This window comes from Saccostrea cucullata, unplaced genomic scaffold, assembly GCF_032062105.1.
Source record: "Saccostrea cucullata isolate Sc308-1 unplaced genomic scaffold, CSIRO_AGI_Scuc_v1 ctg2390, whole genome shotgun sequence".
NCBI lineage: Eukaryota > Metazoa > Mollusca > Bivalvia > Ostreida > Ostreidae > Saccostrea > Saccostrea cuccullata.
In genome coordinates, this window is record NW_026936092.1 from 1 (window position 1) to 69,294 (window position 69,294).

At 33.8% G+C, this 69,294-nt stretch overlaps 2 protein-coding genes and 2 long non-coding RNA genes across 5 annotated transcripts; 2 read left to right on the forward strand and 2 right to left on the reverse strand.

Annotated features, from left to right (window-relative positions):
* Positions 1–325: 325 nt before the first annotated feature.
* Positions 326–45,805, reverse strand: LOC134244735 (copine-8-like; the record flags this gene model as incomplete). The annotated part of the gene is made up of 9 exons (XM_062726984.1): positions 45,627–45,805; positions 6,872–6,959; positions 5,954–6,057; positions 2,739–2,778; positions 1,731–1,807; positions 1,526–1,554; positions 1,152–1,180; positions 729–832; positions 326–430 (listed from the first exon to the last, which is right to left on the reverse strand). Coding segments are annotated over exons 1-9 (650 nt in total), but the record flags the coding sequence as incomplete, so codon positions are not given.
* On the reverse strand, positions 22,794–24,438 carry LOC134244732 (uncharacterized). The gene is made up of 3 exons (XR_009987277.1): positions 24,338–24,438; positions 24,124–24,168; positions 22,794–23,518 (listed from the first exon to the last, which is right to left on the reverse strand). It is a non-coding gene; the product is annotated as an uncharacterized LOC134244732 (long non-coding RNA).
* On the forward strand, positions 30,370–32,697 carry LOC134244733 (uncharacterized). 2 transcript variants are annotated; one of them, XR_009987279.1, is made up of 4 exons: positions 30,370–30,385; positions 30,979–31,114; positions 31,756–31,847; positions 32,457–32,697. It is a non-coding gene; the product is annotated as an uncharacterized LOC134244733 (long non-coding RNA). The 2 variants fall into 2 exon arrangements; XR_009987278.1 differs by lacking the exon at positions 30,370–30,385 and having other exon boundaries at positions 30,839–31,114; positions 32,457–32,696.
* Positions 45,806–56,562: 10,757 nt separating the features above from the next.
* On the forward strand, positions 56,563–58,098 carry LOC134244734 (uncharacterized). Its single transcript, XM_062726983.1, has 2 exons — positions 56,563–57,202; positions 57,385–58,098. Exons 1-2 carry the CDS (start codon positions 56,569–56,571, stop codon positions 57,996–57,998), a joined length of 1,248 nt encoding a protein of 415 aa, XP_062582967.1. The 5' UTR covers positions 56,563–56,568; the 3' UTR covers positions 57,999–58,098.
* The last annotated feature ends 11,196 nt before the right edge of the window (positions 58,099–69,294 follow it).

The window sequence follows — 69,294 nt, forward strand, 5'->3', positions numbered from 1 at the left end:
CAAATTGTGCTATATCAAATCATGTGCTTAGAAATTTATACTTGAAGATCTTCAATTTCATTGACTAGAAATTACAAAAAACAATTATTAAAACTTGTACATATTGCCAAATGTCTATAAACAAGTTGATTACAAAAAGAATGATTATAGGTGCAACAATGTTGCCCTCTCCATTTGGGAAGTGCTGCATTATTGCAACTACTTAGGTTGGTGTATTCAGACTTGTGAAAAATTTTAAATGACTGAAATCCACATTTATATTTATAATGAATATCTCTCTGGTAAATGAAAACAAGATAGTAAGATCTGAAGTACATGTAATTACCTATCATAATCCCCATTACAAAGTTTTGCTACTGGAATTTGGAAAGGTCGCCATGTTGGATTGAGTGTATTTTTTATAACCCCTGTCTTATGAACAGCTGTGAAACTGAAAAAAAACAACAAATATTTAAAACATATATACATTATTACAAACTGTTAAACGTTATATAGGAAAAGGATAATTTTGAAAAATACTTATATTTTTATATTTTCAACATTAGACAGTACTTATAATTCTTATGACCTGTTGTAATAATGTACAGTAGTTAACATATAAAGGAGTTATTCTTAATCCTGTACTTGCATATTGTACATTAATAGATATTCCTGTGCATACCAGGAAATAGTTTTTCATAATACTTCCTGCAGATTAAATACTGCAATATATAGCCAGTACACTATACCTGCGATCCTCATTGGCTTTATACAGAATCAGGAAGGGATCGGATTTTCCCAGAAAGTCTTTCTTGTCTAGTTTAGTTCCACTGAAGTGTAGTGTTAACAGCTCCTAATAAAAAAAGAAAATTTTTTGAATGCACATGTATGAATATTAAAGCAAGTACTGTGCTACAGCTCTATTACATGTACAATAGGCTATAGACACTTTAAAATAGTGGATACTTCCTATACAAGTACCCTCCAAGAGATGATAAAATCTACATCCGAACATTTTAGTAAGAAATACTACTACACTGTATCAATCTCCTTTTTTGATCTGTACAGGGTTTTTTTTATTACATGATTGAACTACATGTTTATATACATAAAGATTTGATAAGAGGTTTATTTTTTTGTTTCAACACAGTGATTCCTTTCATTTTCCGTACCTTTGAAGAACTCATTTCTTCAGCTCTTACTGAAAAGAATAAAATTAATATTATTTTAACATTTAGTAAAGAATAATTCTACCTTCTCTACATAGAAAAACAGTGGACATAATTGATATTAACTACTCCGAAAAATATTGAGTCATTTACATGTATGTATTCATAAAAATTTTTATCAATGTGCATAATTTATAATTATATATTACATTTTGTACTACATCAAAGTTCAGTTAAATTTTCTGTCACATAATACATTCAGAAAAAATTTCAATAAAGAAATAATTTGAAGATATTATTCAATTGTGTATAGTACATGTACCTTAAATGTTTACAATTATTCAATAATTGTGTGTAGTATGTTTACATGTACCTACCAATAATCTGTCCACGACCCTTTGATCCCCTGAAATATTGAAACCAAATTGAATATTCAACATTTCTATACATAAATAGAACATGTTATCACTTTTAAGTTTATCTGTCCTTTTTGTTATGAAATTGATATGTGAGGCATATGTAAATAATCAATATATTTTTTATCAAAAATTAATTTTAAAGGGCAATAACTCAGACTCGTACTGCAGCTTTGCATCCATCCTTCCACTGGAGGCCCCAACAATTTCTCCCAGCGAACATTCCAACCTCCCCAGAAAATCCTGTAAATGTACATGTAATAGCCTGTAAAATTGTAAATACTGTAAAAACTTCTTGATTGTAAACGAGAGTCGGAGAGAATGTGTACTGAATGAACATGTGATTTAGAAAAAATTAATGCATTTAAGGGGGCCGACTATAGTTTCCATTGCGCAATATTTCGCGCATCATAGTAAAATGAAGCGTATTTACTGTTTTAATGCAACTTTTTTCGCTTAATTATTAAAATTAAACAAAATTAAGAAATTATAGGTATAAAAATGTAATTACAATTTGATATAACGGATTTTTTAACCGATTTTGCAATTGATAGGTAGGTTGACGTCGTTGCAGTGTGTTTTTGACGTTATGATAATCTGTAGCTCTTAAAGAAAGGGGTAATAAAAATATTATTAAAGAAAAAGTAATAAACATACACTCTTGAAATTTAAAACATAGATATTTGAGAATATCTTCAATATTTTTATTATATTTTCATGTGAATCTATAATTGTGTACGTCATATTTTGTAATACTCTATAAAAATAGTAAAATTTGCTAATTCTTTGCATTTTGTCTAGTAACAAGACGGTAGAATTTAGTGTCTCTTACATATATTGAATAATATAGTATTACTCATCAAATATTATAGTTTGATCAAAATGTCTATTGTAGTATTTGTATAATTTGCTTTAAAGTGCTAAAAATTGCCATTTTCCTATATAATATGTAAATGTACCTGTATTTTGAGACGGTCCCTTGAAAATACCTGGACGGTAGATTTCCCTTAAACTTTGCATGTACACTGAAGTTAATGTAAGTTATATATGGTATGAAAATGAAGAGTTTCGCTATTGTAGTTTTCACACAATAAAACTATAGTCGGCCCCCTTAAGATGCATTCATTTTTTCTAAATTATTAGAATGGTTAATTATTTCAATAAAAGTACTTACATGTGCTGATAGGGCTTGTTTAGGTGAGTCTACATCATATCTAAAATAAAATTTATACTTATTGATACAAATAAAGTGTTTACAAGAGAATGACAATTAATTTAAAAAGCCACATACAACTAGAAATATGTCCATAGGACATGAATGCCCCGCCGAGGATATATCAGTAAAGCAACATGAAAATTAGTATGTGTTTAAAATTTGATCAGAATATCCAGAATAGTGATGCAGCTGAATTGCTTGTTTGGAAAATATAGGTCAGATCCAGCATCCGAAGCAAGTCTGGTAGTGTCCATCCCTAGATGCATCATCCATGCAAGTTTGGTTCAGGTAGGGCTTATAGATACTTGGGAATGAAAATATAGGTCAGATCCAGCATCCGAAGCAAGTCAGGTATTGTCCATCCCTAGATGCATCATCCATGCAAGTTTGGTTCAGGTAGGACTTATAGTTAGTTAGGAATGAAAATATAGGTCAGATCCAGCATCTGAAGCAAGTTTGGTGGTGTCCATCCCTAGATCCATCATCCATGCAAGTTTGGTTCAGGTAGGACTTATAGTTACTTGGGAATAAAAATATAGGTCAGATCCAGCATCCGAAGCAAGTCTGGTAGTGTCCATCCCTAGATGCATCATCCATGCAAGTTTGGCTCAGGTAGGACTTATAGTTACTTAGGAATGAAAATAAAGGTCAGATTCAGCATCCGAAGCAAGTTTGGTGGTGTCCATCCCTAGATGCATCATCCATGCAAGTTTGGTTCAGGTAGGACTTATAGTTACTTGGGAATGAAAATATAGGTCAGATCCAGCATCCGAAGCAAGTTTGGTGGTGTCCATCCCTAGATGCATCATCCATGCAAGTTTGGTTCAGGTAGGACTTATAGTTACTTGGGAATAAAAATATAGGTCAGATCCAGCATCCGAAGCAAGTCTGGTAGTGTCCATCCAAAAATGCATCATCCATATAAGTTTGGTTCAGGTAGGGCTTATAGTTACTGAGGAATGAAAATATAGGTCAGATTCAGCATCCGAAGCAAGTCTGGTATTGTCCATCCCTAGATGCATCATCCATGCAAGTTTGGTTTAGGTAGGGCTTATAGTTACTTGGGAATGAAAATATATGTCAGATCCAGCATCCGAAGCAAGTCTGGTAGTGTCCATCCCTAGATGCATCATTCATGTAAGTTTGGTTCAGGTAGGGCTTATAGTTACTTGGGAATAAAAATATAAGTCAGATCCAGCATCTGAAGCAAGTCTGGTAGTGTCCATCCCTAGATGCATCATCCATGCAAGTTTGGTTCAGGTAGGGCTTACAGTTATGCCTAGGTCACATTTAAGCCGATGGACGGGCGACTAAATTTTTCTGGTCTTGTCGGCTGAAAGAACAGGATCGGCCGACACAGTATCGGGCGACACGGAGCAGTCACATTATTTCCTAGGGACACCGATGACTTTGATAAATAACACAAAAACCTTTTTCTCTTTAGAAATCAGCAATATTTTTTCATATATCTATATTCAGATAGATGACGTGAGTAATGTTTGCAAGGCAAAGTGGCAGAATCTTATAAAATTGTGACTCGATGTTGAAAATGTGTGTAAAATTTGTATAGAATTGCATAAAAACGACAAATGGTGCATATCTAAGCAGCAAAGAATACTTAAGATTTCTTTATATCTTACGGATTAATTATTTATGTTATCTCCATTAAAAAAATTAATATCAATCTATGCATCAAAATTTTGTTTGTTTTATGTATCCTTAATAGGTTAAATATTCACAAGTCGGCCAATCGTCGCCCGATCATCGAGCTCTGAGCTACAGTTTGATTTCAACTGTCGGCCGAAATTTTCAACATGCTTATTGTCCAACGACGGACGACCGACTTAATAAACTGACAGCCGATGGTCGGACGATGATCGAAGGTTGGTCGACTGATAACTGCACTTGAAGAAATCGGCCACCGACGCATGAAAAATTATAACTTGGACCGATGGACACAAAATTGGTCGGCCGACAAAAAAATAGGTCAAAATCGGCCAAGACAACGGCCGATGAACTGACGATTGTCACCCGAAGAATCCCATTTTTCCTTCAAAACCCGTCGGCCGTTGGTCGTTTTTGGAAATGTGACTGGGGTTTTACTTGGAAATGAAAATATAGGTCAGATCCAGCATCTGAAGCAAGTCTGGTAGTGTCCATCCAAAGATGCATCATCCATGTAAGTTTGGTTCAGGTAGGGCTTATAGTTACTTGGGAATGAAAATATAGGTCAGATCCAGCATCCGAAGCAAGTCTGGTAGTGTCCATCCCTAGATGCATCATCCATGCAAGTTTGGTCCAAGTATGGCTTATAGTTTCTTAGGAATGGACATGCTCTAAAAACTTTAACCTGGTCACTCATCTGGAAAATGTAGGTCAGATCCAGCATCCGAAGCAAGTCTGGTAGTGTCCATCCCTAGATGCATCATCCATGCAAGTTTGGTCCAAGTATGGCTTATAGTTTCTTAGGAATGGACATGCTCTAAAAACTTTAACCTGGTCACTCATCTGGAAAATGTAGGTCAGATCCAGCATCCGAAGCAAGTCTGGTAGTGTCCATCCCTAGATGCATCATCCATGCAAGTTTGGTCCAAGTATGGCTTATAGTTTCTTAGGAATGGACATGCTCTAAAAACTTTAACCTGGTCACTCATCTGGAAAATGTAGGCCAGATCCAGCATCCGAAGCAAGTCTGGTAGTGTCCATCCCTAGATGCATCATCCATGCAAGTTTGGTCCAAGTGGGGCTTATAGTTCCTTAGGAATGGACCTGTTCCAAAAACTTTTACCTGGTCACTCGTCTTGAAAATGTCAGTCAAATCCAGCATCCGAAGCAAGTCTGGTAGTGTTCATCCCTAGATGAACCATAGCTCTCATCAATATCTATCAGCATATGAAGTTTGATGAAAATATCTTGGATAGTTTCTTTGAAACTTAGCTTTGAACAGAGCTAAACGCAAAGTGTGACGGAAGGACGGAAGGACGGAAGGACAGAAGGACAGAAGGACGGAAGGACGGAAGACGGACATGACAAACACTATATGCCCCGGCCATATTCATGGCGGGGCATAAAAATTAAATATAATATGTAGAGGGTTATAAACTGGTATGTCTATAAAATAGCTGTACCAAAGGCAATGATGCTTCATTTACTGTAAATAAATATATTTTTACATTTTAAATTTGAGCTTCTGACTCTCTTCAAAGTAGTAGTTCATCACAAACTTGTGTACAAAGTCTGGATTGAGTGTATCCTTTATCATCTCTGTTCTGCCAAACTACAAGAAAGTTAGAACATATGTCATGCATTTTCAGGCTCATTATTATTTTAAGTAACAATACAAAAACTGTATTTTTTCCTGTCTTTTCCAAGACATGTTCATAGATGCAGTGGAAATTTGAAAGATAGAAACACTACTTGGTAACCAGCATGTAATCTAATAATGTCATGAATTTAAAGACACAGAGACATTTAACACAAAACAGTATTTAAAACTTTTTATAATGACCCCAACTCCCCCTTCCCCTGCATAACTGGAGAAAAGGAACTCAACAAAGCAAAGCTTTATTCGGTCAATAGTCAATACCGAGTCCCTAATAAAACCTTGTGCATGTATTCCAATGTTCTAAACATCATCATGATTCCTTTTGGATCCTGGTGGAACAAATACAGCCTCAAACTTTCTAAACATGCTAAAAGCAAATTAGCATATTTCAAAACAGTAAGCCTGTATTTACAGTATTTACTATTACTTGTGTATAAAATTAGGCTGGACTGAGGACATCGGCCTGGATAGCTCAGTGGTTAGATCACCTGACAAGTGATGCAGGGGCCCCAGATTCACTTCCCAGTTCAGCCATACGTTTTCATTGTTTATGTATTTTTAAATATTCAATGTATGTTTACTCTTATCTCCTTTCCATATTACGCCTGTCAACTAATTTTAAATTAACAATGACACACACGTGCTGTCAAAAATTTTATCAAACATACGACCCAAGACATTTCTCATCTGATTATCAAATTCAGAGGTAGACCTATCTATTAACCTGTATAAAACTATTAAAGTAACGATCATCTTAATGTCTCACCTCCTGATAAGAGCCTGTTCTTGCATCCTTGATGTACAGTACACACATTGGATCCGATTTAGAAAAGGTATCTTTGTCCTGAAGATTTCTACAAATACAAAAATTAGCTGTAAATGCATGTAATTAAGAAAAAAGCAAAGTATTTTAAATGAGTGTATTTAGACATTAAAGCACCACCAACTTTTTATGTCCTGTTCAAATGGAGGGTTTAAGTAAAGGAGAAAGTCCGAAAACTGTCCATTCTGTGAGAGAAAGAACTGTTCGAGGCCCGAAGGGCCGAGAATAGTTTTTTCTCTCACAGAATGGACAGTTTGAGGACTTTATCCTACTTAAAACATTTTCTCTATTGTTAACTTAATAAACTGTCCCAGGTGATGGTGATGTATTTGCTTTGATTACGTCATACACTTGATTGTCCAGAGAGTGAGAGGTGAAAACAATATAGCTGTATTGTTTAACTTAATGGACAGTGCCAGGTAAATATTGATTTAAATGATAGCTCACTTGATTTCTGACCACTTCCCATGTAAAGCTTCATGAATGAGGATGTCCTCATCGGATGGAGAAAGTAATGCATATTTCTCCAAAATACAGGAAAAAGGTCGGTAAATACTCGAAAGTAGGTAAACACAAGCAGAAGCCTGTAGGTATGCAGAATCTGAAGTTAGTGTTCAAGTTTTGACAAAAAATATCGCAATCTTTGTGAACAATCAGGATTTAAGGGACACATATACGAAACATTCTTTGAGAACAACACCCGCGACCCGCTTGTATGAAGCTGAGATTGAGGAACAGCTAATAACAGAGAAAACGGGACACAAATCTGTTACAGTTTTATCCTGCAATTGAACCAACAATCAAAAGTAGCAGAGAGTAAATGAAATAATTCATGGAAATATGGGGATTCAGATAATGGCAAGTGTATGAAAAAGATGAAAATTTGTGATCCCTGTCCCAAAAATGATTCTACCTACAGTACATCTAGTGAGGTTATGATTTCATCAGGAAATATGCCTTAATTCTCTTTTAAAATTGTAAATTGTTGTTGGATATTTTTTTTTTTAAACATTCGATCATGGAATGGATCTACTACTTCATTTACAACTGTTGTGAAGAGGATGAGACGTTTGTTTATTAATAAAAAAAAATCTGGATGTGGATGTTCTAAAATCATTATCCATCATGATATCACATTTTTGCATTGGATTTGTCATTTCCAAAGAGGATATACTGTTGAAGTTTTCATTTAAGAAATAAACAACGTTATTCAGTGAACATGGCGTTATGAATAGCAATTGCTCTGCTGGCATATTCCATGATGCGCGCTAGCGCATCATGGAAAATATGTCAGCAGAGCTATTGCTATTCATAATACCATGTTCACTGAATAATCGTTGTTTATTACTTATATTTGCATTCTTTGATATTTTTTCAAGAATATCAGAGGAAATCCTGACTTACATAAGGACGCAGCTTCTTGTCTTCAGTAAAGAAAAACACACGGCTTTAAAATCAGTAAACCTGATCAATGCTCCTTTTCTCTAATAAATTACAAACATATTTATAAAGTATTTCCCTCTCAAACACAGTTATCTGGATACAAGCAGCGCCGTCATCACATTTTTGTTTTGATGCAGTTGTGACGTCATTGATCAACGTTATTATAACCCTCTGACAAAAATCAATAATTTAACACTATGATGAAAAATGAGAATGCTTTTATAATGATTATTACTCCAGAATGCTTTTCTATAATTTATTTTTATTTTTTTTTTTATTTTTTTTTAATAGCTGAAATCATTCTTGAAATAGATATATTTCTCTTTCGGAATGTTATTACCCAAGTGTGAAGAGTTATCGTTCTTTGTTCAAATATGCATGATACAAAAAATAAAAATATGGCAGTTCTCTATAATTTTTAAAAAGTTTTATTATACAATTAAATACATTGACCAAAATTAAATTTTTAAAGATATAAATCAGCAATTTAAAGTATTCTGAATTTCCTTTTTTTCAAAGAATATTATTAAAAACTTATTTTATTCCTCTTATGAAACATTTCATATATATATACTTTTCAACACAAGATACAATTGTAGTGGTTATTGTTCTACACGAGTGTGATAGAGCATATTGCACCCATAGTAGAAGCAGTTGCGTCTATAGTTCTATAAACGCAGTTGATTACTACATGTTCATAATGGGAAAAAGCAGTAGATATATGCAAATATATACAAATGTTTGATATTTATGCATAATTATTGTGTATTGAATTAAAAAAGTTATTTGCTTGTTTTCATTACTAATGAACATGATGAAGTTCAGAAAATGTTTCGCATTTTATGTATTGTTTTTAAAATTTAAAACCTGTACATTAAGTACTGTAATTGTACATTAAGTTGACAAAAAGCTCTAGATTAAGTTAAGAATTGAGTGTTTTAAATATCCAAATATATTATGCTATATAATGTACTAAAAACACAAAGGGTTACATAACAAAAATGTTTTAATTTGAATTAAACACAAGTTACTGCAATTAAATTTGAACATTCACTCAGAGTACTTAATGCAAATTAGTTTAATAGGAATTAATTAATTGTGCATTAAATTACTACGCATTAGCTCCGAATAAATGCTAAGAGAAGCTAATTCCAATTAAACTTTGACACCTGCATAAGGCCAGAAGTTAGCCACGGCCACAGGAGATTTGGGTATTTGTGCTATTTTTGGTTGAACTACATTAAAGGAAAAAAATTATGATAAACACAAAATTTATTACAGTCTTTATTATTAGTATGTCAAATGGATCTACTCTTCAAACACGACAAGATTTACAAATGACGTCACAATAGTCTTGCTGAATATCCTTTTTGCAGAAATAAAATTTCAATTCGCATTTGCTTTAGCTGTCGTGTGAACGCAATTTAATTTGCATTATTTTAATTTGCATTAGTTTACATCTCACTACTGTAATTTAATGCAAATTAAACTCTCTGCATATACAGGGCATACGTTTTACTAGTTTACTACTCAAAAGATTTACAAATGACGTCACAATAGTCTTGCTGAATATCCTTTTTGCAGAAATAAAATTTCAATTCGCATTTGCTTTAGCTGTCGTGTGAACGCAATTTAATTTGCATTATTTTAATTTGCATTAGTTTACATCTCACTACTGTAATTTAATGCAAATTAAACTCTCTGCATATACAGGGCATACGTTTTACTAGTTTACTACTCAAAAGATTTACAAATGACGTCACAATAGTCTTGCTGAATATCCTTTTTGCAGAAATAAAATTTCAATTCGCATTTGCTTTAGCTGTCGTGTGAACGCAATTTAATTTGCATTATTTTAATTTGCATTAGTTTACATCTCACTACTGTAATTTAATGCAAATTAAACTCTCTGCATATACAGGGCATACGTTTTACTAGTTTACTACTCAAAAGATAATCCAGTTCATTGTTTATCAACTTTATGCATAACAACTATCTTATTATGATTTATTAATTAACAGACATTGTCACTCTAAAACTTTCTTCTAAAGTGGCAAGTCAATCCAGAGCACAGGTGCTTGACGTTTTTAACATTTCTTTTCACAAATATTTTCTCCATACTACCATAATAGTATGGGATTTTATTTATGAAAAAAAGGATAAAAGCAACAAGCGCCTGTAATCCAACATTGTCCAGAGAGGGCGGATAATTTACGCAGAAGGATAAAACGTACGCTGAACTAGGACCTGGGGTCCCCCGCAAATAGTTCGTCATTTTGCGTAGTAATAAAACATTCTAGGAACTCTCCAGGCATTAAAGGCACAAAATTAAATTCATCGATATCATCAATACGGAGACCTCAGGTCACCTTATATATTAATTGAATTTTATATGATAGACAATTTTCTTTGTCTTACTCCAAAATAATCATATTTATAACTTTATAAAGATCAACTTTCTAATAAATATATTAACAGAAACGTGAAAATAATAAAGGGTGACCAGAGGTAACCTAATATTTTACATCAATAGGGGGACCAAAGATCACCTTACATTGTACATCAGTAGGGGGACCAGAGGCCACCTTATATTTAACATCATTAGGGAGACAAGTTGTCACCTTATATTGTACATCATCAGAGGGATCATAGGTCACCTTACATTTTAAATCAATAGAGGTCCAAAGGAAATTTTTTGTTGCACAAAATAGGGGGACCTGGGGATACCTTATATCGTACATCATTTGGGGATCCAGAGGTCACCCTATAATGTACATCAGTAGGGGGACTACAAGTAACCTAATATTGTACTGTACATAAGTAGAGGGACCAGAGGACACCTTATATTGTACATCAGTAGGGAGACGAGTGAACACCTTATATTGTACATCAATACGGGGACCAGAGGTCACTCTATATTTTACATTAGTACGGGGACTATTGGTCACCTAATATTGTACTGTACATCAGTAGAGAGACCAGAGGTCACCTTATAGTGTACATCAGTAGTAAAACCAGAAGTCATCGTATATTGTACATCAGCAGAAGGACCAGAGGTCACTTTATATTGTACGGGGACTAGTGGTCACCTAATATTGTACTGTACATCTGAAGCGGGACCAGAGGACACCTTATATTTTACATTAGTAGCAGGACCAGCGGTCATCTTATATTGTACATTAGCAGAAGGACCTGCAGGTCCTCTCTTGTATATCAGTAGGGGGACCAGAGGACACCTTATACTATACATCTGTAGGGGAAAAGGGGTCACCTTTAATTGTACATCAGTATGGGGACCAGAGGACACCTTAATTTGTACATTATTACGGGGATGTCACCCGATATTTTACATTAATACGGGGGCTAGTGGTCACCTTATATTGTACTGTACATCAGTAGAGGGGCCAGAGGTCACCTTATATTGTACACCAATAAATGAACCCTAGGATACCTTATATTTTACATCAGTAGGGGGACCAGAGGACATCTTATATTGTACATAGTAGGAGAAACAGAGTTCACCTTATATTGAACATCAGTAGAGGGAACCAGAGGTCACTTTATATTGTACATAAGTAGGGGGTCACCTTAGATTAAACATCAGAATGATGACCAGAAGTTACGAAGTTACATATGTTCATCAGCAGGGGTACCTTAGGTCACCATTTTTGTACATCAGTAGGGGGACCAGAGGTCACCTTACATTTAACATCAGAAGGATGACCAGACGTCATTTGATATTGTACGGGGAATAGTGGTCACCTAATATTGTACTGTACATCTGTAGCGGGACCAGAGGACATCTTATATTTAACACCAAAAAGGGGACTAGAGGTCACCTTATATTGTACATCAGTAAGGGGATAAGAGGTCACTTTATGTTGATCATCAGCAGTTGTACACCACGGTTCACCTTATATTGTACATCAGTAGGGTGACCAGAGGAGACCTTATATTGTACATCAGTACGGGGACCAGAGGTCACCCGATATTTTTCATGAGTACAGAGACTAGTGGTCACCTAATATTTTACTGTACATCAGTAGAGGGATCAGAGGTCATCTTATATTGAACATCAATAAAGGGATCAGAGGACACCTAATTTTGTACATCAGTAGTAGGACCAGAGGTCGTCTTATAGTGTTCATCAGCAGAAGGACCAGAGGTCAGCTTATATTGTACATAAGTAGGGGGACCAGAGGTCACCTTATATTAAACATCAGTAGGATGACCAGAGGTCACCTTATATTGTACATCAGCAGGGGGACCAAGGGTCACCTTATATTGTACATCAGATGGGAGACCAGAGGTCACCTTATATTGTGCATCGGTAGGGGGATCAGAGGCTACCTTATATTGTTTATCAGTAAGGGGGACCAGAGGTCACCTTATATCTAACAACAAAAGGGGGACCAGAGGTCACCTTATATCTAACATCAGAAGGGGGACCAGAGGTCACCTTATATTGTACATCAGTAGAGGGACCATAGGCCACTTTATATTGTATATCAGCAGGGGGACCAGGGGTCACCTTATATTTAAAATCAGAAGGGGGACCAGAGGTCATCTTATATTGTACATCAGCAGGGGAACCAGAGACCACTTTATATTATACATCAAAAGGGGGACCAGAGGTCACCTTATATTTAAAATCAGAATGGGGACCAGAGGTCATATTATATTGTACATCAGTAGGGGGACCAGAGACCACTTTATATTGTACATCAAAAGGGGGACCAGAGGTCACCATATATTGTACATCAGTAAGGGGATGAGAGGTCACTTCATATTGATCATCAGCAGGGATACCAGGGGTCACCTTATATTGTACATTGGCAGGGGGACCAGAGGTCACCTTACATTGTACATTAAAAGGGGACCAGAGGACATCTTATATTGAACATCAGTAGGGGGACCTGAGCCCATTTTTTATTGTATACATGTATCAGAAGGGGGACCAGAGGTGACCTTTAATTGAACATCAGAAGGGGGACCAGAGGTCACCTTATATTGCACATCAGTAAGGAAATCAAAGGACACTTTATATTGTACATTAGCAGGGGGACCAGGGGTCACCTTATATTGTGAATCAGTAGGACCAGAGGCCACCTTATATTGTACACCAGTAGGGGGACCAGAGGTCACCTCATATTGTACATCAGTAGGGGACCAGTAAGGGGACCAGAGGTCACCTTATATTATACATCAGTAGGAGGACTAATGGAGTTTTATGAAAAGACTTACTTTTACATTAGACAGCTGACTTTTACATTTTAAGTAATGGAGTTAGTCATTGTTTAAATTGTAAAAGTCAGTAGTCGATTGTAAAAGTAAGTCTCTTCATAAAACTCCAGTGGTCACCTCATATTGTACATCAGAAGGGGGACCAGATGTCACCTTGTATTGTACACCAGTAAGGGGATCAGAGGCCTCTTTATATTGCACATCAGTAGGGGGGGCCAAAGGTCATCGTATATTGTACATCAGGAGGGGGACTAGAGGTCACCTCATATTGTACATCAGTAGGGGTACCAGAGGACACCTGATATTGTACATCGGTAGGTCACCTTATACAAGGATCGTTTAATAATGTCTTCGGTGCTCGGAAAGAAACAAAAGTTGCTTTTCAATAATTTAGTTATAATGATTTAACCTAAAATTATCTTTTTATTAAAACACATGTAAGTAATATTTTCATCCAATTTCTGATTCATTTTCAATTGTTTTTCGAACTCATTTTCTGGTATGAAATTTTGTATACTGGATTATTGCAGATCCTATGATTTCCTGGACTTGTTTCTTTCTTCTGAAAGGCGTTTTCTCAATTTTGGCAAATGGAACACGTCAAAAGGCGAAAGATCTGGCGAATATTGCTAACGTGAATGAACATTAACTTTTGTTACTCTTTTACTCTTCAGGGCTTTCGGGTTTGGACGCTGTCATGGAAAAAATCTTATGTTGAGGATTCCTTATTCTCATTAACCTTTTGATTTTTTGCCAAAAAATTGCTTTCTAGATTCCTCAAGAAATTAAACTGCATCCCCGAATACGAATTTGAACAATAAGACCACTAATATTTAAGAAAATTGCCTATAAATCTATCCTTGTGCTCTTGCAATTCTCTGCTCTTCTTAGACCTTTGCTTTTTTTGTCGAGTACATCTTATTGTAAATTTGTTTTGAGGGTTTTAAGCAATAGATTCAAGTTTCATTATCTGTTTGAAATTCAAATAAACGTTCATAACTACAATTACTGATATTTTTAATAATTGTTCATATACTAGTATTCTTATATGCAGTCGTTTTCACTCATTTTTTAAGGGTTACTTTTGAGTAATAAGCTTTTTTTTCTGTCAACCGTTTTTAAAACAGTGTGAACTACTCCCGAAATGATGTGTATTTTGAAAGAGGGCGTATAAGGCGTGTACAATCCCCCGCTCTGAGACAAAATGTTTTTCAATTTTCAAAATCCACAGAAAAAGCTATATTTTTTTAAAATCATGTTCTCAGTAATGTCATCTTCAAAATATTTATCATATTATTTTTCTGAACGACTTATCATTTGATAATATTTATTTCAAAGTTGACAGTTAAGCATATTTAGTGGAAAATGGGTTTAATAGAGCTATAAAAAACGAATTTTGAACATGAATGGGTCAAGTCTCCATTCTTCGTGAACGCTTAAATGATGGAAATGTTACAAACCCGTCCATTTAAATCACACTGAAAGACGTCAATAGTGCATATACATTATTTGTTTAATTTTTGTTTGCAAGTACGGTATTCATTTTTGATGCCCATTATATACATTTTATCAGTGAAATCCACCTGCTCAATTGTCTATAAAACAAACATTGATTGCAGTAAATTTTTACATATTTCAGTGAGTATTTCTTTGGGATTCTTAACAAATTTTACAGCAGCTTTAATGGACGGTTTAATTTTTCTTTAGTTTACTGATTCTTTACAATTCATTTTTAATGCAGTTCTCGAATACCCTTGTTTTCCAGCTTCTCACAATTAAACTATGTGATGAAAAGTAGTCACATCAATTGTTATAAATTCAAGCTTAGTATTGTATGTCATACAGTTCAGGACATTATTTATTGAACAGCCCTCGTAATTTGTACATCAGTAGGGAGACAAGAGGTCACATTATATTGTACATCATTAAAAACTAATGATAACACTATTTTGAACGACAATGAAGAAACCGGAAGACACTTTATATTTTACATCAATAAGAAGACCAGAGGTCATCTTATAATATTATATTGTAAGTCAACAGGGAGACCAGAAGACACCTAATATTTTACATAAATATTGAGACCAAAGGACTCCTTATTTGGTCACCTGAATCAACGCATGTGACTTATTGCTATCAGTTTTTTTTTCTGGCGTCGTGCGCTGTGCATAGTGCATAAACATTTGAACATTTTCAACTTTTCTCTGTAATCCCTCACCATTTACAACCAATTCTGGCATAAAGCATCTATGGGTGAAAGGGAATTTTTTTTTAATTCATGGTCCCTGCCCTCCACCCCCTAAGGCAATTGATGAAATCTTTAAAAATCTTCTTAATTTACTCATTAACATCAAGCCGTCGAACTGTTGGCATAATTATTATAAGCATTGACTCCATACCAAAATTGTGAAATTCATCGTTCCAGGGTCAGGGCCCTGGGGTTAGGACAGGGCTATAAAATTTATATTAATTTATAATCTCTCTCACTTCGTCTGTCCGAATAAGAATTAATTATATTTTTTATTCTGTATTGAAAGAATAATCAACTCATTTGCATGTAATGCTGCTCGTCAGAACGTTTATTTTAACACAAATTTAACACATTTGTTTTCATTTCAACACGCGTTATTTTTAATCATTAAATAATACTTATATACATACATATATATGTGTGTGTGCCTAATTTACTGGTATCCACTTTTTTGTTTCATGGTGTAATTAAGCGATTTAAGCTTGCGTTATGAAGGCATTTATGCATAAAATTTCTACGCTTGATCATCATCATCACACTCATTCAATTTCGCCCCATATAAATCATAATTCAAAGTAAAATACATGTTTAGAAAATTTGTCGGTACACTGAACACATTTTAAACGAAAGAACCCAATTTATGTTTTAGTACTGAATAAATTTTGCTTTAACTTCAACATGTTCAACATTTTCAACATGTTTGATCATGTGCTTGACTTTAAGTGTATATAATTAAAATGAGTGGAAGACTTCGGAACTTTATTCTACTGATTTTAATCTAAATGAGGGGCAATTATTTAATGTTTTAACTGTATCAAAAACATTTGTTATTTTATACTTTCATTTATTTTTCTTGTATAGAAACAATAAATTTAATCACTGATAATTTATTTTGTTTTTGATAAATTTTAAGAATTTTTACAAGCCTTGTAAATTTATTTTAGCTAACTTGTATTTTCAAGAAAGATTGGTGGTAGATTTATTTCTGATTTTAGAGACTATCAGATATGTTAATATACAGATTTGTAACAATCAAATGTTTATACACATTGGCCCAGTGTTGGTCCAATGTATCGGACCAACATTGGGCCATTGAGCAAAATGACACTGGACCAACGTCATTTGCCAACATCGGCCCAATGTTCTTGTTGACCAAGGTTGGCCAATGTCGCATTCAATTGGACAATGTTGTCGCAACGTTGGGCCAATATCTGTTGCAATAATACTCTACATTGGGCAAACGTTGACACAACATATCGGGCCAACATTGGGCCGATAAGCAAACTTACATTGGACCAATGTCATTTGCCAACATTGGCCCAATGTAACCGATAACACTGGCCCACTGTTGGTCCAATGTTAGCATGCTATCTGGGACAGTGTTGACCTAACAGCACCTGGCCTCTGTACTGATGTACACAGATTTGTACACGATATCGTTTAGACTATAAACGTTAATTAATCTGTGTCGAAGCAAACATATTATAAATACTTACAAAGTGGTTGAAGACATGCAAGGCATCAGTCTCATTACGCTCGCGTCAGATTAAAAATGGCGCAGATATTACAAGTAGCCCGGATGTTGTCTACCCATGATGCTCAGCCAGATTCATGGTATATTGGGCCAACTTGGGGTCGATGCCAATCTCCAAACAATATTTTCTCTCACGATAATAGTTTTATGATATAACGCCAACCGTTAGCCCAACATTGGCACCATTATACATATTGAATGAATGCAAGACAATACAAATGATTACTTATACTTGTCGCTAGGCTTGAATTTCAAGAAATGCGTGTAGCATTTTATCGCATGAAAAATACCACCACCACCCCATCCCCCTCCCCCCAAAAAATAAATAATGATAATACAAATAAATCGGGTAATCAGACACGCGTTTTGAATATTTTACTGTGCCTTTAACAAGAAAAAACCTGGAAGGATAGAGGATCAAAGAATGAAATTTTTTTCTTTACTGAATTGTGTATACACAGTTTCTTCTTTTTCTAGTATATGTTTTCAATCCTGATTTCTGTTCCTATTTTTTCTAAATACTACAATACATATTTAAAAAATCATGAATATGGAGATGATTTTGAACTATCACATGGTTTTTATCAGAATAATCGACTTTCTGTTTTCAACAATTTATGCAATGTCCTTGCAGTATGTTTTCTATTAGGTAGTATACGTGTAATTAAGGAAAGCACTGATGCTGTTGTTTAATTAAACATAAAGTTTGTCAAATTGTTGCTATAACTTTTTAAAAAATTCATTAGAACTCATTTTGAATGACTGTAGTTTATTACAAGAACAAAAGATGATAATAATCCCCATAGGGGCATGATTTTTTTAATGATTATTTAAAATGCTGTATAGGAAACACCGAAAAGAGACTTCATTTATTTTATCACTCCAAACTCTCTAATATATACATCAGTAAACTATTTCCTATTAATATGCACGATATTTTCTATGAACATCTCAATACTGTTTCCTTGTTACCCTCCCTCAGTTATGAAATACCTTAAAATTAAATAACGTTATTATTCTTCAAAGAATTCCTGGAACAGACTTTCATGAAAAATAAATCAATCAAAAGTGTTACTTATCCGAAGTCATTAAAGTCCTAAATTAAAAAAAAATTATTGCTTAATTTTTCACAAATGATTTCAAAAATAAAAGCGTTTATAGCACCATGACATTGTGTGGGCAAATCCTTAAACTCCAGGGATCCGATGTAATAGAATTTCCAATGTAAGAATACATACACGAAAGGATATGAAAATCACTAAATATTTCCCTAAATAATAGTGTACGAGTCTAGCAAGTTCCTTCCTAGGAAATATATGCAAAATAAAATACTTCTAATTCCAAAGAACGCCATCATAAGATTCATACAATTGTACCCAACAAAGCATAAGTGAAAAAGGGGAGATAAAAACAGTGAACATGAAATGTAAAGAAAACGAACAGGATTCATGCTAAAAAGAGACTTTTTGTGATTTAAGAGTGTAATTTTGCTACCATAAAAATGATCTTTAATCCCAATAGAAATATTACTTTTATTTATTTTGCTCTGTACAAAACATGTAGTAGTAGCATTAAGGTAGACTTTCTCTCATATTTCTTGCATTTAAAAATGAATGAAATTTTAATAGAATCAAGAAGACAATATCACTACGTGATGGTATCAGTGAAATTAAATCAGATCCTTTTATATCTGAGACAAGGTCTGATCAATGCCATTACCTTTTTCCTGGACACTAATTATAAAAAAAAATACTGTTGCAAATCATCCGATCCCTACTTGCACTTCAAAATATTAAATGTTTTTCTTTTTGCATAAAAAAGGTTAAGAGAAAAGGCTACCATAAAGGGCCTATTGGATGATATTACCAAATTGACATAAATAATTTCACTGAAATGGATAATGGAAATGATAAAAAAAAAAACCCAGAATGTTTTGATCGTTTATTATGAGAGAAAAATACATTTTTACAAATTGTTGGCTCAAATCAGTACTCAGATTGGAAGCTTATAAAACCTAACAAAGTTCTAGTTCGTTTGAAAAATCATATTTATTTGATATACTGTATTTAGGAATTTTAGTCCCTTATTATTTTAAAATTAAACTTACATTTGAAAAAGTTCTTGAAATCTTTATTGAGTAAAAATTAAAACTTGAGATGCAGAAAAGAAGATATTTTCATACGCCATCATTCTGCCAAAAATACAGTCCCTGCTAGTTTTCAAAACTATTTCAAGTTTACAATTGTGATGAGGAAAGAAAAATATGGTCTTTTAAATCTCGTACACCTAAATATATAAGACAGTATGTTTTCTATTAGGTAGTATACGTGTAATTAAGAAAAGCACTGATGCTGTTGTTTAATTAAACATAAAGTTTGTCAAATTGTTGCTATAACTTTTTAAAAAAATTCGTTAGAACTGATTTTGAATGACTGTAGTTTATTACAAGAACAAAAGATGATAATAATCCCCATAGGGGCATGATTTTTTTAATGATTATTTAAAATGCTGTATAGGAAACACCGAAAAGAGACTTCATTTATTTTATCACTCCAAACTCTCTAATATATACATCAGTAAACTATTTCCTATTAATATGCACGATATTTTCTATGAACATCTCAATATTGTTTCCTTGTTACCCTCCCTCAGTTATGAAATACCTTAAAATTAAATAACGTTATTATTCTTCAAAGAATTCCTGAAACAGACTTTCATGAAAAATAAATCAATCAAAAGTGTTACTTATCCGAAGTCATTAACGTCCTAAATAAAAAAGAATTATTGCTTAATTTTTCACAAGTGATTTCAAAAATAAAAGCGTTTATAGCACCATGAAATTGTGTTGGCAAATCATTAAACTACAGGGTTCCTATTTAAAAGAATTTCCAATGTAAGAATACATACACGAAAGGATATGAAAATCACTAAATATTTCCCTAAATAATAGTGTACGAGTCTAGCAAGTTCCTTCCTAGGAAATATATGCAAAAGAAAATACTTCTAATTCCAAAGAACGCCATCATAAGATTCATACAATTGTACCCAACAAAGCATAAGTGAAAAAGGGGAGATAAAAAACAGTGAACATGAAATGTGAAGAAAACGAACAGGATTTATGCTAAAAGGAGACTTTTTGTGATTTAAGAGTGTAATTTTGCTACCATAAAAATGATCTTTAATCCTAATAGAAATATTACTTTTATTTATTTTGCTCTGTACAAAACATGTAGTACAGTGAAAACTGTCTAATCTGACACCTGAATAATCCGACACACTGTGAATTCCAACGTTAAATTTCTTTCCCATTTTAGTTTTTTCCTTATTTTTAACACTGTGCAATCCGACACCCTGTCTATTCTGACACAAAATTTGTCTCCCAGTGCATGTTGGATTAGACAGGTTTCACTGTAGTAGCATTAAGGTAGGATTTCTCTCATATTTCTTGTATTTAAAAATGAATGGAATTTTCATAAAATCAAGAAGACAATAACACTACATGATGGTATCAGTGAAATTAAAATAGACCGTTTTCTACTTGAGACAAGGTCAGGTCAAGGTCATTACCTTTTCCCTGGACATTAATTATTAAAAAAAATTACTGTTGCAAATCATCTAATCCCTACTTGCACTTCAAAATATTGAATGTTTTTCTTTTTGCATAAAAAAAGATTAAGAGAAAAAAGCAACCATAGAGGGCCTTTAGGATGATATTACCAAATTGACATAAATAATTTCACTGAAATGGATAATGGAAATGATAAAAAAAAAAACCCAGAAAGTTTTGATCGTTTATTATGAGAGAAAAAATACATTTTTACGAATTTTTGGCTCAAATCAATACCTCTAAACCAACTATCAATATTCCATGTTGGACCATTATTGGCCTAATAAAGGTAACCCAACAGCGATAATACAAACATAATGTAAGACTGGAACAACGATGTTCTGCTATCTGGGATTCACATCCTGTTCCTGAGAACTTTTAACTAACATTTATTCAGTCTTCTCTAAATTCTCATGAATACAACGCTCATGAAAAAAAATCATAATTTTAAGGGTTTTATTACAAAAAAAAAAAATGCATGCACACAATAAAAAAAATAGGATAAAACACTCTTTGGTGCTGTGATCACTTATGATCAAAGTTAAAATGTTGAAAATATCATATCTAAACAAAAGCAATCATCCAATGAATAGCATGGACATAGAATATCCTCTTAATTATTTCAGAATGGGCATCTAAATTTATATTTGGAACCAACTTTGTCCCAACGTAAAGCTCAGCAGATAATAATAAAATTGACACTATCATTTAGTTGGCAGTATAATAATTGGACCAACGTTGGCCCAATATAAATATCCCATCTTTAAAACACCTAAACAAAATAACACTCTTGCTAATATCGGGCCGACGTTGGGCCAACATTCTATTACCAACTTGATAAGACATTTTCTTTAAGGGTGTATTACAAACATTGGGCCAACGTTGGGCCAACATACTACTCCCAACTTGATAAGACACTTTCTTTAAGGGTGTATTACAATCATTGGGCCAACGTTGGGCCATTATACTACTACCAACTTGATAAGACACTTTCTGTAAGGGTGTATTACAAACATTGGGCCAACCTTGGGCCATCATACCACTACCAACTTGATTTGACACATTCTTTACGAGTGTACTACAAACATCGGGCCAACGTTGGGCCAACATACAACTACCAATTTGAAAAGACACTTTCTTTAAGGTTGTATTATATACATTGGGCCAACGCTGGGCCAACGTCAGCATCCTTCCTACCTTGGAAAGTAAAGTGAATGGAAATTGCTTACGTTGGACCAACGTTGGGCCAACATAGGAATTCTGTCATGGTCGAGAGGGTTGACATGGTAGCATTGGTCCAACGTTGGCCCAACGTACCCGGCTGTAGAACTTCCATGGAACTCCATGGATATACCATGAAAATCCATGGAAAAAAGTGTCCATGGAAAAAACCTGGAGTATTTGGACTCCTTGTCCAGGGAATAATTTGATAAAATAAGGGTGGAAAATAACTAGAAAATGTCCATGGCAATAAAGCAAAATATTCCATGGACACTTTCCATGGACACTTGTCCATGGAATTCATGGACACTTTCCATGGAATTCATGGACACTTGTCCATGAATTTGACTAGATATTCCATGGCATTTCCCTGGCAGTTTTTCCATGGACAGTCCATGGAACTAGTCTGGAAATCAGTACATGACAAATTCTGTTTGACATTCTGCTACGGGAGGTGACGGGCAAATATCCTTACTTGACAAAAGTTCCAATGTACATAAATACCAGTATTGTCTAAAAATCATACAAATCTTCTGCATCAATAAAAAAAACTAAAAACATGTAAGTGATGTATTCATGTATTCTTAAATTTTAAAGAAATTCAATTATCTGTACAATAATTTTCCCCAAAACATCAATATGCCAAATCTGAGTTTTATCGAAATAAAAAGTGAGCTTATATCCCAGCCTTCCACCTCCATTTCTTGACAATCCTACACATAATGAATGAATAGGTTTAAATGCATTAATTTGACTTTAAGATAAGCATTACTCCTAAAAATCATTACATTAAATTTTACAAACTGTTCTTTACATGTACTACATAACTTCTTGTGGTCATTTACATTTGCACCAAGGTTGTGCACTGACCTAAAAAGTCACTTTCAGGAAGGCTTCAGTATGTCCCTAATTTTATCACGAACTTGCTATGCTGTAACAGCATATTTCTCAGCATAAAATACACAGAAAATGATTTGATTTCAACATGAGCATAACTCAAAAAAAATAATTACATCCAAATTTCCTACAAGGATGCTTTTATACACTTCTGTCTTAAACAACAACAACAAAATGTGTCCTAAATACCTACCAAATTCTGTACAATGGTTTAAGAGCTTACAAACTGTTCTTTACATGTGTATAATACAACTTGTTGAGATCACCACAGGCGAGTACACAAGGAAGTACACAACTTGTCAAAGAAGTCTCTATTTCGGGAAGGCTTCTGTATGTCCATAATTTTGTCACGAACTTGCACTGCTGCAACGGAATACTTCTCAGCCATGATTTCTGCAGAAAGAAAATAAATAGCATTCATGGTAAAAGAAAGAATCCAAGTGTTTATTTTTTTAAACTTCTCATAAAAAAAAATAAAAAAAAAAAAAACAAATTAAGAGATGTTTGTAAACACTTGTGCCCCCCTCCCCCAAATAATTGGAAGTCCAAGGGTTATATAACTCTGTCAAAAATCGTCTGAACTTATCAAAAAAAGAACTTGACCTAGATATTCTTATGATAAATCTCTATATGAAATTTCATTTTGATATGTGTTACCTCTGCAAAGAAAATAAACAAAAACAGCAAATTATTCAAAATTTTCCAAGTCCAAGGGGCATAACTCTGTCCAGAATGGTCTGATCGTAACCCCCCAAAAAACAACATAGATATTTTTATGATTAATATGTATACCAAATTTCATTTCGATATGTGCAACCTCTGCGAAGAAAATGAACGGAAACTGATGGCAGACCGACAGAAAGCAGCAAAGCAATATGCCCTCCCTTCTTAAAAATGGGTGGGGGAGGCATAAAAAACAATAGAGTACTGTTCTTTTTAGTAATTCAATTTAATTATTTCAAAGTGAAATGAAAACATAGGTATGAAATTCAACTTACCTTTGTGTAGCCTTTATATGTTTTCTCTTTAAGAACTTGTGGCTTCTAAAAAAAATATAAGTGTATTCAAAAATCTTGTTGAACAAGTATTTAGATTGTCTGAAGGATAACGAGAGAGATTTCATCTACCTGCAATTAACCAGAAACGATTACTCTATATGAAAGTATGTTTTCATCATCATGACTTTAATATTAGAATTATTTGCCTACATACCCTTTCCTTTCGAGCAACAACAGTCTTGTTTGCTTTCCTCTTTCGCTGTGGTGTTGCCTGTCTGCAAGAAGAAAATGCCTCATCAAAATATGTACTAAGATTTCAAGCATCTGTAACGAGTAATTGCTGAGAAAACTGTGATGAAAATTATTGTTTTGTTGCTACAGACAGATCAACAAGAATTTGACATCGGATTTGAACAAAAAAGAATTCCACCATATGGCCAGAAAAGATCGTTTTTAAAATTTCAAGCATCTTCATTCAATTAGTAGTTGCTGGGAAAACAGTGACGAAAATTTTTTACAAATGGACACACACAAGAATTTCTCCACTTTCTAGCATTGGTTAATCAACCATCTTTCACTCCCTAATTCTAGACACATTCTGTAGCCAATCTATATTTTAGCCACCTCCCAACCATTCAAAGTTGTCTCTGTATGCAAGAAATTCGCTTCAAGTGAATTTTCAGTACAAATAATTTCAATCAAGCGAGTTTATCACTTGTAGAGATGACTATAAAGGATATATAAGGTAGTCTAGATGGATAAAATATATAGATTAGTTAAAAAATGTGCCTAGAATTCATAGGGAGTGAAGGGTGGTTAATTGACCGATGCTGGAAAGTGGAGAAATTCTCCCGCAAAGTGTGCGAAAAATGATACACCATAAATTGCACCTTTTACTGCATTTCGGAATCTGTAGCGTTATGGTCAAAGACAAATATATAAAACCATAACGCTACAGATCTGCAGCTATATTATGACACAATAGAGGTACGTTTAACAGTTAAAGTTCAATGACGTGTAATTAATAGCAATTTATTGTATATTTTGCAAAGAACACTTTGATTACTTGATCACTTACTATTCAAATTCAACCTAACTTGTTTTGGACGCCATTTTGTTTTCATTTTTTGAAATTTTATTGTAAAGTAAAAATAAGTGTTATTACACAGGCACCAGGGATGTTACTTATTTTTTTGAAATAAAAAAATATCTACATACCTAATAATAATAAGGTATGGGTATATTTTTCTACTAAAAGAAAAATAAGTAATGTCAGGTGCCTGTGTGTTGTTATGATAGTCACGGACACCACTAAAATTTTTGATTGAAAATTGTCACAGAGGGCAGAATTTCGATGACAATCGACAGAAAATTTAAAAATTATAGATTATAAATGTATTTTTTGAACAAAAATGGTTTATCTGAGAACTATATCAAATCAGCTGACTCAATTTTTACCAATGTTAATTGTAACTTTATTAAATTTAGTAACTTTTGAGTTTAAAAACATTTCTGTACAGTAGCTCTCAAAACGGATGTTGTGACGTCATACACCGAAAGAGGAGGCCGATTTTCACATTGATCAACACAGAAGTAAAATAAAGTTTAGTTTATCTATCTTTTAATATTGAGAAATAATATATAACGTCTCCACTTTCACTTAGTCTGATGTTGCACTTCGTAGTCTAGAACTTGTAAGGCTAAATATTTCTAATCACTATTGACATACATACGTACCATCCGAGCTTTGCCAAATGTTGCAATGATGAATTCCCCTTCTATATGATGATCTTTTATCGGTTTTCTAGTAAGTTCTTTAACGTTCTCAAAGTTAATGCTGACGAATTTGTCTTCCCAACTGACGACGCGTCCTTCTGTTGCTCGAAATGGCGCGGTTTGGAAACTTTGGCCAATTGGATCGGTTGATACAAATTCTGACCAATGAGACCTTGTCTATTATATGATCACTAGAAAGAATCCAGTCAATGCTTAACTGATTCGTGTAATTTTTTTTAATTGTTACATTATGAATTTTTCTACAGTGAAACGTATATACAATTGAAATAAAATTGTTTGAATATTTATATAGACAAAATAAAGCTTTGTGTACGAACTGACTTATCATATTTGTTACTTGTTCACAAAACATAAAACATTGACTTACTTTGTTTCCGAATCGGTTTATGTACGAGTTGTCTCAAGGAAATCTGATACACATGAACGTTTGAAATTGCACACAGATGTACCAAAACGTAAACGTTTGAAAAACGGTAACTGGAAAAACCCGAAACCCCCCGATTTTTGGAGAATACCCATACAGGAGGGGTGAAACCCCAATAAAGTGGTGGAAACCCCATAAAATTGAATGTAATGGGGTACTATAAGGCCTAAAGTGATGTTTAATTGAATGATATTGACATCCGTAAATTTTTATAGCCAATTTTACCTCAGAATCGACGGGTTTCTTTTTTTCTTGATATACTGCACACCACGCCCGATCTAAATTCGCGATCGCTGAAGTCGTTTCGAGTAATCCGTGGAAATAATTACTGTAACCTTGATCAATATGAATATTATATTATGTATATTATTATTTTTAAAAAATAAAAATATTATTTTTAAAAAAATTATTTGTAAGGAAACCTTAAGAATATAAAAGAAGTATGAAATATTTATCATGTTGAAAGACATTACAGTGCAATGTTTAACTGAATTTTTTTAAAGAGTTTAACTAGTCCATTAATCAAGAAATAAAGTCATTTTTATAAATTCCAATCATTTATAATATGTAATTAAGTTAAATTAATTAATGACTGAATCTGTTAATGTAATTATCATAATGAAAGACATTACAGTGAAATTTTTAATTGAATATTTTTTTTTTTTTTTTTAATGAATTTAACTAGTCCATTAATCAAGGAATAAAGTAATTTTTCTCAATTCCAATCATTTATAACATGTATTCAAATTAAATTAACTAATGAATGAATTTGTTAATTTATTTAATTTTTAATTAAGGTGTTTGTTTTGAAATGTTTTCTTCTATGTTTAATAATTAATTTTTAAATTCAGTATTCATTCATTATTATTTTCCAGTTACTAATTTTTTGTTTTAATGTTTTTGGTTTTTTTTTTTTTTTTTTGGGGGGGGGGGGAGTGGGTTTTTTTTTTTTGTTTTGTTTTTTATGCAGGTAATAGAAAAAAATATACTCATTGATATGAGAAAGCAACATGTATCCATTACAATGAAATTATTAGAATCCAGGTCTATGAAATAAAAAAGTCTGATAAAAAATAATAAAAATGTGCATGTTGCATATGTGAATCCTTGTACAGTGGGCATTGTAACATTATTGTGAGAATATTATTCACACCTCAGCTAGCTCTGTTGTTTTGTACTGGGATAGACAGGCACCCCTGTGTGTGTACATGCACTATATACACAGCTGTTGACACTTGGTCAACTTGATAATAAACACCTTTTGTTTAAACACCTGGGTTCCCAGCTAGTCTGACCAACCCCCCTCTGGAAGGGCACGTGTATATACATTGAACCTTTACTATTCTCAATTGTACAGTTATGCTTTACAGAATTTCATTTTAAAGGACGTTAGCACACACATAAGGAAAATATGAATTTTGATAATTTTGATAATTCATGACAAATTAATAAATAAAGACCTTTCAAATTAGTAATACCTGAAAATATTCATAGTTTCCTTATGTTCCCAGCTCTAGCCCACGTGGAGGCCTCCTTAATTGTAGAGCCATGATTTGAATTTTGAAACAGAAAAATATTAAAGCCAAAGGACCGAAAGATGACCAAAAGATAAAAAGAAAATAAAAAAACTTTTATTAAAAAGTTTTTTAAAAGACTTAAAGATACTGTATCATTATTCCTAGTCAATCTTTTGTTCAAATATAAAAATATTACAGCCAAATGAAAGTAATATACATAAAATAAAATAACATTATAAAAATTTTAGAGAAAGGAATTTATAATTTGATTAGCAACATTTAAAAAAACAATTATATTCCTAACCTAACCTAACCTAACCTAACCTAACAAAACACCAAGCAGTATTCACTGGTCAGCAACCCGTCTGGCGGGGGAGGAATACTGCCTGATACCAACCCTACTCTAAGTTCTAACCTTAATAAATAATTGAGCAAAGGATGGCTGATATTTAAAGACATGCATGTCACAAAGATTAAAAGTTTTGTCAACACCTAAAATTGTCTGTCCACTGCAACATAAAGTTTTAATGTCAGTAATTTCGTCTTCTGTGTATAGGATTAAACAGGGTGCTTTCCCCTGATATCTAATGACTGCATGACTCCCTCAACTATTCCCCATATTACAAGGCACCCTGTACCCATCCAAGGTCCTGCATCAGCTCCGTCAAATCCAGCACCAATCCCGACAGCAGCTTCATCAATTCCTCCACCTGTACCCATACCAAGTCCTTCAGCAGCTCCCTTAATTACTCCTACTTTTTCTGAGCTTCCTCTGTAGTAATTCCTACAACTCCTCAGGCACCTGTTCCATCTATTACTTATTCAGAACGAATTGCGGTAATTGGTCAAAATCATGTGTTAGAATTAGAGAATAGTGTAGCAAATGGTTGTGTGAATTTTACGTTGCTAAATAATTATATTGAGTTCAATTTTTTAGTGACAAAGATACTAGCTACAACAAAAAGCTTTATTTATAGTCAATCTTTCGCGGAAGAGCAGTTGAATTTTGTCCAACAAAAGTGTTTCTGCAAGTGGGAGAAAAAGACATAAATTCATCTTCTGTGTCAGAAATAGTGTTAATAAATCCAAAACATTCTTGAAAAACTGTTAAGAAAAGATTCGGTTCAAAAAATATTCATTGGAAGTCTGTTTAGGCAAATGATTTAATTGTGGAACCATGAATCCAGCAAAGTACAATAATTTATTCTACGGTTTTTGACACAAATAAAGCACTACAAAGGAAATATGGAAATTCTCAGAATATTTGAATAAAAACATTTGGCATGAGAATGGGAATTATAGTTTGAACAGAGAGGCAATGGAAATTTTTAGTCGACAGATTCAACTGGCGATGAAATGTAAAATTACATAAAATACCTATGCTTCGAGATGATCAAATATTTTCAGTTCACTTTCAACCAGTCCAGACTAAGATTTTTTCATAGTTAAAATTCAATCAAAACTTCTGTTATTTTATTTTGTGGTGTAATTTTTTTTTACTTTTCTTTTTTTTTCTTTATTTCATATTTGTTTTAATATAAAGACAATTCAAAATGTAAACAACTGAAATATTTAAAGCATCTGATTTTTTTTTCTAAGAAAAGAACAGAAAAAGGTTACTTTGAAATAAAATATCTATATATTTGAAAATTGATATATTCTTTTAATTTACTATTTCTTTCCAGGTTTCAGTATTTTCATATTTTGACAATGATTCATTTTTTGTTCTCTTTGTATTTTACATATAAGTAATTATTATTTTTATTCTAAATTATTATTGTTGCTTTAAATTCAGAATTTGTCTAAAATCTCAAAAATAAGTTAAGTATTTTCATATTTTGAAATTTATCTAGTTTTTTGCTCTCTTTTTAACATATAAGTAATTATTAATTAATTACCATTACTATTTTTTTTTTTAAATTATTATTGTTGCTTTGAAACTTTTGGATATTTTTATATCTCTAAATTCAGAATTTCTCTAAAATCATCTTAAATTATGGCTCTACAAAAAGGAGGCCTCCACATGGCTAGAGCTGGTTACATTGAGATGATATGAATAATTAGTACACAAATTCATATTTCATTAATGACTAACGTCCTTACATTTTTTGTTAAATACTTATTACATAATTAATATTTTACTATATAATTGTGGAAATTATTATGAATTATTTTATTATTATCTATGCAATTATATTGACAAACAGCTCGCTTCGAATTTAGATCGGGCGTGGTGTACGGTAAACTCGTAATGGCGCCCGATTTCCGTCGATTCTGAGGTAAAATTGGCTATAAAAATTTACAGATGTCAATATCATTCAATTAAACATCACCTTAGGCCTTATTGTACCCCATTACGTTCAATTTTTTGGGGTTTCCACCACTTTATTGGGGTTTCACCCCTCCTGTATGGGTATTCTCCAAAAATCGGGGGGTTACGGGTTTTTCCAGTCACCCTTTGAAAAACACTGAATAATGAACTAGCGGGAAGAAGATTGCATCGACATAATCATCAACAATTAAGGTAAGTTTTTAGCAATGAATATCACAAATCCACATCAATATACTTAAAAAGGAATATCTTTTGGAAAGAAAGTTTTTTTTCTGCAAAACTACAGTTTGTTAGATCGATCCCCAAGAAGTTAACTGAACTTCTGAGGGTCGAGGGATCAATCTCCTAAACAATAAACATTACAATGGGCATACAGAAAAAAAAGAATGTCAACCAAAAGTTATTCCTTCATTAGTGTCTTGATGCTGATTTATGATATTTCTAACCAAAACAAAAATATCTTTTTTTATACTGTAAATTTATATTCCACTTGCACTTGAGATATATACTGTATCACAATCGGACAACAATTTGGGCAAGTGGTCCCAACCTGCAGATGTATTCCACTCTGCTTAGCCAATAATTTAAGCTGATGGAGAGTAATTATTTAACTCTGATTTTGTACATAAACATTGGATATGTTTTTTGTTTTCTGAGCATCATAGGCCCAAGAAGTCAAGCTTAACCCTGTTACACTGAAAGGGAAACTAGATTATGTTTTTAATTGACTTAATTTGGTATTAAATAAATATTGTTCTGTAATTTTAACATTTTCTTACTTACAGAAATGGACTTGTCAATGTTGTGTGAGAAGGACGGGGTTGTGGATGTCCCCACAGAATCTTTGTAAAAAAAAATTGCTCTGGAGAAAACAAAACTTGATTCTTCGCATTGAAAGTTTCCATCCAGAAATTGACCTTGGTAATTTTTTTGTCAGTCTAGCAAAGTATGAAAAAGGAAAACAACCATAACGCAGGTGACATTTGGTGCGTCTAGACTCTGACGTCACATGACGTCGTATGTAAGTTGCAATACCAAGAAAAAGCCTGAAAAGTGCTGAAAGTTAATGAATAACATTTCGTTTTCTATTTATCTTCAATGTATATCCATTAAATCAAGGCGAAAAAACTTTTTTTTAACATATGCTGTTATTCTCGCGAGAACATAGCTAATACAAGTGTTGCATTGTGGATCCAAATTACTGCATCAAAATTTCTATCGAATGAATGTGCAGTAGTTGAATTTTCTCTTTGCACAGACATTGCTTTAAGAGCTCGCAATGACGAGCGTCGCGAGAGCGTCGCGAAAGCGTCGCTTCGCGACACTCGCTGCCCTCGCTATAAACCTTTAGGATCACAAGACAATGCAAGATTTTGTGCAGCTGTAAATCTGGTACATGTATCTATGTAGTTCAATCTCTTGTTGTATCATATTTGTTTTAGTATTCTATAATTTCTGCAGAAGACATTGTTAAGACCATAAATACATAAATTACTACACATTTTTATTTGTGATGTAGATACTTATGTGTAACATGTATGCTATTCTTTTATTCATTTCAGGTGATGTTGCTGTAAGGCAAAAATAGCATGAATTAGATTCTTCTGTTCCTGTTCCTAAAAGCAAAAAAATTCTTGAGAAAAAGGAAATCCAGGTACTTCAGATCAGGTCTGATTATACAGGGTTGTCCCTTAAAATTGAAATTTAACATATTTTTAAAGTAACGTCAAACGGAGCAATACGTTTTTGATGTAATTCATTGTGATGTAGGCACAATCTAATTAAAATTAGATGTTTGATCCGCTCGCATACTCGCTACACCAACATCTAACAACATCCCATAAAGGGTCACGTCAGAGGTCAAAATCTATCAACCAATCAAATTGTTGCTGGCAAAATCATCGCATATTTGTTGACATAATCGAAGCTAATAAGTCTAGAGGTGTTCCGAATTTGACCTTTGACGTGACCCTCTATGGGATGTTGTTAGATGTTAGTGTATCAAGTATGCGAGCGGATCTAACATCTAATTTTAATTAGATTGGATGTAGGCAAGTTATGTTATACAAAATGGATTCAATCTTTTACCGAATCAAATGACGTGTTACAAATATAATTAAATTATAAACATAGATCTATATGATGCAGATTGACCTGGGATTAGATTCTGAAATTAAAAAGTTGCATTGTTTTCTTTTTTCTTTTCAAAACAGTCATTCCTTCAACACAGTGACACAATACCATTTTTTTTTATTTCTTTCAGAAATGATCAGGAATGTGGTGACAGGTCAGAGTTGGAAAAATAGTAGAGCCTCTTGTTGTTAGTAAAGCAGCCCGCCAAACCACCATGAAAGAGACTGAAATGACTACTGCACAGATAACATTTTGAGCTGGACAATCAGTGAATTGAGCTGTAGAAACCAAGTGACAGAAAACATATCTTTTAGGCCAGGAAAAATCAATCTTTAGATATTCAAAATAATGTCAGGCACTTTAATCTATAACTCACCTGAACCTGAATGCTGTAAATGATTAATTACAAGCACCCCTCCTTCATAAGTTGATAGTGATAGATATCAATCTGGGATACAAATTCTTTGATCTGAAGGTTTATTTTTCTTAGCCTAAGACCATTTAAGTGAACATTGGTACATTTTTGGGGGAACTCATTGTAAAGCATTTTTTGGGTGTAAAAAGAAAGAACTTAAACGTTTCAATAAAGATTATTAAAAGTATTTCAGTTTTTTTTTTCCTCAAATTATTTTCCCTTGTCTTTAAATATATTATTCTGATTTCTGTATTACAGTATAATCCCTATTAACCGCCCCTACCCCTATTAGCACCCCTTTAGGACTTTTTAAATTGTCAGGAAATAAGGGCCCCCTGAACAGTGATGAAAATCATCTAGAATCATATCAGAAAATTGAAGAAAGTGAAAATGAAACTAATGTCTATCATCCAATTTCTCAGTGGAAAATGAATAATTTAGCATAATATGGGTGGATTATCTTCACTTTAAGTAAAATTAGACATTATTTTAGTGGTTCCTTGTATTTGATTTTTTTTTTCAAAAGATTTTTTGAAGTTAAAATAGGACATTAAATATCAAAAAGAGAATACCAAAATGACAGCCCCCTTTTTGCAATTTTCTAAGTGCCCGGGGCGCATAATAGGGATTATACGGTAGTATGGAAGATACATGAGATAGGCTTTTCGTCTGAAAGGTACCATTTGCTAGTATTATTAAATAATGGAAAAGAAGTACTAATTAATTGCTTTAATTTGCTGAGTTTGCATAGACTGTTCTCCAACTTGTATCTTGCAAGTAAAATTAAACACAAATAAGGATAAGTGTGTTTGATTTTTAATGATTCAATATGAATCTCATTCCATTTACAGAATCACCTTACCAACTTAATATCCCATCATTACAAAAACATTAAGATTCTCATTGGAAAGGGTTGGTTTTAAACCTAGTTTCATAAAGCAAAAAACCGCACTTGAATACAATAAATATTTAAAAGGTTATGGATTTTAAAAAAAAAATCCATCAAATGCCATGTTTAGGACTTAGAAAATTTTCAGCTGACTTCTGAAGGCAGAAAAATGACTAAGTCTTCAAAGACAATTTGTCCAGGCTTTTCCGGCCCGTAAAATTTCTAAGTTCAATTATTATGTTAAAGTTAGAGTGTTTAAAAATTCTAAGTCCAGCTTTCCAGTAATTTTACACCCATTTTTCATGATGTCCATGTTGTACATGTACTGTCCATGTACACTGTACATGGAAGTCCAGTCTGTTCTGTCCATGCTTCCTGGACTATGTCTAGGGTTTCCAGGCTTTTTCATGGAATTTCCATGGAAAAGCCTGGAATCCATGGAAAATTGAGACTTGTCCATGGAAGTTCTACAGCCGGGTAGTTCCCCCAACTCCAACCATACAACCTTTTACCAGTGTTGGCCCAACATAGTCATGCTATCTGGGGGGTATTAATTAAACTAACTACATATAGTTATGATAAGCAAGGGAGTGTCTTCCAGAATTATAAATTTCAAGGCCCTTGGCTCATGGGTACCATGTCATTTGTAGACAATACTGTAATTGAATTAATGCTTTGAAATCTGTTCTTTGGTATAAACCAATTTTTTTTTTTTATGAACAATGGTCCTTTTTATCAAAATTGTGAAATGTATGACCTCAGGATGAGGGTTTTTGTGGTCAATGAGCACTACTAATTATTGCTAATTATTACCGCTTATTTGAAATGAAAGTTTTAAAGTTTTACAAGATGTTCAAATGACCTATAAGATCCATAGGCCTCTTGTCGTGTTCTTAAGTGAACGTCTAGCATCTCGTTAATATGCATTTTATCTGTACCCACTGGTTCGCCCTTGTTTTCTTTTTAGGTGTCTGTTGGTTAAGACGAGTCTAAAATCGTTGATGCTTTATCTCTCTGCATTCATATAATACTTTTTATGTCTGCTTTCTTTAAAAATGTACAACAAAGGGGACCACATGCACTGGTCTCCTTATTTATGTACAATACAATAGTGTTAAATCTAAAGCAAACTAGCATGGCGCGGCGCCATGCCCCTTTTTCTCGGCGCCATGCCCTTTTTTCCAGCGCCATGCCCTTATTTCCTAACCCAAAATTAATAAATATGACCAGTTTAGGCAAAATTCCTTTGCTGTTCTGTTTATTCAGTGCATGCTGATAATCCCTTTGTTTATACACAACGACAGGAAATCACTTCACGCTTGAACGCACCACACAGCCACCTGGCTAATTAACATGCCTCAGGCTGTCAGGGTAGAGGATTTAACTTGAGAAACTGTCATTTGATTGCATTGATTATGCAAGAATAAGCCCAAGACCAAGGATAAATTAACTTGTAAATTATTTACTAATTAAAATCAGGATCGTTTTTTAAACAGAAAGAAGATTAAAACACATAGTTGAACTTGAAGAAAAAACGGATATTTTATCTGAAAAAATTACTTACAGTGCACCAAAAAAAACAGAATGTAATGTTATAAAAATGCTTAAAAACAACAGACTAAGTTAGTTTCTTTGATTGAACAGATAGATTTGATAAGCTGAGGGTCAATGTTTCTAATTGAAGCCAGAGTTTTTTTAACAAAATATATTGGGAGTAAGACCAGTTTTCACTTTATCCTGTTGGTAGAATATTTTCCAAGTAAATAGAATGGTCTCTACATGTATTTTTCAAAATGTCCCTCCCCCTCTTCCCTGAAAAAAGTATTTTAAATTGACTGTACTAGTACACAAATAACACAGTCCAAGTAGGTAAAAAAAAAAAACACCTCCAAACTTTAATAATTTTTGAAGATGTTTCGGCTAGATTAATACCATTACTTTCTCAAGTGTAACCTTACTACTTTTTTGATTAAAGAAATTGGATGTAAATGCCTTTTTATATCCTTTTTTGTTTCAATAATTGTCATGTCAGCCCAGGTGTGCTAATTGTGTTGATATTTTTAAAAAAATGAATGGAATACAGATATATGAATTTATCTTTAAAATACTTGTTTAAATAAAGATTTCAGTATGAAAGGATATTAAAAGTAATTAACACCCATTCTCAATATAAGGGCTCAAATAATGTCGCCTCATTTTCATTTAAAAGAAAAACCACTGATGTAATTTCTAAATCAACATTATAAATAGTCATATAACAGCGAATAAGAATTCATATAATTATCGATCTGAAAGGGTATTTAAGGAGTTCCAAATTCAAATATAGTAGCCCATTTGAAATGTACGTTACTGTCGCCGAGGCAAATATTATTCTGAATCCCCTCTGTGTAATATATAGTTTTGATTCTTAAGTAAAAATTTTCTGATAAGTTAAACCTTGTATCATATATTTTTCTTTTCATAACAATAAATACATTTTCTTTGTGATAATGAATAATTTTTATTGTGCAATGTCCCTGTCGCTTAATTCTATTTCAACCACATTACAAGCAAACACAAAGATTATACACCTGATAGTTTTGTTCTCCTTTATTTATTGATGGGCTAAGTTTGAAATTTCAATAGATTAATTACTCCTACTTAGATAATGTAACATGAAATTGAACAATTTAAGCAACTTTTATCAATATATTTACGGAATTAAAGACATTTTCAATCGTAGAGATAAGAAAGAAATGTACGTTACCTATATTCTTCCATTAGGAATATATATTAAGTAGAAAATATGAGACGACTCTGAATAAGTAACCCCTTGTATCCTGTAAACTGGCAAAGACGGTTTGCTAAACACAATTAAAAATTATTTTTTACATGAAAAGTGATCATTTGAAATGTACGTGACTGAAATGTACGTTACCATGAAATTCGAATTAAGTGAATTTTCATGTATTCTCATACTTTCACACACTCGAATGTGTACACAAAGGAAAGTTTCAAAGGTTGGAGGTCGGCTAAATCCCAAAATTAAAGGAAAAGAAACGTTTCTGCTGAGGAAAAAAAATATATTAAGGTCAATTATATGTAATATAATATTGATTCCTGGTATATATTTCTGAATACGGAACCTGTATGATGCATTTCTCATGATATGCAAGTTCAAATAGTATCAATATATTGCGTGTCTAACGTACGCTTGTGGAAAAGAATTGATTTTTATATTTGAAATGTGTACGTTACGTATGGTAACGTACATTTTGCGTATTTCTAACTGACATTTTTTTTTAATTTAGTCAATGAATTGCGTTTACACGAGCGAAACAAAATTATCTTTACAATCCATATGACAACTGGCCACATAAATCCATCTAAATGCACCCCTAATCCTCGTAAATAGACTGTTACCACATGCTAAAAAATTTATTTCTAAGTGTCTTAAATTCATCTTTGGCAACCTTTTTGCAGTTTGTTTACTTTTAATATGCGACTTTTCGTCAATATTGTTTTAATTCTTGTTGATAATTTAAAACAAGGTATGCATAGGCTTATAATTGGTAAAAAAAGAAACAAATAGGCCTAAACCCAGAACACAAGACGGTCACGTACATTTCAAATACTGAAAGGCACACAATACTCAGTTTTGTTTGAATCATTGCATTTTGGGTTATTTTTTTTCCAGATCTGCTGAAAAGCACGTATGTTTGTGTTTTGAAAAACGATGTTGCAACATACTAAATGAAATTGTTAACAAAATGTCGATGGATATATTCGGAATAGATTTATGTTAAGTTTCAATGGCCAAACACGAGCATTTGTTAGATCATAGCAAAATACACCTGACTCTTATCTTTTTTTTGTCTGTACCCTTGCACACAGGTAGAAGTAACTAGGCTACGACCGGTGTCAATTTCAGCGAAACAGCACAAAAGAATGGCAATGAACTGAGGTGGAGGGGACTCTCCAATAATATGTGAAATGAACGTTACCGAAGTGACGTGACATTCATGTAGTTGATGACAAATAACCTTGTTTGTTACATTATGATTTCTTATATTACTGCCTTAAAAAGCTTCATTGAAATGATTTTTATGTCAATAATTGTTTTTTATCAAAATTTTCTTATTACTAATTTACATATAATTACAAGTTTGAAATGTACGTTACCTACTCATAATCTGAGGCAATCGTGTCTTTAAAGTGGTGATTCCGACATATAACACAATGTGATTACAAAGAGAATCTTTTTTTTTAATAAACTGAAACAAAACGATGAATTTTTAGATGAATTTTAAGCTTTTTATTAAACAAAAATATATCTTGAAATGTACGTTACATTTACGTAGTTTTCTAAATCGGCATGGATATATGTTAAAAAAGACAGTAACTACAAAATAGAATTTTACTACATGTACATGTTAGGTTCCAGTATCTATAGAAAATGACAAGATTCCAAACTGATCGCTCTAAACAAAACAGAGAGAAGAATTTAAAGCATATATTTAAAAAATGTTTTTATACATCTGGATCAAAAAGTAACCATTGTTTTTTGAAAGGAAAAATCAAACGTACGTTCGTATGCCGAGAAAATATGTCGCTGACAGAGTATTACAAGGTGACCTCTGGTCCCCCTTGTGATGTAAAATATAGAGTGACCTAAGGTCCTCATAATGATCTACAACATAGGATGACCTCTGACCCCCTATTGATGTATAGGGTGACATCCGTTTCCCCTTATGATGTACAATATAATCTGACGTCTGCTTTTGTACAGTATAAGGTGACCTATGGTCCCCTTTCTGTTGTACAATATAAAGATGACCATAAGTCTCCATAATGAAATAACATATAAGGTGACCTTTTTTCAACTTATTGTTGTACAATATTAGTTTACTTCTGGTCCACCCAGTAACGAACGTTAAAACTGAACTGAAGGCTCTGTCTCCCTACTGATGTACAATAAAAGGTGACCTCTGGTCCCCCTACTGTTATCTCCTACTGATGTACAATATAAGGTGTCCTTTCGTCCTCCTAATGTTGTACAATATAAGGTAACCCTTGGCCCCCTACTGTTGTACTATATAAGGTGACCTCTGGTCCCCCTACTTTTGTAAAATATAAGGTGACCTCTGGTCCCCCTACTGATGTTCCCTACTTATGTACAATATGAGGTGACCTCTGTTCCCCCTACTGATGTACATTAAAGGTTCCCTATGGTCCCACTACTGATGTACAATATAAGGTGACCTTTGGTCACCCTACTGGTGTACAAAATAAGAAACCTCTGGTCCCCCTACTGATGAATAATATAAGGTGTCCTCTGGTCCCCCTACTGATGTCCCCAACTTATGAACAATATAACCCTGGTCACCTTGCTGTTGTACAATATAAGAAGTCCTATGGTCCCCCTACTGATGTACAATATAAGGTGATCCCTGGTCCCCCTACTCATGTACAATATAAGATGTCCCCAGGTCTCCCTACTGGTGTACAATAAAAGATGTCCCCTGGTTCAACAACTGATGTATAATATAAGGTGTGCTCTGGCCCCCTACTGATGTACAAAATAAGGTGCCCTCTGGTCCCCTACTGATGTACATAAGGTGTCCTCTAGTCCCCCTACTGATGTACATTATAAGGTGACCCCTAGTCACCCTACCAATGTACGATATATGGTGTCCTCTGGTCTCCCTACTGATATACAATAAAGGGTTACCTCTGGTCCCCCTATTGATATACAATATAACGTGACCTCTAGTCCCCCTACTGATGTCCTCTACTATATGGTGCCCTCTGGTCCCCTTATTGATCTAAAGTGAAATATTAGGTGTCCTCTGGTCCCCCTACTGATGTACAATATAAAGTGTCCTCTGGTCCCCCTACTGATGTACAATATAAGGTGCCCTCTGGTCCCCCTACTGATGTACATTATAAGGTGTCATCTAGTCCCCCTACTGATGTACAATATAAGGTGACCCCTAGTCCCCCTACCAATGTATGATATATGGTGTCCTCTGGTCCCCCTACTGATGTTAAATATCAGGTGTTCTCTGGTCCCCCTATTGAAATACAATATAAGGTAACCTCTAGTCCCCCTACTGATGTACAATATAAGGTGCCCTCTGGTCCCCCTGTTGATCTAAAGTGTAATATTAGGTGTCCTCTGGTCCCCCTACTGATGTACAATATAAGGTGTCCTCTGGTCCCACTACTGAAGAACAATATAAGGTGACCTCTGGTCCCCCTACTGATGTAAAATAAAAGGTGACTCCTGGTCCCCCTGCTGAAGTACAATATAAGGTTGCCTCTGGTCCCCCAACTGATGTACGATATAAGGTGACTCCTGGTCCCCCTACTGCTATACAATATAAGGTTACCTCTAGTCCCCCAACTGATGTACAATATAAGGTGACCTCTGGTCCCCCTAAAAATGTAGAATTTAAGGTAACCTCTGCTCTCCTTCTGATGTCCACTACTTATGTACAGTGTAAGGTGTCCTCTGGTCCCCCTACTGATGTACAATTTAAGGTGACCTCTGGTCCCCCTACTACAGCTAATGTACAATACAAGGTTGCCTCTGGTTCCCCATATGATGTACAATATAAAATGACTCCTGGTCCCCCTATTGATGTACAATTTAGAGTGACCTCTGGTCCCCCTACTGATGTACAATTTAATGTGTCCTCTGGTCCCCTACTGATGTACAATATAAGGTGACTTCTGGTCCCCCTACTTATGTACAATATAAGGTGACCTCTGCTCCCCCTACTGATGTACAATATAAGGTGACCTTTGGTCCCCTTACTGATGTACAATATAAGGTGACCTCTGGTCCCCCTACTTTAGCTAATGTACAATATAAGGTTGCCTCTGGTCCCCCAACTGATGTGCAAAATAAGGTGATTCCTGGTCCCCCTATTGATGTAGGATATAAGGTGACCTCTGGTCCCACTAATGATGTACAATATAAGCCGTTCCGGTCTCTGGTCCCCTTACTATTGTCCCCTACTGATGTACAATTTAAGGTGACCTCTGGTCCCCCTACTACAGCTGATGTACAATATAAGGTTGCCTCTGGTCCCCCAAATGATGTACAATATAAAGTGACTCCTGGTCCCCCTATTGATGTACAATTTAAGGTGACCTCTGGTCCCCCTACTGCTGTACAATATAAGGTGACCTCTGGTCCCCCTTCTTATGTACAATATAAGGTGACAGGTCTCTGCTCTCCTACTGATGTCCCCTACTGATGTACAGTATAAGGTGACCTCTGGTCCCCCCACTGACGTCCAATTAAAGGTGACCTCTGGTCCCCCTACTGATATAGAATATAAGGTGTTCTCTGGCCCCCTTTCTGTTGTCCCCTACTTATGTACAATATAAGGTGTCTTCTGGTCCCCCTACATATGTAGAATTCAAAATGCTCTCTAGTCCCCCTACAGTACTGATGTACAGTATAAGGTGCCCTCTGGTCCCCCTACTGATGTAGAGTATAAGGTGACCTCTGGTCCCCCTACTGATGTACCCTTCTGATGTACAGTATAAGGTGACTTCTGGTCAACCTAATGATGTACCGTAAATCTGGAAATTTTTACGTAGATTTTATTTTGCGAATTCGGGTCAAAATGGTGTTGATTAATTTTTACGTTTCAAAATTTTGCGAATTACCACTGCTTTGTTTACATTTTCTTATTGGTGATTTATTTTTAAGAAAAATATTTTTGCGAATGCAATGAACTCGCAAATTTGCTAAAAATTTATCTACAGCAAAAATTTCCAGATTTACGGTATTATATAAGGTGACACACTGGTCCTCTTATTGATGTACAATATTAAGTGTCCTCTGGTCCTCCTACTGATGTACAAATAAGGTGTCCTCTGGTCCCACTACTGATGTACATTAAGGTGTCCTCTTGTTCCCCTACTGATGTACAGTTTAAGGTGACCTCTGGTCCCCCTACTTATGTACTAGATAAGGTGACCTTTGCTCTCCCTACTGATGTCCCCCTACTGATGTACAATATAAGGTGACCTCTGGTCCCCCTACTGATGTACAATGTTACTTGTTCTCTGGTCACCTTACTGTTGTCCCCTACTGGTGTGTACTATAACGTTACATGAAATAAAATCATAGGGGAGACCACAGGTCACTAACGTAATCCATAAATGTTAAACGCTTATATATCGTCGTGTACCCTAAATTCGTCCATACCCTAAATTCGTCCCCAAACTTCTCGGACCAGCACGTTTCGAACTTTGTATCGATGAAGTCATTTTTAATTGTTATGACTAGTGAACACAATGATGCAACTTTGTCTTCAATTATTTTTCAGAATTTGCAGTTTAAACCAGTATTAAACTTAGATAACATAAAAATACATAAAATATCTGATTTTTCCTTAGGTCCATTTTTTATTGAAAGTGTACACGGCAGTTAATTCCCCAAAATTACTTCCAGATCAAATATTCCTTCATTTTATTATTTTATACCTGTCATTGTATTGAATTAAGTGCATGGGCTTTTAATTTAAGAATTTGATCAAAAGAAATCAACGCTCAAAAATCAAAAGGATCCTATACACTTTCCACCTACAATATTGACGTTACGTACTATGCGGCCATGCGGGTATCCGTAATTATTTCAGAGAAAAAAATCTAAGTCATCACTGCAAATGATTGTCTCCACAAAAATCAAAGATTTTAACAGTCAATTTAACTAACAGCTGTGAATGCTTCCAACAATAGAATTTCTGTTGGTACTACAAATTAAAACAATTTATACTGTCCTGGGTCATTCTACGAATAGAGGCCCAAATGGTGTCCCGTCACTTTAGTATGTTTTGAGCAATTCCTGGTTTATGAAATTTTAAAATTAAATCTGGAATATTGAAGAAGGAAATAATAAATATGCATACACATCATTAGGACACCCCTGAAAGCAATATTAATTCTTTAAAAAAAATTTAATGTCATGGACTTGCTTTGAAATGCCATGTCCCAAACTACAAGATCGAATTTTTAATATTGAATATGCGTGTGTGAAAACTGAATTTTCTGTCAAAATTTAACCTGTCGAGATTACTAAGGTATAATAAAATATTCCATTGTTGATTTAAAAAAGATACGGGTTACTAAATTCTTTTTTTTAATAATTTATTGTTTGTAAAACGGTGTCCCTGATATTCTTGTCATTACCGAAACGGAGAGATAAAACTGCAAAATATAAGAGACAAGAACGATAATCCAAAAGAAGAAGCCACGTGATTAAAAGTTTCAGAAACCGCCATCTTTGATACAAGGCACGCTCTCCTGTGGTTAAGTAAGCAGATATTACATTTTAAATGGTCTTACTTTCAAGCGTATGTTTATTCAGTGTCATTACCGAATGCTTGCTACAATGAAAGTACGATCACCTAGGAAAAATGCAATTGTTTAGAAAGAAATATAGATTGGTTTTGAATTGTGTTGTACATTATTTAACCCCTTTTGGCAAGTAGCGCCCTCTATATTCTGTTTAACATTTCAAAATGTCATTACCGAAACGTGTCATTACCGAAACAAATCCATTGAATCAAATCGTTTTGGTAATGACATCAGTGTTACGGTAATGACAAATCATCTTTAGATTGTCTTGTGCATGGATTTTACAACACTATTTTACTAGTGTTTTCTGCACAAGAGGTTGTTGCAAATAACTCCTATATGTGGGTCCAGTCCTGGGAGGTATAGGCGAGACTTACCTACATCTAATACACAGTGTTTTGAACAATTGTTTTCAAATGATGATGAATTACCTGTTTAAAAATTAATTTTGCTCAAGCCATGACTGTTTCTAAATAAATTTGGAAAATATAAGGCATGATAACTGGGGGAGGGGGTTGTATACCATTATAAAGCACGTGTTTCTTAATGCATTGTCACTACCGCAACGCAATGTCATTACCATAACGAGGAGAAAATAGGTCAATTAATTATCAATTAATCTAATTAATAATAAATGTAATAAAGTGTTTAATCAACATGCATGAGTCCGTGAAATCTCACACCGTAGAAAAATGGGAGTAAAATAATCACATACACTCCTCAAGTGGTTTATTGACCAATGGTTTTTTTGCATTTTTTAAAAACGTAGATTTAACACCACAGTACGAAAAATAATGTGCAAATATTTCACTCAAATAATCATGAAGGTAAGATATTACTAAGATTTCTTACTTCAAACTATGAAAAAATTGGTTTAATTACTGTAACAATATTTTATGACGATTTAGTCGTCTGTTGCGGTAATGACATTTTTTTTTCATGTATGTATGTTTAAGTCTCAAAATAAGCAATAAAATATTTTAAACATTGCTGCTGCATGTTGAAATGGTTTCCTCTAAGTTAGATTTAGTAAATAACGCAGAAAAATTGAATAAAATAGGGTATAGGAATTCTGACTTTTGGAAAGTTCGTTTGGGCCTCTATCCGTAGAATGACCCTCCTGCTGATTTTCCCTTTCCTTGTGTGTGTTTTGTTTTTATTCAGTTTTATATAATCGAGATTTTTTTTATATAGGAATATGTTATTGAGACGGCAAATAAATAAAACCAAATTATATATTATATCAAAAATATTTCCCACATAAGAATTTATTATACCACCCCTTTCAAAAAAATGAATCTTTCAACATGACCAAGCATTAATGATCACATTGTTTGAATAGATCTACTTTTGACCTTGCCCAGTCGCCAGTCCTCATCCCCCCTTCCCCCTTGCTTGCAAAAAAGTCGGTAAGTGGTCAAGTAATCAAGCAGAAACTATTTTATTTATACAAACCAAGAATTTATCTTATTGAACAGTCCGAACAGTCGTTTTATTTAGCCGACCAAAGAAGGTGTATTTTTGTCACAACTTTTACCAGTTTGACAGGTGCTACGTCACGTGCATTGAAGCATAACTAATCCGGGCATCTACTGGGTCGAACTTCACGATATAATTAAGTAAAACAAGATCTTTTCTGCGAACACTTTTATTCTCATCTACTGCAGAACTAGTAGATGAAAAGGTTTTTTTTTTCCTATAACGTGAATATTTCACACATTATTGATAATTAGGTGATCAATTCAAGTCTACGCACTAAATTATAGTATTCCTGTTGTTTTTTTTTCAGATTGTGCCAGAATTGCACTGTTTAAATATTTTGATTTTCTATCGTTTTTGCAAGTAAGGTCAATGAATTTTGGAAAATCTAAAATAAAACATTGTATAATTTGCATCTCAAGATGAGCATACGTGACATCGTTGACAATGTTAATCTGAAAGCACGTTCGTGTTTTTTTATTTCGTTAAAGAAAACGAAGTCGGTAATAGCGAAAGTATTTTATGTTCTTAAATTGATAATAAAAATTTAAAATTAACAATTAAAATTGACAATTTTTATTTCAATGATTTTCCAATCCATTTTTAATCACAAATCACGGGAAAACAAATAGACCAATCATCTGCGGCCGTTTTATATCTGAAGGACGAAAATAGGGTATGGGTGATATTTTTAAGTGTAAAAGTTTGATTTTGTAGAAGAGTTCTAAAAATCTTGTGAAGAGTAGTAAGAAAAAATAATTTTTAACATTTAATCAGCAATTCCATTCTATAACTAGCACTGAAGTTTGTTTATCAATTTGCACGCGCTCGTTGTTACTATGACGTCATATGTCCTAAGGGGACGATTTATGGGTACACTAGGATATCATATATCGCATAAAATTGCAGTTAATGTTGCTCAGCACCCACCCTCCACCCCCTCTATCTTTTCTAATACCCATCAGATGGTTATTCCTTTTAAAAAGTTGTTTTACACTTTAAAGGCTTCACAGTATTACGATTTATTCTATTTTCACTTTACGTATATGCAACGCACTACATTTTGTAGCGGAGTAAACAGGCCCGATAGTCGTGAATTGAGCAGGGGACCTCAGGTCCTAGTTCAGCGTACGTTTTATCCTTCTGCATAATTTACTCACCTGCAGGAAACACTTATTTCAACTTGAGTTGATGGATTCACGGCTGAGCCGGGTATAAAGCCCTGGTTCGCCATACCCTCTTCTATTGCACGTCTTTCTAGGTTACGAAAAAATCATACTGATGATGAATCTACCATAACAGTGATAAGTTGCCAGAACGATATCGATCCCTCTCCGACTCTAGCGTTCGTCAAATGAATGAATGTGTCACAAGGGCAGATGAACAGACTGTCTAAGTTCTCGCGAGATCTCGCGTAATCTAAGAAACGTTACCGGTGAAGAAATTTTTTTCCGGAATAATTGTGACGTCATTTTACATAGCTATAATTTTAATGAAATCAACAAAAAAAGATCTAAAATAACAATTTTTAAAACAGATAACATTTATCTTTAAATTTATTTTTGAAATATTAGTTAAAAGCAACCTGCCTACTATAGTATGCATCACCCAAACATATTTACATGTAAAAATCAGGCATACATGACTATGTGAAAACTAATAAATAATTTAAGCATTGGCGGGGGGGGGGGGGGGGGGCACGCTTATATTTTACATTTTCAGTTTGAGGAGCATAAATATGATACATGAATAAATTAATTAAATAAACTAATGAATAAATAGGTGCTAATGGGTGCTAAAAAAAAAAAGTAGAGCACTTAGCTGTACATGGTGTAAATTATTATTTTAATACATTGTAGACTAAATTATTTCCCCAGGCGTAGCTAAATGATAAGACCATTGTTTTCTATACATGTATAAAATTATTTAAATGATATATAAACCAAATAACATTGAGGCACGCTCGGGTCTTTGCCTCTCATAGCTTCTGTGGTTATGAAGGATTATTATGCGTTTATAAAATATAAAATAGCTAGGTACATTTACGGTCTTTATAAAAACATGTAACCCGCACTTGAACATTTGGAGAGGGGGTCAAATAAATTGAATAATGCCTAATGCTAAATGCCGAAAGAATGTGTCGCCTGACCATTTCCACAATCGCTCATTTAATGTGTAAATGCATCTCTATTTTTAAAAAACGACAGAAAACATGAATAAGGAATTCTGATCTAAAATTTTCTAATATTCATCTTAACTTTAACAGCTGTAGAACCGTCGCTCTCTGCTTGGAAAAATTCGGACATATAAAGAAGGGGCTGGTTTCGACCATTAATATGTAAAAGAAATTATCAAGAATATATGTAGGAGTGAAATCAGATATTAATTTTAAAGCGGGCTAAATTCCCAAAGTGAACGGCAAAAAAGCTGAGGCGGCATAAATTAAACCTTTTTTTTACAACCCTTAGATCTGTGGCTCGTTTATATATTGTTTTGGAATGTCGGCTTAAAAAATTTCCATTTCGACGTTAGAGATCGTGCGACAAATTAACTTTCAAAAAGATCATACTCTTGTCTAAAAATAGGAGAAAGATATTTTGTAAAATATCGGATATCATTAAAATTCTAAAGCAAGGAAAAGCATAAAGTAATATACAAGAAATAATACCCACGTGAGCACCCCCCCCCCCAAAAAAACTACAAACATACAAATATGTATTGTAATCAATCAAAACAAACTGAATACTAGTAAATTAAAAAAATGAGGTGTAACTCGAAAGGTTTGACAACGCTTGTATATCAGATTCTGTAGCTCTTTGCCTTAATGTCCGAATATTTCAAGCAGGGAGCTACTGTTCTGCAGCTAAATTTTACAGTCACACACACGAGAAGAATGAGCATGCTTTAAGAAAAAAATACATGTATAAAAATTTTTAAATCATGAACATGTGTCAAAAAATTCTCTCTTACAAACATAAAATCTTATGAATGTTACATTTACTAGTAATTTGTAAATCATTTTTGTTGATACACGTAATGTTCGAAATGATAGATACAAGCTACAATCTAGGTTGTTCTTAAGACGTGTGGGAGGATTTCTCCTCGACCAGCCAGAGAAAAAAATGCCGGTATTTTTTTTTTTGGACAAAAGGGCAAATAAAGCAATCTTTTATCTTAAAGCTGGGGGTGGGGGTGGGTGGGGTATCGTTTTTCTTAAACAAAATTTCGTCCTAAAATATAATTATTTCTACATAGCCTCTCCCTGTACAGACTTTTAAAGTAAAAACACAACAAATACTAGTATGTTATGTTATGTCTTAACCTGGTCAATTATATCTACTGGTGTATAATTTTTAGCTAATTTAGGATATTTGAATGTAAAATAATTCAATCTAAATAGAATGAAAATAATTATACTGACCAGGGCTAAATTTTCAACAATTTTTTACACAACATACAAGGTCAAATGATCCAGTAAATGAAGAATATATTTGTTTCTTATGAGCATGATCTAACTTATCTTACACTCTCTCATCTCAATACAAGGTCCCTACCGATTTTAGAATGGGCAATAAAACCTGATTGTCTACTATAAATGTCTTATTAATGCATCTTCTAATCATTTAATCTACCAGGTAATAGGTTTCATTGCTGGTCACTGGGGTCTTACTATGAGACACAAAGATGTAGTTAGTTACCCAAACTCCCTTTACCCATTGTGGATATACAAAAAGTGTGTGTGTGTGTGGAGGGGGGTGCCAAATGAGGCTTTGTCCCTTGCTATGAGGATGCTCTTTAATGATCAGTCTTACTATCAATTTGTTAGTATATTATAACTTGTACAGACCAGAATACATGCACTTTTTCTCCTTTGAGTGTACAAAGTTCTAATGGGATGATGGGTTAATATTTGAAGTGACCTTAAACAAAGTTTGTGTCAGAGGTCAAGGTCACAGCAAATATCTTTACAATTTAAAAATATTTTTTTTTCTCATCTTGGCCCAGTCTGGTCAAACTTCTTTCAAGACATTGGATCAGGAAGAGGCGGAAGTCGAAGCAAACCTGTGTAATTTCCTTGTTAAAAAAACTCCTTTCTCTAATTTAGATGATACCTCTAGACTCTAAGTTACATTATAAGATATAAAAGAGCTTATATATTCAGTGTTTGAACAATTTCTAAAATGGTGTAATTTAATTCTTATAAAATAAGTTTATGAAACATAAATATTAACATTGACATTTGAAATTGCCAAGTCACCAAGTTCTATGATCAATTCAATGACCTTGTCAGCAAATACTGTCTATCATTGAGTCAAATGCTGATGGACATTTTTCATACTAATTATTAGGCTATTATCTACACACTGAATTGTCCATAGATTAATTTATTCCCCTATTTCATGGCAAAGAGCACAGGCTGGACGTGACCAGTTGACAGTGGATATTCACTCCTCCGTGGCACCTGATCCCACTTCTGATGTTCTAAAGGTCCATGTTTGTTCTGCTCCTGATTTGTTCAGAATTGTTTTAAAGGACATTTGAGCTTGATTACTCTTCATTATCTCCATGCATTTATTCGATTTTGAATTAATACCTGCTGTGACCTTGAACTACATGTATTTACAAAGTTTCTAGCTTAAAGATCAATCATTCCTCTGATAAAAAGGTCAGAATTCAAGGTCAATGCAGACATTCATGCTGTTTGTCTGGAATATATGTACCAGTACATGTTCTTGAGCCACTTTTGCTCACGTTTATTGCTGCTCACCCCACACCTTGGGTGAGTGGTATCCATTGTTCAAATCAAGTGAAAGGTGGGAATTTTTTTTGTAAATGCCTTGTAAAGGGTATTTATTACTCCTTTAGTCCAATTCCATCAACCATACTGTATCATTGACAGAATTATATTTGCAAATTCTTTGATTTTATTACTTCTCTATTGTAACATGCATTTCCTTTTCAAAGGAGAATGCAAATATTTTGATTGTCACTTAAAGATTATAGCAAAAAATAGTAAGACTAGCTACTTTTACTAGATTTATTAAATACTTTAGAAAATATAAATAAGATTTAAGATGGAAATTGCTTTTTAGTGCAATAACAATTATACAAAAAATAAAACAACACAAATTAAAACAAAAGATGTATGTGGAACACTTTTGCACCTCCCTCCTTGAGCAAGTAGCATGATTTTGTCTAAAATTGCTCGATCATACCCCAAAACAAAATCTGACCAAGATATATTTAATTAATTTCATTTCAGTTCATGCAACCTCTAAGAGGAAATGAATGGTAACTGTTTTTGGACCCACAGACAGCAACAAAGCAATATGCCCTACCTCCTTTAAGGGGCATAATTAAATTGTACACAAAGCATGCTGCTGATGAAAAATATATATACCGGTAGATAAAATGAAGCTACTTGTCCATCTTTTTGTAACACGAATGAACATCTTTATGCATAATTATGTTACAATCACATCCAGATCATCATTATTATTATTTCACTCAAGGTTTGCTGTTGGTTTGAACTTTATAGTCCTGTCCACTAAGAGATAAGTCCTGGATATTGACTAAAACCTGGTGATATACTGTTATCGTTGATGAATTCCTCTCCAAAAATTGCATAAATTAATGCAGTGGTCACTAAAAAAAGAATTACAAACATATTTATTGTTTTTCTCCTTTCAAAGCTATGAATTATGTATTCAAATACATGCATGTATAATTACAATTGGTGAAATGAACAAATGCACAAATATAAGAATTACTTGGTGAAAATGCAGTCTTACATAATTCCCTAGAAATCGTTAAAAATGGACTACTCCCCGTGCATTAGTCAAGTAAACTAATCCCTGCTTCAAAATGTAGTTCCCAGTTATCAGTAATTCTGTAGATTTTGCTTTTGCATTGATGTGAGATGTGAATGGACTAATACCAGTTTGTTAGTTCAGTGAGATAATCCCTGCTTTAAAATCACACTCTCTGAATCCTCTAAATTTTATGTTTGTATCATATATACATGTACATATACGGTATGATAAAATAGTTAAAAAGTATATTAGTGAGGGAGTAAGCAAGATTCCAGTTCCCCTCAACCAGAACCATTTCCCTCAGCTTTGCCTCGGAAAATATCCCTCGTCTTAGGGAACTGGAATCTTGCTAACTCCCTCACTGATATACTTTAACTGTATACATGTAATATAAACTTAATTACTAAGAATCAAACAAAATTTTGTTTTAATTGAGATTTGAAAATGACTAAATTCTTATTAATTTCTTGAATCATATGCATTATATTCTTGGTCCACTATTTATCTTCTAAACACAAGATTGATTTAAAGACTCAGTCTTGGCTATTAGTTTGAGAAAACAATTTTTATACAAGGCACATAGGCGTCAGAAGCAAATTGAAAGTGGGGGGAGGAGGGCTCAACCAACAAAAAATTAAGGTAAAGCCCAATTTCAATGCCTATATTATGTGTATATTTGTAAAAAAAAAAAAAAAAAAAGTTGGGGGCTAAGCCCCCCTCCCCCTACCCTGGTCCCGACGCTTATGAGGTATAAGGTTAATTCCTGACAGCTATCAAAGGGTGCAACCTGTACAATTGGACAAGGTCAAGGTCACTAGGTTTAAAAAGTACAATTCTTGTCCATAACTTAATTTTGTAATAAAATGACTATTTATTAACTAATAATATTATAGTTGCCATTAGCAGTGAAAATGCTCATAATATATAATGACATGACTGGGGTCTGAACACAGACAATGTCAAGATTTAGACAATGTCAAGGTCAGAGTTGTCTACACACTGAAATTGTCTTGTTTTATCACTGCACTGCTATAAAAGAATGTAGTAAACTTAATTGTCACAGTGGTTGATGTTCTACAGTTACCCCCTCAAATTTATGTGACAGACCCACTAAGTAAAGGATTCCTTGTGAGAAAGGTCCCAGAATTGTGTTGAATTCTATTGGTCTTAAAAATTAAAATAAAAATTATTTAAAAGAGAAAACTTTATATTTCAGGAACATCAGCATAATTAACAAAGGCTGCTAGATATCTCAGCCAGAGCAAGAGGAGAAGTCTGTGACAGTATAATAATTCCATGACAGATGATTTTAATGTATTATTATTTGTTTTATTTTCAACAAAATATTGCTCAAAAGCATCTGTCAACAATGTAATGACTATTCAGCAGTTTACACTCCAAGATTCGGGCTAGGGAAATTTGTAGAAAACTGATTTAACAATATCATGATTTAGACAAAGTTTGGTGACTTTAAAGCAGTGGGCACCACAAACACTTGCCTGATGCCCAAACATTTGTAAAAATTGAATGCAGGTCATACTAGCACAATTGATATAGTAGGATTTTCAGTTGTGTTTATCCATTTCCATCACAGTACATGTAATTGTCTAAAAGAATTAATTCCTTTTTGATTTTTTTTTACTTAAGTTCTCTCTGTCCATGCTTGTTTAATATTTATAATCTGTCCCAAAAAATGTTAACAAAAGTTGAGATAAGGACTACCTTTAAGTTTAAGAAATATACTCTCGAATACTAACAGTAAATGGACCTGAGAATTTAATTAATTGGTAGGCAGTTACCTATGACCCATTTATATACAACAACTTGAGAAGACATCTCTGTATCAATGTAGTCATGTAAAATAAAACAGTTAATTGTACATGTATATATATTCAAAAATTTGACAAGAAAATTATACAACAGGGAGTTCCCAGAAATTTAATTTCTGCAATAATTTTTTTAAAGTATGGCTTTACACTAGCCCAGTGGGGCCTAATGAGTTATTATGTTCAATTTCTAGATTTATACTTTCCTACACATTCCATTTTGTATGTAAAACTATATCCTTTGGAAAAAGTATAAGATAGGATAAGATAAAATTTATTAATTCCAATTTGGGGTCCATCAGGGCATATACTGAGAAAAACATACAAGAAGAAATTCAAAATTGATAGTTGCCACTAAAAAAAATTAATGATGGTACAGCAGAACATGTATTTCGTAGAATCTGATGGGCAACAGTCACTTTCAAGAAATAGCTTATTTTAATAATTATTTGCAAACTCTATATACATAAGCTATAACGTTTGTCCCTTTTTTGCAAAGATAGACATAATAAAGGCATTGAATATTGAGGCGTAGGTTTAACACCCCTCACTTTCAACATGCACGGGTTGCAGTGTATTCAAAGAAAGGTAAGTGGTAGGGCTTTGAAAATATGGTACTCAAAGATGTTTGATCCTACCCCCCCCCCCCCCCCCCCAAACAAAATCTAATCTGATGATGATAAAAGGTGTAATTATTGTGCACTTTTCCTAACATATAACAATAGTATTCTATTGGATACTTACATGTACATAGATGATAAATGTCCAAGGCCTATGCTCATCTTTCATCATTGAGAAATCACGATGTATGACGTCAGATCAGTGAAAGTGAAAGTTAATTTTCATAGTTCTCTTTTAACCATTTAAAAAATGTTACAAAAATATCAAACAGATAATTGTAAAAAGGAATAGATAAAAAACAGTAAAATTAAATAAAAAGGGGGCGTTTTATAATTTATTTTTTGCCGCTTTACGATACTCTTTATTCCGGAAAAATGTTGTTTAACGGTAGTTTTCGTTGACTATTTCTGCGTCATTTCCTGTCTGTTCATCTGCCCTTGTGACACATTTGAATTGGTGTTTACATCCGGTTAGGGAAGGTATAATGCCCTGATAGTATAATGCCCTGATTGACCTGATTGCATATATATACTGAAATAAAAGGTTTTTGTATGCATAAACAATATTATTTTTATTGGAAAATGTTAATATGTTCTACGGTGCGACCGTTGGGGCGAGCGCAGTTACCTTTACACAGCTTTATTTTATTTCTAAAGGAATCGGGATCGAGATTCCGAACTTTTCGGAAGTTTCCGACAAAATCGGAAATATCCGAGCCGTTTAAGTGACGAAAGTATGACGTCAAGTAAAAAGTCTTGTAGACTTAAAACGCAAACGATAGTTTTGTGGCAAGGATATTGCATAAAAACGTTGTTTGTAATTTTTTTCAAGTAAGTTGTTGCTATGTTCTAGCTTTCTGGTTGCTATGCACCGCAAAGGATTACTGGGATATTAGAATTTTTTCACGCGGTCAGATAAAAATTTCTTGGAACAATGTGCAGATTTCAACCCGAATTTCCTCCGTTCGTACACGTTAGTCTATTGAGCTCGCTACGCGAGCGGCGCTTCGCGCCGCCTCGCTGCGCTCGCTAATATTATCATTTTCTAGAAGGATCATTAAGAAAATGCCAAATAAAATATTTTTATTAAGTTTTATTTGACAGAGAAAATTGACAGGGGTATAATGTCCTGATTTTAGGGTATAATGACCTGATGACCTGATAAAATGAAATCCTATAATAAAAGCAAGTTTTCATAACATTTGTTTCATTTTTCAAATTTAATTTATTTTCAGTAAGATAAATAAAGGTTCAACAAAAAAAATTTCAAAAAATATTGATTTTTAAATGCTCAAATGCGATTTTAAAGTTTACAAGGGGTATAATGTCCTGATTTTTGAATGTCCTGATTTTTGCTAATGACCTGATTTGAATACTTATTGTCTATACTCAATCATTGAAATTGATGAAAATATGAAGAATTCCCTTATAATTTGATGTTCATTAATTACTTCTTTTATTTCATCTTCATTCCACTTGCAGATACTTGTTTCTGTAATAAATTTTTGAATCATAGTATAATACCATGGATCAAAGATTAATTAAAGCTGTCAAACAAGTATCTCTGCTTAATTCTATTCATATTTTTAAATTGATACAAAATAATACACTATATCATGAATTTTATTGTAGAACTCATAGCCATGCATTTTATTATATTGTGCTAAGTTTTTTTTTTTTTTAACACAATAAAAAAATCTTTGAAGTAACTTTGATAGCTTTGGAGAAACTGATGAACTTCTTTTTAATGAACAAAATTTATTATAGAGACTGCTGGTAGGCAAATGTTAATTTCCAAATGCAAGAAAAAAATGTTAATGCAGATGTTTTAAATATACCTGGAGGGAAATAAATGTTTTAAAACTAACAATTTCCAATAAAAATAATATTGTTTATGCACATAAAAACTCTTTATTTCAGTATATATATGCAATCAGGTCAATCAGGGCATTATATCAGGGCATTATACCTTTCCATCCGGTTAGGAGAGGTCTAGCTAATTGAAGGCTTTGTGGACTTTGAGGACATACGGAAGACGTCATATATATGCAACTTGCAAGTAATGAAATATAAGTGTATTTTTCTGATTATACGTTATAAAAATATATCAAAATATCAATATGATATAAAATTATAAAATTAAATAAAAATCTAATTTATTTCTAAAGTGCGCTGATGCAAAGAATTAACTCGGTTTAAATTAATAAGAGGCCTGTGGGCCATAATATTCACCCGAGCAATCTCTGTGGGAGGTTTGTTATATATTTTTTTTCTCTAATTTATTCTTTTGGAATGTTTTGATTCTCTTGGTCTCAACCTAGCCTCATGTGGATACTGTTTACCTGAACTTGACCCTTCACAGCATTTACAACATGGGACGCGGTAGTTTTTAGGTCTAATGTTAATTAAGGTCATTCAGAATTATATGAAAATCCTTGTCCGAAGCATATCTTCTCTCCTCTTGGTCCAGTGTGGCTCATACTTCACTCAAAGTGTGCCACTGGTAAATGAATATGCAGTGACCTTGAACGAAGTTTCTAGGTCAAGGTAAAAAATATCCTCTGTGTTTAAAATACGCGGTGCATAATTTCTTTCCCTTAAGTCCAGTCAGCCTCAAACTTTACCAATTGACTTAACCCCTTAAAGGTACGGGGCATTTGTGATTTTCGTTCCATATTTTGATAGACATGATAGAGGATATGCAACAATTTTCATATAGGATATACTTCTAAAAGCTTTTATTTCATTAATTTTTCACAGAGTAGTTACTTTTTGTCCTCCTTTGACTCAAACAACTTCAAAATAAACCCTTTAATTTTCAGCAACCATGCATTTTCATGTTCATTGCTGAAAGCGCGGGGTCCTTTAAGATGGCACCATCTCAATGAAATCTATAATTTCCTTTGGTAAGGTCATCGTCACATGCCACGGGTTTTGGATCAATTTACAACCATATGGAATTAGAATGTTTGGTAATAAAATCCGTTGCAGTTGCAACGATGTGGTACAGTGCACCTGTATATATCTTGGCAAAATATTTGGTGCCACCCCTATATCCCCCTTTCCTTGTTCCCACTAATCTCATTGATGAACTGAATTCAGTCGAAAAACAGCTATAGGTTGATGTCCTAAAATTCTTGAATGAAAATTAATTTTGTTTAAATAATATGCTCTTAATTAAATTTATAGCCAACTCATCGTCGGAAACCCACGGCTGATTACGCTTCGTTCCTTTCTCCATCATGATGGAGAGAGGAACGAAGCGTAATCAGTCGTGGGTTTCCGACGATGTAGCCAACTATTCAACATTAAATCTCCCCTCCCCCCTCACTCCCCGTTAGATAATTTTAATCCCGGGTAAAAATTCTTCATTTGAACGTCATTATCAATTTGAAGACTGAGCTAGACAAATAACTTGAATAAGCTTTATTCAAAAAGAAGATCCTGTGTTCGTCCGTCCATCTTGAAGGTATATAGGGGAAAAAACAGAATGTGTGCACCGTTATAAATAATGAATTTGCGATTTCAATTGAAAAAGTGTTATCAAAATATCTTAAATTTCCACATTTATAGTCTAATTCCACTTAGCATGCATTTCTAAAACATTTTTTGTGGTCTTTTTTATATGGAGTGCTTGCATACGATGAGTGCATGCGCGTGTTTAAATGAACTATATATCTGGCACATTGTTTTCCACAAGACTTTCATTCAGAATTAGACACCGTACTAAATAGATTAAAATCCAAATTAAGAAGTTGAAACTTGATACAACATACAAAAATCATTCTCGCGAATAGTTGTCCCATGGCAATACACACGTTGTGTTGATTAAAGTTCGCTTTCATGGCGAGCAGTGTAAAGCAAAAGGTTAAGGTGGCACCCCCACAAAATAAAGAAACTAAAGCGAATCCTGTCTCCCATTCTTCTGGAAAGGACAACGCAATGGTGGGGGTCCAGGAACAAGTTGGACCAAAGCAAAATGACAATCGTGAATCCAAAAGCCAGAACAGCAGCACATCATCCGTAAAACAAAACAGTACAGTATCCAATGGGAAAACAGGTCGCAGCCATAAAACTTTAAATGGAAGTGCAAATTTTGAACAGGGCTTGGTTCCATGGAATTCTCCCAGGAGCAAGGGGAATTCTCCAAGAGGTAAAATTGGAGCACAACATCAAGGATACGCGTTTGGCAGTAAAACGGGACCTTCGTCTTCGGAAAACATCGAACTTCCGTTTCTGAAGGACAGTATTTACACAGATACTATTTTGGTTGTGGAAGGAAAGAAATTTTATATTCATCGATCACTTCTTGGCTATGCATCGGAACATTTTCAGAAGTTGTTTGCCGTTGCACATGCAGCCAACGCAGCAGGGGATAGGAAAACAAAGCCTGAAGTACTAATTAAAGACAAGACTTACAATGACTTTGTAGAACTTCTCGCATTTTTTCATCCTGGTGTCGTTCGAGAACTAACAGGTACATGTACATGTATTAGACTAAAGGAAACTTTGATTGACGAAAATCTAAATTTATTTAATTATGTTCTAGGATTTTTTAAGCATTTGAATTTATAGAATTTAAAACTTTGTTTTAGAGCTAGCTTCAGTCTCTCTATATATTCTTTTTATTTGACAATATTTCATTCTTTTAACTTTCAGATAAAACAGCAGTTCGATTATTACCAATTGCACATGAGTATGAAATGCGTCCTTTGAAAAGACGGTGTGAAAATGTATTAGTTAATCATCTCAAGAAAAATGCGTCCCTCTTCAACTCTACAACAAAAGGTCCCCCAACTCAGAGGTTTCGACGTGACAACGCGCCAGAAATATTGCTAAAATGTACCAAGGCAGCCGACAAAGGGCATTCTAAACCTGTTTTAGATGAGTGTCTCAAAGTGTTTGCCAATCCAGATATTCCCCTGAAAGATTTAAAAAATAGCACCGATATTTCTGACCAAATCAAGGCAAAGATATTTGAAACCCGCGTAGATACAACATCTACTAAACTCACAAAAGTGGTTGGAGCGTTAGAGAAAGAAATGCACGAGAACAATCTTTTGAAGAAACAACTAAATGATCGATACAGCGTTCAGAAACCCGGATTGCGCATGTCCCTTAATAATTCTGTTGAAGAAGCACATCCAATTCCTTCGTCAGTTCCGGTGTTGCACGCGCATCACTATCACACTCATCACCGCCATAATATAGCAACGGGAAAAGACTTACACAAACCGCCACCCTCTACCAGAAGGAACTCAAAGAAACATTAACAAAAACGTTTTTTACTAAAGTGCCGATTCCGTGTTGAAATTTTTTTTGACTGTTTCGTTTGATGTTGGTTGTACATATGTAGGCTTGAATTTGTGGCTTTAAAAAGATGCTACTTTTGAATTTAATGTCAGCGGGTTTATAATAATTATTATATTTTAAAAAAAAATACAGCTTTAATTTTCAATTTAATGAATTTATATATCGTAAAATGAATTATATTTTGAATGTACACTACACTGTGCCATTTTTTTTCTCCAATTGTTTTAAAGTTCTCAAAAAAAAAAAAATCGTCAACACGATCTAAACTTCTGACAGAAAGTCGGAAAACTTCATCTTTCAGAGTCGCAAAATTACTTATTAATTCTTGGAAGCAGAAGAAAAGTTCAAATGTGAGAGTTTATGTCTTCTAACTATTTTAAAGTTTGAGAAAGGAGTCAAACAAGGGGATTGTCTGAGGCCAGTTTTATTAATGCGTGACGCATTTAATCATGCAGTCCTGTGATGTCATACTCAAACACGCAAATCCATCTACATATTGTAAGTTTTGGAGATATTTATATAGTTCTCAGCTAGAGATTCCTATAGCTTGTAGTTTATAGAATGTATATTATAACTGCATGGGTTGGTACAACTTCTGTCATGTAGTACCAGATTTCATTTGATATCCATACACTGTAAGTACACCGGTATACTTTGCCCTAGCTATATCATATCATTATCATCGTCCTTTACACCCAGTGGTATGTAGGGCAGCAAAAATATTCCTCGACTCTTGTCCATCCTGGGCCAGCCTCGTCAATGATCCCCAGGTCTGCGCAATGCACCAGATTACCCAAGCTCATGATGATTACAGTTAAAGTTTTTTTTCTTTTGTTGGAAAGTCCAATATTGTTAGAAAGTCGAATTTTTTCCTGGAAAAAGGGATACAAACGATGATTTTTAGTTGAACTTGACTATAGGTTTCTTTTGATAAAAAATAAAAAAAAAAAAGATAAAATTAGGCGACTACTTTTCGTACGAGCTATCCATTCCGAAATTACATAGAAGTGAAAGCCGATTGCGGTCATTTTCCCGGTTTCACTTTCAGGATGGAAGAACGTTAACATTTTAAAACTAAAAATTTTAATATGTGGCGGAAAAGATGACACTCGGATGGGTATTTTACAAGTGTTGGCAACAGTGGAAAGTACAAAGGTAAGTACAAACGATTCAGTTAAAGCCCATCACAATGATACTAATTCGAATTTCCTCGAAATTGAAGGATTCGATAGTACGCATTTTTGTGTTATACATTTTGATAGGTTTTGTGGGCTTTATAATCCCCTTAAACAACCAGACAAGTATCAAATTCTGGGGGTTGAGTCGAACATTGCCTTTGGGCATAATAATTATGATGAAACATTGACTAATTATTAGCAATCACAGGCATGCGCGAGTTATGGCACTTTCGTATTCTGCTCAATAGTAAAATAGGTCACGTTTTGTCATTAAATGCATGTTAATCAAAATGTCTTTTGTGGAAAAGTTTCTCTCTAAGTCAAAAAAAAATATTTTGAAAATGTTTCTATATAATCAAACTTGTATAAATAAATAAGAAATTAGTGCAACCTCGCTAATATTGCAATCTGGAGTTTTCCGTTTTCCGTTTTTACCGCCATTTTGGACACTCATATGGCATTACTAAAATAGCAATTTTTGATGTGATCACATGACCGATCTTGATCGCTTGCACGTTTTATGTAACCAAGAAGAACCAAAGCCATCTGAAGCTCGAAGTCAGCCCATATTACCTGAAGTATGGAGGGAAAACAAGCGGGTAAAAGTCTACATCACTGTTGTTTTACACATTACTCTTGAAATACTGCGTCGGACGAAGTCAGACACATATAAGCATCACTTTTTATCTCTATTCTATGTATTGTCAAAGTTTCATAAGGATACACGCTAGCGCAAATTAGCGCAAAGCGTTGAAAGTAGAAGGCGTATTTTTGGGCCGACATCATTTTTCATTCAGGGGCAGATAACCAGATATGAAGTTCACTGCAGATATTATTTATTTAAATATCTTACCCAATGAAGTTACTTATGTCAGTTATGATAAACAAACAAGTTCAACTATTTGAAAATGATATTAGTTAATTAGAGCATGCATATTGTATGACCTCCCATTGCAGTATTAATTTTGTAAAAAATCAGAGGATGTTTGGGGGGGGGGGGGGTTATATAATTGTGTATAACATGATAATATTAAGATTTAAAGAAATGATTGCAATGACTGAATGAGCCTTTCCTAATTAATTCTCTAGATGCACAGCACAAAAGAAAAGTAAGTGAGGAGGAAAGCCTTAGTTGTTCTGAAAACAGTCACAGTGACAGTGAAGAGGAAAGCCAGAGTATTCTGAAGAATTACAAGAAATATAAAATACCTGTAAGTACTATAAAGTGTGGTTTAAATGATGTCTATCTATTACCCATTAATCATATATATATATATATATATATATATATATATAGTTTTGTGCCATGCGGATTGTGGGTTATTTTGCGTCTTTTTCACTCACGTTGTGGGTACCTTGGATGGGTTATGGGTCATTATATATTGACCCACAAACCATGTGCCTAAAATTTTGTTTATGACAATAAAATAGTATCTATATTCATTTTTTTCAAAAAAAAATTTTTTGACCCATAATTACACAATCAAAAAATGACCCACAATGCAATTTTATATATACGAAATCTTACCGCTGAGTGGATTGGCAGGATTTCGCGCGTGACCCACAATATTTTATATACTTTCACATGAGAATTGTAGGGATAAGGGAAAACGGCTAGATTTTATAGCCTAATTGCAGAAAATCATTGTTAAATTTAACTTTTTTTTTACTTACATGTATATATGAGCTTTTGTTTTTAATGTATTACATTGTATAAATCTACAAGAAAAAAAGGCTACTTTATTTTAAACTTTTTATCGTACGATAGTTGTGTTCTTCCTAAAGTTTATATATCTAAAAATAAATTCTTATAGAAATGTGAAAGAAAGCTCCAATTACTAATTTTTTGAAAGAAAAAAACGCCTAAAATGTTGCTATAAAGATCGCGCATTAAGAAGTGAATCGCGATGTTTCAATAATTAAAAATATACGTTAGGTTGAAATCTCAGAAACTTTAGCTTTATTCAGAAAAAAAAATATCACACATTAAGATTTAAGGGAAGTGTAATCAAATCAACAATTATTGAACATTTTATAGATGGTATAAAACTAAATACTCAGTATCCGACAGTGTTTTATATTATTCAATGTAAGTATTGACCCAGAATATTGTATAGTTGCCTGTATTTGGATCCCGCAATTTCTATATCTTTGGGGAGGTCAACATTACCGCTACATTGCGAAAAATTTCAATTCATTTACACTACATTTCTTTGAAATTAAATTCCGGGTGATCAATACCGCTATATTTTATCAATAAGACTATTGCCGATTAAAACTCATTACCGATACAGATCGAATCAGCCAGAAATGGAACAGAATTATACTTGTATACTGACCCACAACTCGCTTCTGTACATTGATCCCGCGAAATTATATATATTTATAATACAAAATCTTTCTGTGTATACACATTTAATACAGTGTATCATAAGATTTTTCGAATCTTATAAAACTGTATTAAGAATAGAGCAATGCTCTATTTCCTAATACAAGTCTTAACTTACCTTTCACTTTCAACCAATGAAATGTAATGACACTAGGGGTCATCCTATTTTTATCATTACTATAAAAGCACATGATAAATAATAATGACCGACTTTACAAGTAAAGACATCGAAAAACTCGTGATTTTATGGGAAAGGGAAGAGGACTTGTGGAAGTATATCAAGCAGTGCATAGTCCGATGATAGACACTGCTATCAGAGCCTTATCCTCATTTTTTTTTTACAGAAAGAGAATTATAGCGGGGGAAAACACTTTGGAATACGTAGTTTATTTACAATCTTATAAGATATGTATTAGCATGAGTACAAGAAGGTTTTTTATAAGACATAAACACATCGCTTCTTGATCATGCATAAATAAGAAAAAAATGTCGTACTCTTTGGTTTATGCTTAGACAGATATACGTTGCTTAAATTTTAGTCAATGGGGTTTGGTTCCAGGTCTGTGTATTTTTTTATATTTTGTGATTAGATTTACGAATTATATTGCAAATCTTAAATCACTGAAATTCATAGTTTTTTTTTAAATCATATTTCCAAGAAATGGTGACACTCGACCTCTTGAATACCAGGGAGTGTTTCGGTCCACACTACACATAGGCGTTGCAGCCGTGGTGCTAGAGAGGGCTTATCCCCTCCCCCAACCCCAGCCCACGTCTGAAAAGATAAACAGAAAAAAGGGATTGAGAATTGTGGCTTACCTTATTTGGTTTAACCCCCCCCCCAACCAATTTTAATTTGCTTCCGACGCCAAGATGCTAATGATTTTATTCACTGTATACACTTTTCCTACCGGAGTCAGTCAGATTTATTTTCCGAAATGATTGGATTATTCTCGTCCATTACCTGCCTATTGTCAAAATATAAGCAAAATATATCCTATGTGACGCAGTGGTTAGAACTAGCGAAGTAAAGGGTTGATGATTATGTCAATATCAGGAAAATTTTTTGACTTTCTAGTATATTGACGAAATAAACTGGAATCTATTTCGTCTTTAGAAGGTCTTCAATTTTTTCTTTAGACGCAATAACGGCCCCACAATTGATTGGTTTTTCTATTTTTATTGTTTTGATTTGATTTCTTTGGGGGGGGGGGGGTGATCAGTAAACAAAAAATCCATCTGAGAAACATTTTGACAAGCTAAAAAATTCTTTCTCAAACCAGAACAACTTATTAGGAGGGAAGGAGCTCCTTTTATTTTATTAAACTTCATAAATATGTTTCATCCTACCAACATTCTAGATTCTGCATCTAACTTTTTAACAGGGGTCTACGTTCTACGGTTGACGTTTTAACCTTTCTTTTCATAAATAAGAATATACCCTTTACTGTTAACATTATAGTATAGGGGATATTATTAGTTATCCAGGTTCAATCAAGGGTGTACGGGGATTTACCCCGGGTTTTATTCCATACACCCTGAGGCCGCAGGCCGAAGGGTGTATGGAATAAAACCCGGGGTAAATCCCCGTACACCCTTGATTGGACCTGGATAACGAATTTATTTCCTTTGTACCAATAAAAATGCTTTGTAAACATCAGAGTGTGTCTCAATCTATCGATTAGATAACTACGTACTGAGAATGTATGCATTGTGACGTCACGTTTTATTTACACCCGGCTCAAGTCGGGTGCACGGATATTTACACCCGACTTTGTAACCAATCAAAGCTCGTGTTACAAGCTAGATAGGAAATAATTTAATTTATTTATGTTAAAAACGTCAAGCTCCTGTGATTTACAATACTTTATACTAACAACCCAACAACCAAATGTGTATATAAAGAGAAGTGGTCGAATAAATCCCTATATGACAATCTTTTAAAGAGAAATATTAAATTAACCACATGTTAATTAAATACTGCATGTAAACGACGTCCCAGAGTGGGAATATCCCCCTCTCTCCTTCTCCAAATCGTCTTAGTATAATATGAAATTAAATGATGCATCGAATGTATAAAAAAATCTCAGAACCATAATAAAGAATAGTTAAATTCTTTTAAATCAGCAAGGTCGCTATATTTTTAGGACCCTTTCTACACCAGTGCAAAATACTTTTAAGATAGGACTTTCCTGTAAATAACACAGTTTAAATCAACCTCGTTTCATAGATATCAGAGATTTTAAAAACAATAACCAATTTATTTCCGACTCGGAATTAAATATCAGACACAGTTTAAAGTCAATTTAACCATAGAAACGTCGATATATTTAGGTTCAAAATCGATGAAAATTTTTCATTTAACATAAATAACACATATCAAGTAAATCTACACCGAATCTACACCGATTTTTCATTTTTTTAAGCTCAGATACGCTATGTATGGCTTTATTGCCTGACGTCACGGCGTCAGGCTGTATAAGGATTGATAATTGCTTGATCCGAAACTAATAGATCATACCCAGAGAGCTAGATTTTGTGCAAGCTGATTTACCTTGGAAATCTTTTACCTGCATTTTAAAGAAACATTTTTCAGGGAAACAATGATTTTACTTATGCAAAGTAATGCAGTATTTACTTTGTTTACTCTGTTTGCATGAAACAGATTATTCCATGTGATTTACCGTTTCAACGTGTCCGTGTATCTTTTTTTCTGCATTTCTATACTACTGGATCAGTCCATTTATATTCAACAAAAGGGGTGAATCGCTCTTTTCGCGCCAAATGTCACGAGTAAGCGATCTTCGCGCCTTTTCTTGGATTGTTCTATTAATATTGTATGAATGGGGGTGCTAACTTCCATGGAATTAAATAAAGTTTGTTATTGTAACCTCCATCTTCTTATGATTCAGAAATTCTGTCTAATAAATTTTATCTTATTCCTTAAAACAACATATGAATCTATGTATCAGAATATGGACATGCAAAACAAAAGAAATGATTTCTCTAATTTGTTTCCCCTCTGTTGGTTTATTCCAAATTTTAATGGACTAGTCCAATCACCACAAACGATCGACGCAGTTTGAACCAGATTCCAGACGATTTGATGACAGAAATTACCTGTGCGAAATCTTGGATTTCTTTTCCACAAAGGCCTAAATATTGGTTTTACCTATTTCGTTCTCAAAAAATTATAGTACCCACCTTTCAGAAAAAAAAGATCGATGAACACAAACTACTACTGTTTACGTCATTGGAGAAAATACTTTCTTGCAACATATGTATTTAGTTGTATCCATTCTCTAAAATGTTCACAATGAATGATTTGACAACAGATTTCAGAATAGGTGTAGCTTTAAATTTAGATCCAGGGGTAGATCAATCTACTTGCAGAAAAGTCAATCGCATCATCTCGGGTCTTTTCCTCATGCAGAGGTCGAAAAACAAACTCGAATGTATCCACTTCATCGGATGTTAAAAATTTCTACATTTCCTGTTCATAGTAAAAACGGAGTTAGAAGTCCCTTCTATAGTATATTTTAGATAATATCATTACATTGAATAAAGTCAACTCCATATTCCACAGATAATAGGTCTATATGCATCGTCCATGCTTTTATTTTAAAGTTGGTGAAAAGGGGGGGGGGTCATGGCGTATAAATTAACAACACATTTGTGGTCTTCTACCCTAGATAAGGCCCGAGAAGTGGGACCGAGGAGTTGCGATTGGCAGAAAACCCACATACATTAACCATTCTCATGATTCTGTTACCAACTCTTCAGAATGCAACAAAGGCATCGTTCTTCTAAAAGTTAAATAATTAAATATTTTTACAAGGTTCTCAAATAAAAAGACATAGGGGCCTATTTCAAACACAGAAAAGTATTTCTCAAAAGGTTTATCACTTCTCTTACCATTGGCGGATCCAGAGGGGGGGGGGGGGGATCCGGGGTTTGGAACCCCCCCCTTTATTTTTTGCCAAGTGGAGAAAGAGAGAGAAAGAAGAGGGATAAAACGTTTCCCGAGATTAAGTATTTCTACATCTAACTTAAATATGTATTGAATAGATAGATTCTCACACATTTAGTTTTTCCATTCACCTTCACTATTACTTTTTATGAGTGAATGGTAGAAAATATTCTACTTATTTTTATATATCTTATATATGATATGTAACATGCGAGGTTATATTTGATATTAATTTCCCGCGATCTCAATTTAGCTATGTTGGCTATATACAAGAAGGTGCCGTTTTTTTAAACTAAATCTTATGAAGGAACTAAAATTTAAATCATTGTTTTATACCCAACCCAAAAAGGATTTGCAAATTCTTTAAGAAAATTCATTCTACTCTTCGGAAATGCTGCAAATCCATTCAGTTTTAAGGCTTCAGTAGTTTTTTTTTAAATGTATTAATTTCTTTATACGGACTGGGGGTACCTTTTCAAAGAAAAAAGGACGTAGAACAAAGATATTATTTTCCACAATCTTATATTATCCCATACATGTGTGTGAATCTTTGCCTGAGAGTGTGTAAAGGGGGGGGGGTTAGAAGGACACAACCCTGGAACCCCCCCCCCCCTCTTTCAAATATTGCTGGGTCCGCCCCTGCTTACAGATATTGATTGATTAAGTCAGGCAAGCTTTTTGAAAAGCTGTTACTTGTCAAAAGTATATGTAATCATAGCCTAACCTCAGACGTTAAAGGGGTTCTACCATCTTGCTGATTCAGTCATGTGATCATATTTGAATTTCATTAAAATGTTAAACTTTTGAAGTCCGAGTTACTTTGGATTGTGGTACGCACAACACTATGTTTTTGCTTTCAAAGACTATAAATAAATGGTTGTAATTAAAAGCATCTTTTACATCGAAGAATAAGACAAATTAAAAACCTTTTTGATGAACTCTGTGCATAGCGAAATATAAAATGAGTAACTAGGCAGTTTCCGGCGGAGAAAAATATATCGCCCTGATCCGTATTCCTTCACCTATCACACCCGAGGTTTGAAGCGGAGTCAGCCGAAGATTATCGATATTTTTCCGACCTCTGACGAAAAGAGCCGAGATGATGCGATTGCTCTCCTATCATCGGATCGTTCAACAACATTGAAATAAATGTGGATTCTGATTTGTAGATTCTTGTCCATACCTTAAAGAATGTAAATTAAATATTACGCAAATTTGCAAAGGAGGGGATAAGGAACAGAAAATGAAGCGACTCTATTTTGCATAAAATTTTAACAACTGCTGCTTTTAATACATTTGAGGTGTTTTTTTTTCCGAGCTATACAAAGACAACAGATGGACTAATGGGCACTTATAAAACTCGTAATATTCACACGTACGAATACGAGGCTTGTTCGAAAAATTTGTGGACGATGTCGATCTTCATTAAACTTCTTACAAGAAATTTAAAATAAGCTCAACATCATGTATACAACTAGGAGACTTATTGTTCACAGAACAATAAGAGGTCTTTCCACCTTCTTTGAATTTCAATTTCATGTAATATTTATCTCTTTAAAATTAAATTTCATCAAAAAGAAACCAGGAATGGCTTAAAAGAAGAAAAAAAAGGAAAAAAATTCAAAATTTAGAGGTGACCTTGACCTTTGACCTTCAAGTTATTTTCAAGGTTAAAGGTCAAGGGTCACATTGTAATTAACCTCAGGTCTCTATGACGTATAGTTTTAAAGTTATAAGGTTTCATGGTAAGCACAAAAGAATTAAAGGGCAGTAACTCATTCAAGGAGTCACCAGATCCTTTCTCACTTGAACATAAAAGTTGTGCCTAAAGTCCCATAAGACATAAGTGAAGGTTTTATGTCTTTACGATTTACTTTTTCGGAGCAATAGCAATTACAAGGTTTTTGGCAAAAGGGGCAATAACTTTTAATAGGGTCAATCTTAAGGGACAAGAATGAAATCTTTGAAATAGGTTTAAGAGTACATATTAATGATGCAAAGACATTAAGTATATGTTAAAAGACAAAAAAGATGTAAAAAGAGCTTAATTTCTCAATTTTGGAATGACCTTGACCTTTGACCTTTACATGAATTTTATGAGCAAAGGTTAATGAATCTTATGCAGTTAGTCCCATGTCTTTACGACTTCTCATTTTGAAAATTTTTAATTATTTGTACAATTCAAAGATTTTCAGGGGCAATAACTCATTGAAGGGGTCACCGAATATTTTCGCAATGAATAGATTCCAGAGTCTTCTAAAGGAGTCGAAAACATTAGTGAAGGTTTTATGTCTCTGTGGTTTACGGTTTCGAAGTAGTAGCAATAACAAGGTTTTTCGCACAAAGGGCAATAACTTTTAATAGGGTCAATTTTAAGGGATAAGAATAAAATCTTTAAAATAGTTTTAAAAGTGCAGAATAATGATGCTAAGACAGTTTGTATATGTTAAAAGACAAAAAAAGATATAAAAAGAGCTTAATTTCTCAATTTTGGAATGACCTTGACCTTTGACCTTTACATGAATTTTAAGATCAAAGGTCAATGAATCTAATGCAGTTAGTCCCATGTCGCTACGATTTCTCGTTTTGAAAATATTTAATTTTTTTTAAAATTCAAAAACTTTCAGGGGCTATAACTCATTGAAGGGGTCACCGAATACTTTCACAATGAATAGATTCCAGAGTCCCTTCAAGTAGTCGAAGGCATTGGTGAAGGTTTCATTCTTCTATGGATTACGGTTTCGGAGGAGTAGCGATAACAAGCATTTCTTGCGAAAGGGGCAATAACTTTGAAAGCGGTCATAGTTCATACGCGTTGGGTCAAATTTGTTCCTAACTTTTAATGACCTTTACGATGAACAAAAAGTCTTTTCGATAAATGTCGAAACAAAAAATCAGCGGAAGAAAAATAATAGGAATAATAATAAACATAAGCAAATCAATAGGTCTTTCCACAGAAAGGTGGAAAGACCTAAATATTTGTTTTGTTGATTTGTGAAGTTTCGTTCCATGGGCGTCGGAAGCAAATTGTTAGGGGGCTAACCGAAAGGGGGGGGGGGGCGCTTAACCAACAAAAACAGGTAAATCCCAATTTTCAATGCCTATTTTATAGTTATTTTTGTAAAAAAAAAAAGGGGGGGTTAAACCTCCCTAGCTCCCCCCTTTCCGGTTTCGACTCTTATGCGTTCCGATTTAATAGAAATCAATTTATTTCATTTTAAGATTAACATGTTTTGTGACCAGAGGGCATATGTATTGATTCCTTTAACATTTTAAAAGTATATTCCGGATATTTCCCGAGTATAAGATAAATTTGCATCGTTCTCTGCTGCTATGTGACGTTCTACAACATCATCGTTTTTTGCCGTATTCAATAAGGACTACATGTATACCTCTTTCTCATATGGATTTATTTTTAACGAAGCAAAATATCAAGGCATAACTTGGAATATGATTCAATGTAACAGTTCTCAATTTAAAAGTCTAGGATTTATTTTTTTCGCTTTTGCTCTATTTAGGAATTGCGCCACGATCCGATTTTTACAGTTTTTATATCTGGATGTGTTTGAAATAAATAATGAAACTTTTAAAAAGATTAATAAAAATCATTGGAATTTATTTTTAAAATATTTCTACCAAATTTGGATAAAATATGAAAACGGAAAATATAAAACAGAAGTCCACAAACTTTCATGTGATCCGCTCGATCAAAGTTCACA

Coding starts and splice junctions, on each gene's coding strand:
- LOC134244734 (XM_062726983.1), top strand. CDS start 56,569: ATGGCGAGCAGTGTAAAGCAAAAGGTTAAGGTGGCACCCCCACAAAAT. Junction 57,203..57,384: donor TGTCGTTCGAGAACTAACAG/GTACATGTACAT, acceptor TTTAACTTTCAG/ATAAAACAGCAGTTCGATTA.